The sequence below is a fragment of the Populus nigra genome, chromosome 9, assembly GCF_951802175.1.
Source record: "Populus nigra chromosome 9, ddPopNigr1.1, whole genome shotgun sequence".
Classification (NCBI taxonomy): Eukaryota; Viridiplantae; Streptophyta; class Magnoliopsida; order Malpighiales; family Salicaceae; genus Populus; species Populus nigra.
This window is the reverse complement of record NC_084860.1, coordinates 11,722,598-11,793,164: the sequence shown is the minus strand read 5'-3', so window position 1 is coordinate 11,793,164 and position 70,567 is coordinate 11,722,598. Positions and strand designations below refer to the sequence as shown.

General features: G+C 33.0%; 8 protein-coding genes and 1 pseudogene across 12 annotated transcripts; 5 read left to right on the top strand and 4 right to left on the bottom strand.

Annotated features, from left to right (window-relative positions):
- The first annotated feature begins 4,906 nt into the window (after positions 1–4,906).
- LOC133703347 (receptor-like protein Cf-9 homolog) lies at positions 4,907–7,803 on the top strand. The gene has a single exon (XM_062127818.1). The coding sequence runs from the start codon at positions 4,925–4,927 to the stop codon at positions 7,619–7,621; it is 2,697 nt and encodes an 898-aa protein (XP_061983802.1). The 5' UTR covers positions 4,907–4,924; the 3' UTR covers positions 7,622–7,803.
- A 2,641-nt stretch (positions 7,804–10,444) lies between these two features.
- LOC133702755 (uncharacterized) lies at positions 10,445–16,958 on the top strand. Its single transcript, XM_062127078.1, has 5 exons — positions 10,445–11,569; positions 11,711–12,123; positions 12,372–12,714; positions 12,760–15,710; positions 16,883–16,958. Exons 1-5 carry the CDS (start codon positions 10,445–10,447, stop codon positions 16,956–16,958), a joined length of 4,908 nt encoding a protein of 1,635 aa, XP_061983062.1.
- A 4,261-nt stretch (positions 16,959–21,219) lies between these two features.
- Positions 21,220–26,693, top strand: LOC133702754 (receptor-like protein 9DC3; annotated as a pseudogene).
- Positions 26,694–27,886: 1,193 nt separating this feature from the next.
- LOC133703149 (E3 ubiquitin-protein ligase CCNB1IP1 homolog) lies at positions 27,887–31,828 on the top strand. Of its 4 annotated transcripts, none has more exons than XM_062127590.1 (9): positions 27,887–27,987; positions 29,123–29,243; positions 29,337–29,409; positions 29,684–29,729; positions 29,894–29,924; positions 30,146–30,401; positions 30,494–30,660; positions 30,883–31,120; positions 31,246–31,828. In XM_062127590.1, the coding sequence occupies exons 2-9, from the start codon at positions 29,174–29,176 to the stop codon at positions 31,250–31,252; spliced, it is 888 nt and encodes a 295-aa protein (XP_061983574.1). In that variant the 5' UTR covers positions 27,887–27,987; positions 29,123–29,173; the 3' UTR covers positions 31,253–31,828. The 4 variants fall into 4 exon arrangements, with proteins under 4 accessions (XP_061983574.1, XP_061983572.1, XP_061983575.1 ...); XM_062127588.1 differs by having other exon boundaries at positions 30,853–31,120; XM_062127591.1 differs by lacking the exon at positions 31,246–31,828 and having other exon boundaries at positions 30,883–31,124.
- LOC133703147 (NADH kinase) lies at positions 31,816–34,435 on the bottom strand. The gene is made up of 5 exons (XM_062127587.1): positions 34,195–34,435; positions 33,402–33,650; positions 33,187–33,267; positions 32,518–32,669; positions 31,816–32,434 (listed from the first exon to the last, which is right to left on the bottom strand). The coding sequence occupies exons 1-5, from the start codon at positions 34,285–34,287 to the stop codon at positions 32,080–32,082; spliced, it is 930 nt and encodes a 309-aa protein (XP_061983571.1). The 5' UTR covers positions 34,288–34,435; the 3' UTR covers positions 31,816–32,079.
- Positions 34,436–45,030: 10,595 nt separating this feature from the next.
- On the bottom strand, positions 45,031–49,004 carry LOC133702896 (F-box/LRR-repeat protein At3g26922-like). Its single transcript, XM_062127227.1, has 4 exons — positions 48,742–49,004; positions 46,826–47,901; positions 45,370–45,539; positions 45,031–45,271 (listed from the first exon to the last, which is right to left on the bottom strand). The coding sequence occupies exons 2-3, from the start codon at positions 47,858–47,860 to the stop codon at positions 45,381–45,383; spliced, it is 1,194 nt and encodes a 397-aa protein (XP_061983211.1). The 5' UTR covers positions 47,861–47,901; positions 48,742–49,004; the 3' UTR covers positions 45,031–45,271; positions 45,370–45,380.
- Positions 49,005–53,011: 4,007 nt separating this feature from the next.
- LOC133703520 (FBD-associated F-box protein At3g52670-like) lies at positions 53,012–56,376 on the bottom strand. The gene is made up of 4 exons (XM_062128102.1): positions 56,219–56,376; positions 54,799–55,791; positions 53,331–53,500; positions 53,012–53,233 (listed from the first exon to the last, which is right to left on the bottom strand). Exons 2-3 carry the CDS (start codon positions 55,774–55,776, stop codon positions 53,342–53,344), a joined length of 1,137 nt encoding a protein of 378 aa, XP_061984086.1. The 5' UTR covers positions 55,777–55,791; positions 56,219–56,376; the 3' UTR covers positions 53,012–53,233; positions 53,331–53,341.
- Positions 56,377–60,410: 4,034 nt separating this feature from the next.
- Positions 60,411–63,767, bottom strand: LOC133703521 (F-box/LRR-repeat protein At3g26922-like). The gene is made up of 4 exons (XM_062128103.1): positions 63,624–63,767; positions 62,153–63,145; positions 60,680–60,849; positions 60,411–60,574 (listed from the first exon to the last, which is right to left on the bottom strand). The coding sequence occupies exons 2-3, from the start codon at positions 63,128–63,130 to the stop codon at positions 60,691–60,693; spliced, it is 1,137 nt and encodes a 378-aa protein (XP_061984087.1). The 5' UTR covers positions 63,131–63,145; positions 63,624–63,767; the 3' UTR covers positions 60,411–60,574; positions 60,680–60,690.
- A 1,130-nt stretch (positions 63,768–64,897) lies between these two features.
- On the top strand, positions 64,898–68,900 carry LOC133703705 (zinc finger BED domain-containing protein RICESLEEPER 1-like). 2 transcript variants are annotated; one of them, XM_062128311.1, is made up of 4 exons: positions 64,898–65,059; positions 66,285–68,282; positions 68,376–68,432; positions 68,535–68,900. In XM_062128311.1, the coding sequence occupies exons 2-3, from the start codon at positions 66,308–66,310 to the stop codon at positions 68,420–68,422; spliced, it is 2,022 nt and encodes a 673-aa protein (XP_061984295.1). In that variant the 5' UTR covers positions 64,898–65,059; positions 66,285–66,307; the 3' UTR covers positions 68,423–68,432; positions 68,535–68,900. The 2 variants fall into 2 exon arrangements, with proteins under 2 accessions (XP_061984295.1, XP_061984296.1); XM_062128312.1 differs by having other exon boundaries at positions 68,521–68,900.
- Positions 68,901–70,567: the final 1,667 nt, after the last annotated feature.

Sequence of the window (70,567 nt, the reverse complement as noted above, 5' to 3'; positions counted from 1 at the left end):
CTAAAACACCCAAAACACACCCTAGTAACCTAATTAAATAATTTCTAACCCAAAGTACCTTCTAATTGGTCAAAGAAACCCAAAATTAAACCAAACAAAAATACTTATTTTTTCTTCAACCACCCACTTATATTGAAATCTATTCTTCTAAACAAATTTATTGACACCAAAACTGATATTTTTATGGCTAAGATATGGCTTCTCAACAACTTTCTTTTTTTTTTTTTTCATTTGGCTTTCTATCTCGTCTCTGAAAACTTAGAGAGTACTTATGATAAAAATAAAGTTTAGAGATAATATAAAAATTAAAAAATTGCAGGGATGTAAATTGAAATTTCAAGGGTTAAAATAAAGTTTTTATGTCTTTTCAAACGAGTGCTTTGTTTTTTTTCTTTGGTCTTTCAATATTTTTTAATGACCATCTTAAAATATATTTCATAAATTTTTTCTTTAATTTCAATTAGGAATTTTGCCAAACCCTTTTCATACACAAGTTTTATGCAAAGTAAAGCAGATTCAAACATATTAAATGATGCTAATATAACTTTGAGATGATAACATTAAAAAACAATAACGTTTGATAATAAAAAAGATATTGCTGAAGAAACAGTGTCATCTACAGTACACTATCTGTGATGACTACAATAAAACTATTGTTTAAGGATTAAAACAACTTAATACCTAGGAAGAGGGGTGAAGTCGGTGGAAGGCAACAACAAATTTCTCTATCTCTCGATGAAATGACATGAAATATAATTCATTTGATGCTTGAATGCACATGCATTGAAAGAATGAAAGAATATATATATATATATATATATATATATATATATATATATATATATATATATATATATAACAAGAAGTTTCTTAATTAGACTGGATTCAGAGGGCAAGAATATATATATCACTAGTGGGTCATAGAGTTCATTTTGATGAAAGAATGATTGAATATATATATCTTTTTGGATGACTAAAGAAGAAGAATGATGCCCAGAAAGACAAACACCAATTTGATAAAAGAATTAATAATCCACGAGGACGTACCCTCGATAAGAGCTGGCCTTGCAAGTTGCCTTCTTTTGACATATACCTAGTCTAGCTACGGTGTGAAGTAAGAAATTTCCCAATCTCCTACATATCCTTGTGAGCGATTAGCCATGTCTTCGGCTCAATTGGTAGTTTGCTTGATTGGATTCGTTCTCAATAGCCATGAGATGATAATCTCTTAATGTAATCTTTTTGTCAATAGGTTAAATGCAAAGGTTCATCTTCATGGCGCCAAAGTTGTATTACTTTGCCATTTACTAACGAAGAAAAGTTAAGGTTGGCTTTTCAAAAAGTCATTAGGTGACTTTCGGCTTTTAATATGTCTGTAATTTACAGACACATGGTTTTAAACTCCATCCACTAGTTTGAAAAACTATTTATCAACTTGGATTAGAATGCTTCTAATAATAAGAAAACATAGAAAAGAACGCTACTTGATGCTACAGTACTGTCATTTATAGTGTAAATGCTCTTTATTTATAGTATAATTTATACACTATTTTTCTCACATGTTTAAAAGTATAGTATAATAGAATAACATATAAATATTTCATTATAATGGGGCTAATATCTTCACATTCACACCTCTGTGCCACCACGTGTAGTTAGTCACTTGTTGCTTGCGTGTATTCATGCCTCCATAACCTTACTATCAATGAATATCAAGTCAAGTTGCGACGTTGTATTTGGAGAGAAGACCAAGGAAAGCCATATCAACAAGTCTTCCACCTTACAATCATCTGGATGGCCAAACATTTTTTTCTAGTTAAGTATAAATTCAAAAATCTCATTTCTAAAAAACAAAAATCTCATTTCTTCCTTACAAATTTTAAGTGGTTGTACTAAAGAAAAAAAAGGTAATCTACAGCTACATTTTATTTGTGTATTTTATTATTTATAGGGTTTTTAGGTTTTTTTATAAATAAAAAATTATGTCTCTTATTTCACATGGATGGTAAAAAGGATGAGTAGAATACAGTACTGAAATACCTAAAACACAAAGAAAAGAGCTATGACTCTAAGATATGACAATCTCTCTCTTCTAAAAGGGTTTGAGAGATTTAGGGAGACGAGAAATTCTTGTTTTTTATCCGTGGAAAGCAGGAATAGGAGTCATCACCTAGTATTTTGGTCACTAGGAACCCTAACTGGTCTCACAGATCAGGTACGGGGACTGATTGTGTAAAGAAAAGGTACTAGCACCTCAAATACGCCTACCTAAGGTAAGCTGCATTATTTTATTGTTTGATAAAATCTAAGGTCTTGTCGTGTTTTCTAGTTGTTGGTTTGTTTATGGTTTAAGAAAAGTCATCATCGATAAAGAGATCCTTATCTTATCGGGTACAACCTAACCGTTCAAACATCAACAAAAGAATTTAATATCCAGAATACATCTTACGTATGAGGTCGTAATCCCAGATACTAAAAGAAAACAAAATAATATTTTTTGGAATTTTTCAAATATTGGCCTAGTTCTCGTGACTTTAATAAACTGGTTATTAAAGCCAAAATGCATACTAATACATATTTTTGAATTTTTGTTGTATGAAAATATGATACGATTTTTTTCCTTTGAGATACTTGGCCATATACATGAAAACAAAAAATATTTTTTTATTAGAACGGGCAGGACCCGGCACAAAAAAGAAACTAGGCCGAGATCAACCCAATAAAATACAAACTATCTTATATTGGGATGGACTCAGCCCAGCCGCATGGACTGGGCTGATGATCCAACCCGGACTGGTTGCTATCCCCGTGCACAGTAACCAACCAAATACAATTACCTGGTTACTGTGCATAAGCACAGTAACAGGGTAATTATTTTTCGTTGCTTGCAAAAACGTGCACAGTGCACGTTTTGCGTGCGAGAAGATGAAATGGAAACAAAGACGAGGGAAAGAGAACTACCTGGAATGGAGGCGCTGTGGTTCATGGTGCTGGTGGCTCACGGTGGTGGTGTTGTCGCGACAGCTGGCTGTGGTGGCAGACGTTGATTCTCCTTCTTCTCTTCTTTGCTTCGTTATGCTGTTTTCTTCCTCTATTTTTCGTTCCCTCTGTCAACAGTATTCTTGCCTCTCTGCAGTGGCGTCGTGGAGGTGCTGTTGATGCTAGTGGCGATGCTGGTGGCGGTGGTACGTGGAGGATGCTGCTTCGGTTTCTCTATATTTTCTTCTTCTTCTTCTTGCCTTATGCTTGTACTTCTCTATGCTTATTTCCCTCTTTTTTTGGTTTTTTTTTGTTTGTTCTTCGTTCACTCTCCTCTCTGTCTTTCTCTCTTAGCTTTTCTTTCTTTTCCCTTGTTCTACTTTGTTCCCCTCTCTAATTTCCCCCCCTCTCCACTGTCCGTCTCTCCTCTGGCTTTTATAGTCAAAGGATGCATGTATTTTTGGGATTATTGCATGAAGATAGTAACGGTCGGCATGCATCATGGTGGCGAGGGATATCAACCGTGAGATGTGCTCCCTTGATTGAAGCAATTCCACCACTAACGTCTTCACTGCCTTTTACTATCGAAACCATTGTTGATGAAGAAGGTAATGAACAGTTGTCAAGGAAATGACACTGTTTTAAAATTCAAAATGAATATTTCTAATTTGGTCATTGGATTTTTTGCAATTTTGCAATCAAGCCCCCGGATAAATTTTACTAACAAAGAAAAGTTAAGGTTGGCTTTTGAAAAGTCATTAGGTGACTTTCGGTTGGCTTTTGAAAACTATTTATCAACTTGGATTAGAATGCTTCTAATAATAAGTGGTTGCTGGGATCTTATTTCAACTTGGATTAGAATGCTCCTGATAACCAGCTAATATCAACTTGGATTAGAATAATGTCAAAACTTTTTAAAGTCGTCATAATTGAGGCGGCCCATCCTGGAAATTAGATGCACAAAGTCTTGTTTGTTTTTCAAAAAAAGTTATTTTTTTCTCTAATCCGAATATTGTAGTTTGTTATGCATCACCAATCCTTCCAGGAAACTTGAGCCGACGAACCTCGATGCTGACTAGTCTTCTAGCTATTTCAAAAATGTTTGATTTGATAAACTTGAGAAAATGAGCCGACGAACAAGTAAAATGATTAGCAAGTAGATTATTTAAAATATTGAAAATTATAGTATTGTTTGATATTGTAGTGGCGGTTAATTTTTAAATTGTTTTTTATAAAAAATATTTTGATATTAATATACTAAAACAATTCAAAAAAACAAAACAAAAAAAATTAAAAAAAATGAATTTTTTTTTTAACATAATGGTACCACATAATCAAACATTGTCTGAGTATTGTTGTAACTAATTAAAATATTCAATCATCAATTAAAACAAATGATGCAAATAAAGAGAAAGTATTACAAGTAAAACCCAGTGAATGACAAGCAAAGAAATCTTTAATATTATGATAGAAATTGTTTTTTAAGTTTTTTTATTTAAAAATATATTAAAATAATATTTTGTTATTTTTAAAAATTTATTTTTGACATCAGCACATATTAAAATGATTTAAAAATTTTAAAAATTAATTTTTTAAAAAATTAAAATTCTTTTTAGTTATGATTCGACCACATTTCCAAATATACTATAAAATAAAAGAATAGAAATTCGTACTAGGCGAGAATGTGAAAACTTCAAGAGAAAGATTTGATTAGCAAAAAAAAATAAAAATCAGAGTTTATAAAATCGAAACAGATTAAAAATCAAAGATCTCTTTACAATGCTATAATATTAATATTTATTAGGACAAATTGAGTGCAAATATTAGTACATATAAAATTGATTATTTAAATATTAGGGAAAATATGCATTCCGGAAGTCTCTATATATAGACTACATTCTAATAGAAGTCTCCCATCAATCTCCAAGAAGAGCACTTTTAGGGAATGACGGGATCTTCATTGTTGCTCGCTCAATTTCTCTGCCTCCTTCTCTTCCATTCCCACTCCCAACCTGCTCATTCTTCTTCCAATTTCTCCTCTTCAGTACAATTATGCCCCGGTGACCAGAGCCTGGCTTTGCTCCAATTCAAAAACTCCTTTCCCATGACGCCTTCTTCTCCATCTACATTTCCATGTTATCCACCCGAGAAAGTGCTGTGGAAAGAGGGTACAGATTGCTGCACTTGGGATGGCGTGACATGCAGCATGAAAACTGGCCATGTAATTGGCCTAGACCTTGGTTGCAGCATGCTTTATGGCACCCTCCATTCTAACAGCACTCTCTTCTCCCTTCATCATCTTCAGAAGCTTAATCTCTCTTACAATGACTTCAATCGCTCTGTCATTTCATCTTCCTTTGGTCAGTTCTTGCATTTGACGCATTTAGATCTAAATTCATCGAATTTTGCAGGCCAAGTTCCCCCAGAAATCTCCCATTTATCCAGATTGGTGTCCCTTGGTCTCTCTTCCAACTCTGGGGAGCTGATGCTGGAACCGATTTCTTTCAACAAGCTTGCTCAGAACCTTACCCAGCTGAGAGAACTCTACTTGGGTGGAGTGAACATGTCTTTGGTGGTACCCAGTTCCTTGATGAACTTGTCTTCTTCTCTGTCATATCTCCAACTCTGGCGTTGTGGATTGAAAGGGGAACTCCCTGATAATTTATTTCGCCGATCAAACCTTCAATGGCTCGATTTATGGAGCAACGAAGGACTCACTGGCTCTTTTCCGCAATACAATTTGAGCAATGCTCTTTCGCATTTGGATCTGTCATATACGCGGATCTCAATTCATTTGGAACCAGATTCAATCAGTCATCTGAAGTCTGTGGAGAAGCTGTATCTTAGTGGGTGCAATTTTGTTGGCTCGAATCTGGATCTACTTGGTAACCTCACACAACTCATTGAGTTGGGCCTTAAAGATAACCAGTTTGGTGGTCAAATCCCTTTCTCATTAGGAAAACTTAAGCAACTCAAGTACTTGCATCTTGGAAACAATAGTTTTATTGGTCCAATTCCAGATAGTTTGTTTAAACTCACACAGCTTGAGTGGTTGGACCTCTCGTACAATAGACTAACAGGTCTGATCCCTTTTCAAATAAGCAGGCTTTCAAGTCTTACTGCACTCCTTTTATCTAATAATCAACTGATAGGACGCATCCCATCACAAATAAGTAGGCTTTCAGGTTTAATCATTCTCGACTTATCTCATAACTTGCTCAATGGAACAACTCCATCCTCCTTGTTTTCCATGCCTTCGTTGCATTTTCTTCTTTTGAACAATAACCTATTGTATGGCCAGATAAGTCCGTTCCTTTGTAAGTCATTACAATATATCAATCTTAGTTTCAACAAGTTGTATGGCCAGATTCCACCTTCAGTTTTCAAGCTTGAACATTTGAGACTTCTTAGGCTTTCCTCCAATGATAAACTGACTGGGAACATCTCTTCTGTCATTTGCGAGCTGAAGTTCTTAGAGATTCTAGACTTGTCCAACAATGGCTTTAGCGGATTCATCCCACAATGCTTGGGAAACTTCAGTGATGGACTCTTAGTGTTGCATCTTGGTGGCAACAATCTCCACGGCAATATCCCTTCAATCTATTCAGAGGGGAATGATTTGAGATATCTCAACTTCAATGGCAACCAATTGAAAGGGGTGATACCACCATCCATCATCAATTGTGTGAATTTAGAATTTCTGGATCTCGGTAACAATATGATTGATGACACATTCCCTTCCTTTCTAGAAACGCTTCCAAAGTTGAAGGTTGTTATTCTAAGGTCAAATAAACTTCATGGTTCTTTGAAGGGTCCAACTGTCAAGGACTCTTTTTCTAAATTACAGATTTTTGACCTTTCCAACAACAGCCTGAGTGGTCCTTTGCCAACAGAGTATTTCAACAACTTCAAAGCCATGATGAGCATTGATCAGGATATGGATTACATGAGGACAAAAAATGTATCTACTACTTATGTTTTTTCTGTACAATTGGCATGGAAAGGTTCGCAGACTGTGTTTCCTAAAATTCAAATTGCGCTCACGACACTTGATTTATCCTGCAATAAATTCACGGGAAAGATTCCAGAGTCCCTCAGGAAGCTTAAATCTCTGAAACAGCTCAACCTTTCTCACAACAGCCTCATTGGTTGTATCCAGCCGTCATTGGGGAATTTAACTGATCTGGAGTCGTTGGATCTCTCTTCAAATCTGCTTGCTGGAAGGATTCCTCAGGAATTGGTAGATTTAACATTTCTTCAAGTCCTCAACCTTTCGTATAACCAACTTGAGGGACCCATACCTCTAGGTAAGCAGTTCAATACATTTGAAAATGGTTCATACGAAGGGAACTTGGGATTATGTGGGTTTCCCTTGCAAGTAAAATGCAACAAAGGTGAGGGGCAACGACCGCCTCCGTCAAACTTCGAGAAAGAAGATTCAATGTTTGAAGATGGATTTGGATGGAAAGCTGTAACAATGGGTTATGGATGTGGATTTGTATTTGGAGTCTCTATAGGATATATTGTATTTAGAGCAAGAAAAGCTGCATGGTTTGTGAATATGGTTGAAGACAGTGCCCATCAATATGGAAAAAGGCTTAGAAGGAAGAATGCTCCCAGAAATGGTGGAAGACGATACTAGCTACTCAGGGCAGTGCATGTGAGAAGGTAAGTCTTGATAATGCTTTTAACTAATAGCGCAAATATTTTATTCCATGATCCATCACCAGTTTAGTTAATTAACTTGCTTTGTGGACTTTGGTCTATAATGGCAGCAGTCAAGAAGAGGGGATCATCTTCCAGGCTAGTGTAGCTGCTTTTTCTTTTTTTTTACGTTGTGCGTTTGTAATTTTATTTTAATCCATAGATTTATGTCATTGTAAGTTAATGATCTTACCCGAATCATAATAATATAATAAATTATAAGCAAAACCACTAACGAGGTGATTATGTCTTATTTTGATTTTGATGAAAACATGTCTTATATATATATATATATATATATAAAAAGCATTGTTTTAAATAAAAGTTTTATAAACATAAAAAATCATTACTCAATAATTTAATTATATATGATAGGAAAAAAATTAATATGAGAAAAACATGTAAAAAATTATTGTTAAAATAAAAAAAATAGATAATTTATGCTCATTTAATATTCATGAATTTATCATAAAAAAGGATTTCTATATTAGGTTTATATATAATAATTTTATTATTTTTTCTAGGTATTTTAGGACCTTTTGTTTTATTTAGATTTTTTTTCACTTCTTGCAGGCTGTCAGATTTATAGTTGTTTTGTAATAGGGTAGGATTTTATAATTTATTGAGTGCTATCTTTTCTATTTATATTGTATTGGTTTTAGCAAAATACACCATTAGAAATATAGCTTTTGTTGTAATGTTTCTTACTACATATTGTCTAAAAACGATTTGTTGTTGTGAAAAATTAATTGGAAATTAAGACATGTTAAAAATTAATTGGAATATATATAATAGATAATAATTCTATATTGTGAACCAGTAGTAGTTATGCGGTGGTAAAATTGTGATAGTGAGGTGGTGGCATCATGTAGTATGTTATAATGGTGTATTTGAACTCTATTTTTTCAAATAAATTTATTAACACTAAGATTGATATTTTTATGATTAAGATGTAACTTCTTAACCACTTTCTCTTTTTTTCTTTTTTCTTTTTCATATGACTTTCTCTCTCGTTTCACCGAACTCAGGAAGTAAGTATGGTAAAAATAAAGTTTAGAAATAATATATAAAATTAAGAAACTGCAGAGACCAAATACTATGTAAATTGAAACTTCAGGAGTTAAAATAAAGTTTTTTATGCCTTCTCTTAATTGTGCGTTTTGTTTTTTTTTCTTTAGTCTTTCAAATTTTTTTAATGACCATCTTAAAATATTTCATATAGTTATTCTTTAATTTAATTTTGAAAGTTTTGCAAATTAACCTTTTTCATACACAAGTTTATGCAAAGCAAAGCAAATTCAAACACATTAAATGATGCTAACATAACTTTGTGATGATAAAATTGAAAAACAATAAATTTTGATAATAAAAAAGGCATTGTTGAAGAAATAATATCATGCTACAATGAGTACAAGAAAATTGTTGTTCAAGGATTAAGACAACTTAACACCTAAGAGGAGGGATTAATTTGATGTATCATAAGACTATACAAATAATGCAAATTACTTCAAGTACAATAATTAATAATATAATTAAAGTACTCAAAGTAAAGAGATAATGTAAAGAATTTACTAAATCATTTTGAACATGGTTTGGCAAGCCTACATTCATACCTCAACTACTAAACCATACATGAGTATTGTATTCATTTGTGAGTCCAAGTTCAAAAGTACAATAACCACTTAATGAATCCACACCAAGATTTTTACATTACTTGAAGATATGTCATCTTTAAGATTTTTTTTCCTTAGTGAAATTACCTCACCAATACTAAGAGTTTTTGTCTAACTCCCAAAGGTTTATAAGGGTGATTTTGTTATCACAACTATCTCTCTTAATAGAATGAATAATATAATTGAAGTTCTAATATCTCTATATCTCACAAGATAACACCTATATGATTTCAAAGTGTTTAAGTTTAGCGAGAATGAGATTGAATACTCTTATGCTAGATTATAAAGGTTTAATAACCAATATTGAATGATGAAATTGGAAAATAAATTATTCAATTTAAAAAGGAAAAAAAGACCTAAGTCAACATAGCTAATTTGCAAAACTTGCAACTTAGATCATGAGATCATGATAACCCTATAGAAATCAAATAAAAAAAAATTAAAATCAATTCTCAATCAACCCAATTTTAAATGATGAAGTTGAAAAAGAATTAATTAAAAAATGAAAAAAAATAACATGAGTTAAAATGACTAACCTGCAAAACTCATGACCCGTCATGAGATCGGGATAACTTTATAGAAAGTAAATCAAAACAAATTATGAAATCCAATACCTTGTAAGCCTAATGTTGGAGGATAAAATTAAAAGAAAAAAATAAGTTTGAATTTTATTTAAAAAAAAGCCTAAAAAGTTTTAAGGACCAAGGTGAAAAAGAGCTTAACATTTTATTATTCACTTATACAGTGAAAAGTCAAGTCATTTTAGTATATGTTAACTATAATTGGAGCTCGTGCTTCTTCGTTGGGCTAGACTATTTTGTTTTGTATAAAAGATAATGTTCAACTATCACAATCATGTTTTAAAAGATAAAAAAAAAAAATGCAACTCGGGTTATAGATCCGACTAGGTTGGATAATATGACTTTAATTCAAATAGACAAAAAAAAAAGACTATAGATGAATCAAATTTAAAAAGAAAAGTGATTAGGATAACAAAAAAAAATGATTAAAATAATTACTGTAAGTTTCATGGCAAGGTGGGACATCACATTGATGATTGTCAAGAATTTCACCAAGAAGTGCAAAGGATGCTGACTTTCAGCATGATAAGGATAGAGAGTGAAGAAGAAAGCAGTGAAGTTGGGATGATAGGCCGTCAGGAGAAAAAAGTGGAGGTTTGTAAACTCCAACCAACTGTGGGTGGTCCACCAAAACTAATCCTGACCAAACCTGTGTGCACAAATAGTGGAAGTTATGGCACAATGCCTTACAATTATGGATATTCTTTCAACATTAAGAATCCTACTCCTATCTTCCATACTGAAATTGATGGTTTAACTCGAAGTGGTCGGTGTTTTACACCAGAAGAATTGGAGAGGCAGAGAAAAGCTAAAGGAAAAGAAATAGTTGATGCTTTTAAAGGTATGGAAGTGAACAAACCTATAAGTGAAGATGAGTCTAATGAATTTCTGAAGTTGATGAAGCATAGTGAGTATAGTGTGGTAGATCAGTTGAAGAAAACTCCTGCTAGAATCTCTTTAATGTCACTTATCCTGAGTTCTGAATTACACCGTAAAGCATTACAAAAGGTGTTGAATGAAGCATATGTGCCCCAAGATATTACTCAGGATACAATGGAACATTTGGTGGGAAGAATTCAAGCCTCTAATTACTTATACTTCACTGAAGATGAGCTAGACCCGAAAGGGACTGGGCATAACAAGCCTTTGTACATCACCGTGAAATGTAAGGACTGTCTGATCGGCAAAGTGCTTGTGGATAATGGTTCAGCTCTGAATGTGCTACCAAGGCATATGCTAGATGAGATGCCAATTGATGCTACTTATATGAGGCCAAGCACTATGACAGCTAGAGCATATGATGGTTCCCCTAGACAGGTAATAGGGACCATTGACATTGAATTGTTTGTAGGGCCTCAGATGTTTTTGGTAACCCTACAAGTAATGGATATACATCCTTCATATAGCATGTTATTGGGAAGACCATGGATACACGCTTCTGGGGCTGTGACATCATCTCTACACCAATGTCTGAAGTACATCATCAATGGTACTTTAGTGAAAGTTAAGGCAGAAGAAACTTTGTCCATGATAAGGAATGTGTTAGTCCCTTATATTGAAGCAGAAGATTACAAAGATGGAAATCTCCATGCCTTCGAGATTGTAAACACTGAATGGGTACCAGAGAATACGGTGCTGAGAAGACCAATTATTTCTGATACTGCCAGAATGATAGCTAAGTGCTTTTTGAAACATGGGCTACCATTCCAGAATGCTTCACTTACTGGAAATTTTAAGAGAGTTAACATGATGAAAGTTAATGCTGCTGATTAGAGGTTTGGGCTTGGTTTTAAGCCTAAGAAAGATGATTACAAGAGAACTGCTAGGATTAAGCGAGAAAGAAGGTTGGCTAGAATGGAAGGAAGAAAGCCAGAAGAAGAAGACATTGTAATCCCACCCATCCATGTTTCTTTCCCAAAGTCAGCATATATAATGAAACCTGAAAACATGATAGAAGTCTTGGGACAGAAACTTGCCGTCATGGATATCAACAATGTAGACGAAGGTGAAGGAAAAGGCTGGAATTCTAATGATGAGCCGAAAACAACAAAAGAAGATGAGTTGTTACCTCAGTTAACTGTCCACTCTCTAGAAGAGGCTCCAACCAATACCTTTGTGCGAAAGCTTTCAGTTGATGAAGTATTCCAGAATTGGGAGATTGAAGAAGCCCCAGTTGTTTTCAAGAAGTAATGATTAAGCGTCTACTTGAATTCGCTTTTATGTGCTTTGTGTGCTTTCCTTTGAAGTTTGCTTTGTGTTTTTGTACTTAGTTGGAAATCTTGGCTCAAGATGTCAACATAAGGTCTTTTTATAATTATTGAGCCAACTTTTAAATATTATTGAGATCGTGCATTTTCCTCAACATTTGTTACCTTATTTTTCTTTGTTTGACTACAAGATATGCATTTACACTATAAACACCTTCCGCTTTCAGGAATCCTGAAAGTGAATCCTCCATAAATCCACAAACATATTGCATTGAAAATGAATGGCCAAACTTTGATAAGGATGTGATTGCAATGGATGAAGAGGAATGGAATGAAGATGATATGAAAGAGTTTACTAGACGGGTAGAACAGTCTGAGCATGCTTGGAAACCTGCAAAAGAAGAATTAGAGGTGATAAATGTAGGCACAGAGCAAGATAAAAGAGAGCTAAAGATTGGAACTCTGATTACCACAGAAGAAAGATGTAGTTTAATAGTACTACTACAAGAGTATACGGATGTGTTTGCCTGGTCTTATGCAGATATGCCTGGTCTAGACATTGATATTGTAGTACACAGAGTGCCTTTGATAGAATGATGTAAACTTGTTAAGCAGAAATTGAGAAGAACTCGCCCGGATATTCTACTCAAGGTCAAAGCAGAGATAGAGAAGCAGTGGGATGCCGGTTTTCTAGAAGTTATTAAATACCCTAAATGGGTATCTAACATAGTGGTAGTCCCAAAAAAGGATGACAAAATCAGAGTATGTGTAGACTTCAGGGATCTAAACAAAGCTAGTCCCAAGGATGATTTTCCTTTGTCTCACATAGACGTTCTGGTGGACAATGCTGCTAAGAGTTCAACTTATTCCTTCATGGACGGATTCTCCGGGTATAACCAGATTAAAATGGCTGAAGAAGATAAAGAGAAGACCACTTTTGTCACACCATGGGGAACATTTTGCTACAAAGTGATGCCATTCAGGTTAAAGAATGTTGGAGCCACATATCAAAGGGCAATAGTGACACTTTTCCATGATATGATGCATAAAGAGATTGAAGTGTATGTGGATGATATGATTGCCAAGTCTAAGAATGGAGAAGATCATGTTCAGGTTCTAAGAAAATTATTTGATAGACTAAGGAAGTATCAGTTGAAGCTGAATCCTGCAAAATGCTCATTTGGGGTAAAGTCTGGAAAGTTGCTGGGATTTGTGATAAGCAATAAAGAAATAGAGGTCGATCCTGATAAAGTGAAAGCAATTCAGGCTATGACAATTCCTAAAACTGAGAAAGAAGTAAGAGGCTTCTTAGGACGTTTGAACTACATCGCTCGATTCATATCTCAGTTAACAACAACATGTGAGCCAATCTTTCGATTACTTCGAAAAAAGAATCCTGGTACATGGGACAAAGACTGTCAAGAGGCTTTTGACAAAATAAAGCAATACTTACAGAATCCACCTTTGTTAGTGCCACCTGTGCTTGAAAGACCTTTGATCTTGTATTTGACAGTAACCGAGGTAGCAATGGGTTGTGTGTTAGGACAACATGATGAGTCTGGAAGAAAGGAGCAAGCTATCTATTATCTGAGTAAGAAGTTTACCGATTGTGAATCCAGATATACTATGACTGAGAAGCTATGTTATGCCCTTGTGTGGAGTACGAAGCGTCTTCGACAATATATGTTGTATTATACCACCTGGTTGATCTCAAAAATGGATCCGCTTAAGTACATCTTTGAGAAACCTTACTTGTCAAGCCGAATAGCAAGGTGGCAAGTAATGTTGGCAAAGTATGACATTGTATACAAGACAAGAACATCTGTAAAGGGAAGTGTAATTGCTGATCATTTAGCAGATAATGCTATCAAAGATTATGAGCCTTTGAAATTTGACTTCCCGGATGAGGATGTGTTGATAGTCGAAGAAGACAAAGAGAAGAATGATTGGTGGATCATGTATTTTGATGGGGCAGTGAATGTATCTGGCAATGGAGCAGGGGCTGTGATAATCTCACCTGATAAGAAGCAATATCCCATCTCAATCAAGCTACAATTTGAATGTACTAACAATACTGCTGAATATGAGGCTTGTATCCTTGGCTTAGAAGCTGCTTTAGAGATGAAGATAAAGAAGCTTGATGTCTACGGGGATTCAATGTTAATAATCTGTCAAGTGAAAGGCGAATGGCAGACCAAAGAAGAAAAATTGATACCCTATCAACAATATCTCTCAAAACTGACTGAGGGCTTTGATGAGATAGATTTTACCCATATGGGAAGAGACAAAAACCAGTTTGCTGATGCTTTGGCAACCTTAGCTTCTATGGCCAAAACTGATTACGGCATCAGGGTACAACCAATCTGCATTGAGATTAGAAATTTTCCAGTTCATTGTTGTTCAATTGAAGGAGAAGTAGATGGGAACCCATGGTTTTATGACATCAAGCGGTTTATCCAATATCAAGAGTATCCCTTGGGGGCATCTAAAGCAGATATGAAGACCTTGAGATGGTTAGCCATGGAATTTTACCTGGATGGAGAAATTCTATATAAAAGATCATTCAATGAGACTTTACTAAGATGTCTAGATGAAATCGAAGCTAAGGTAGCATTGCAAGAAATTCATGAAGGAATTTGTGCAACTCATGCAAGTGGGCATATGATGGCCAGACAACTGCAACGATCTGGATACTTCTGGATGAGCACGGAGAAAGATTGCATTGATTATGTAAGAAAATGCCATAAATGTCAGGTGTATAGTGATAAGATAAATGCACCTCCAGCTCCTTTGTTCAATATGACATCACCATGGCCATTTGCAATGTGGGGAATAGATGTGATTGGCCCAATCAACCCAAAAGCCAGTAATAGGCATCAATTTATCTTAGTAGCCATTGATTATTTCACAAAGTGGGTGGAGGCCAGCTCTTATGCTCATGTAACTCAAAAGGTGGTCAAGTGTTTCATTGAGAAAGATTTGATTTGTCGGTATGGTTCACCGGAGAAGATAGTGACCGACAACGCCCAAAATTTTAATGGGAAAATAATCACAGAATTGTGTGTGAAATGGAAAATTAAACACTCAAACTCGTCTCCTTACAGACCGAAGATGAATGGTGCTGTCGAAGCTGCAAACAAGAATATCAAGAAGATTATCCAGAAGATGGTAGTCACTTATAAGGATTGGCATGAGATGCTTCCCTTTGCTCTACATGCGTATCGCACAGCAGTAAGGACATCTACTGGAGCTACACCTTACTCATTAGTATTTGGGATGGAAGCGGTGATGCCTTTGGAAGTAGAAATTCCATCTTTGAGAGTACTAATAGAATCTGAACTAGAAGAAGCTGAATGGGCTAAAGTGAGATACGAGCAGCTAAACATGATAAGTGAGAAGAGGTTGGCTGCAATTTGTCATCACCAGTTATACCAAAGAAGGATGGCCAAAGCATATGACCGGAAAGTCCGACCAAGGGAATTCAAAGAAGGGGATCTTGTACTAAGAAAAATCTTACCATTACCAAGTGAGGATAGAAGCAAGTGGGCACCAAACTATGAAGGCCCGTATTTTATTTGTTGGGTTATGAGTGGGTATTTTTTAAAGGTTTTTATTGTATCAATCTGCCTTTGTTTAATTTTTGTTGAAGACATATACCTAACACGTATTCTAAGATAAGTGATTTCAAAGAAGATTCCTCGTTCATTACAAAGAGAAGATCACAAGATTTCATGACCTGTTATTAATAATTTATTTAATTCTAATATCTCAGGTCAAATGCAATATTAATATATTTATCTAATCTAAGATCTTTAAAATAATTTCTCATTCAATAAAATAATTTGTCATGCAATATTAATATAATTATAGTCTTTTATTTAGATGAATTCAAATGACATTATATCATAATGATTATTCTAATATGGTCTTATATGAAAAAAAATTTGTTTCATGTATACGACCAAGTCTTTCAAAGCTAAAAATCATATTCTATTTTCATACAACAAAGAAAACTTCAAAAAAAATATGTTTTAGCATGCATTTTGGCTTTAATAACCAGTTTATTAAAGTCACGAGAATTTAGCCAATATTTCAAAATTTTCAAAAAAAAATATTTTTTTTTGTTTTAGTATCAGGGATTACGAATTTATATGTAAAACGTATTCCTGATATTAAAAGGATATTTCTTTTGACGACATAAAACAATTAGATTTTTACCAGATAAGATGAGAACAGATGAGGACTTTTCTTACACCGTAGACAGATCGACAATTAGAAACTACAACAAGACCTTAGATTTTATCAGAAAATAAAACAATGCAGTTTACCTTAGGTAGGGCACATTTGGGGTGCTAATACCTTTCCTTTATGCAACCAGTCTCCGTACCCAGTCTTTGAGACCAGTTAGGGTTTCTAATGACCAAAATATTAGGTGGCGACTCCCATTCAAAATTTTCACTGATAAAGACAAGAATTCCTTGTCTCTCCATATTTGCCAGATAGACTTACATATACATGAGAGGGTGGATGATTACCGCGACGCCGCACACGTTCGACACTTTAATAAAGAAATTCATCCCAATCTCAAATGAAAAAAAATATTATCATCACTTAACTTTTTTACAATATAAAAAAAGTCTCATCAATTTATTTTTTTTGTACCCTGTGGAAAAAAAAATTAAAAAAAAATTAAAGTATTTGGTCCTACTGTCTAAAGAATCCAATGCCATTGAGTCAGGCTAGCAGTTGGACCTAACACCATTGAGTCCTGCACGGCAGCTGAACGCAAAGACCCAATAGAACTTTTTGGGTAAAAAACTTCATGTGAAGTTGCGTTTATTTGGAGAAAGAGTTAAGTACTTTTTAGGGTTTTTTTTTTTGGTGTTGCCTCCCCTTTAATTGTAAAATTGCTCCCCGATTTTTTTGTTCTCTCTCTAATCTAAATCCTGATAAAGAAAAATGATCGTCACGGTACTGGATATATATAATAATATATATCAATTTTAATATCTCTAATTAATATTTTATGTAACATCTCCATCCAGGAAATAAGCATATATTTTAATAGCATATTTGGCCCTGGTTTCAACGAGGTACGCACAAAACATCTCCATCCTGGAGATTGAACGCACTTGATGGATGATAATCGAGAAATTGTAGCGAAGTCTTCGGCAACCAAAGTCCAGCTTATGGGTCAGGCATATATTTATTTCCATCTGGAAAAAAATGAAGTTTCCTACAAGTTTAGTTTAATCAAATGTGACGAGGCCGGCCTGCATAAATAATGTCTAAGCTGTAAAATTAAATACTCATTCATTTCCATATGAATTCCATGATGGATGATACATGGCTAACATGGTCTACGAGATTATTTGTTTTGCATAAAATAATTTTTAAAATATTATTATTATTATTATTATTATTATGAAATATTCTACAAGAAAATTATTCAATCTAAAATATTTTAGATAATATCTTAATTCACTCCATATATTAAAAAAATATTTCTACCTCGTGTTATTAAATCCAGTATAAGTTAAGCATTAATTTCTATCTCAAAAATATCACGTGTCCTACAAAATTATTTAATTAAATGTGGGCGGAACATCAAACACTTATTCATTTGCAAAGGACTATTTACCAAAAGAATTTTTCGATAGTAAGTTAATGATAATTTTTTAAAAATTACTCGGGAGTTTTAAGTATCAGTTAGATAATCTAGAGTTGTTTAGAGTTTGAATAAAGATTATTAAAAGATTAGATTTTTTATGAACATTAATCAACTTTTTCAAGATTAGATTGTTACAAATCCCAAGTCTTTCAAATGTTTGTTTTTTAACAGTAATTCACATAAACAATCAATAAAAAATCTTTTACAATCCTTTTATAAAAAAAGATCATAACATAGACGGAAACAAAAAATAAAAGATTTGCTATAAGGTAAAACCCTTAAAGACTAAAAACACTATAAATATAAAAAAAAACTCTTAAAATACTTAATTTTATTCTTCTATGTATCCATTTGCCAAAATAACTATTACAACTATTTATACAGAAGAAAAATTAAAAAACCCTAATAGTACTAAGTTGAACCGCTGAGTCGGATCTGATTGAACAACACTGTCCAAAAAGTCCTCCTGCAGCAACAACTATACTGGTATTTTTGTATTTGATATATAAGGGCAAATAAGCATAGTTTTGAAACCCGGCCCGGCCCGGCGGGTTGACCCGGAACCCGGCTGACCCGGGCCTGGAGCCGGGCCGGGTCTAAGTAAAAAACAGCCGGGGATTTGGCCCGGTGAAACCCGGTCGACCCGGTGGGTTGACCCGGAACCCGGCCGACCCGGGTAAACCCGGCTGAGACCCGGCCTTATTTTGTTTGGCAACTATCTTGCTTTTCATCTTCTCGTGGCTACTGCCATAAACTTCTTGTTACCTGGAGAAGTAGCTGGGGTGAACGCGTGAAGATCAGATGGTGTAACTCGCTCGACGATCACTGACTCAATCGAGATCGGTCCATGATTCGGTAAAGTTGCCTTATAAACACTTATCCAGTTATCTTCTACGCTTCTTCTGTGGAAGTACAAGGTGGACTCGTCGACCCAGCTCAGTCAACCTCCGTATTCAACCAACTTAACTCGGTTAGTCCCATCACGAGTCAAAAATATATAGATGTCTGTGCTGAGTTCCTCCACTTCACTGCTCCATCATCTCTCTTCATAAGAAGCGACAACTGTGTAAATGCAAGAAGGAGAGATTGCAGGGCTAAAATCAGCAATTCCATGTGGGGTGAGTCTCTGAGTCACCCCGGTTGTTAACTCGGTTGCGTACACTGCAGCCCAACTCGTCCTTGGCTCGCCTGGGTTTTCATTTGTTGACATGTATACTGATCTCCATTCACAGTTAAAAACATGAAAACCCAGGCGAGTCAAGGATCATTTTGGCTTACATCTCTTCTTTACCGAATAATCTTCACTCACAGCGGACTTATCCTTCATCAAAATTCCACCTTTTCCATTCAATAAAGGAACCTGTACATGTTTAGGAATTTCAAGGGCTGACCTTATCCAGCATATCATCTCTTCCTTCTGGCTCCTATTGCTTATAGATCTTAGGGATGGTTTCCAATAGGCAACCTTGGAAGCGAAGAGACTAAGGAGAAGGGTTACTTTATTGGGATTTTTTTGGGTTGACTCGGGTTAACCCGGGTCAACCCATCTGACCCGTGACTCGATCATTAGACCGGGTCGACTACCGGGTCGGGTTTAAAAACTATGCAAATAAGTTTTGCAAGTGGTGTTCAACATCGAGATTAAATCTTTCGTGAAACATCACATAATATTTGCCGGGAAGTGTATTTGGATTTCATTAACGATATCACTTTATGGATGATAGGTGGGAAATAATTAAGCATTTGGATCAATCTTGCGTTGTATTTGGAGAGAAGACGAGGGAAAGTGATATCAACAAGTCTTCCACATTACAATCACCTGGGTGGCTAAACATTTTTTCTGGTTAAATATAAACTCAAAAATCTCATTTCAAAAAAAAAAAACAAAACCCAAGTCTTCCGCCTGTTATAAGAAAATACAATGAAGAACATAAAAAATATTATCCTAATTAAGGATATTTCCTCGAGGTTATGCTTCAGAATTTAACAAGTTTCTCTTCTAAAATAAAAATAGCTGGATCAAGATTGAAAGGAAATATTAGTAAGCTTTGCAAATATAAAAAAATACCATGGTGTTTTCAGCATATTTTGATTATAAAAATGCATGGCATATATAGACTGCTAGCATATAACAGTTAGTCACTTTAATTATTTATTTGTATTTTTAAGTTATTTTGTCTTTAATCCAAATATTATACTTTGTTATGCATGCTTAGCTTGTAGTTATTACAATTGTATTAACATCAAGTGAACATAGCAAGCAACCAAACCAACGGAAAAATCTTATATTATATATGATAAATAATTAATTTATGGTTCACAGATTAACAAAATTTCTTCTTAACTAAAACACTAATGCATGCAAAAGGACAAAGGACGTGTCTTTATACTCAGATCAAATACAAAGTATACTTTAATTTATTTATTTATTTATTTTTGTCAGAAACTGCCTAATTGCTGTCACTAGTTAAAATATATATTCATTCATCAATTAAAAAAAAAATGATGTAAATAGATAGTGATACGAGAGAGATTATATTACAAGCAAAACCTGGATGAATGACAAGTAAAGAATTATGTAAGAGTGTAGTAGATATTACTTTTTAATATTATTTTTATTCAAAAATATATTAAAATAATATTTTTAAAATTAATTTTTAATATCATCCTATTAAAACAATTCTAAAATATAAAAATATTAATTTATGTTTACCAACCTAGGCCATGACCCATCTTTAAACCAAGTCACGGGCCACGCCAGATTTTACTAGGTACATGTAGTTGGCCTATATATATATATATATATATATATATATATATATAGACCAACTACCATGTATATATATAGGAGTAAACTTTTAAGATGCTTCATCAGAAAATTCATGTAAAGGTCACGAGACCCATTGGCACGTTTCAATATCTAATGTAATTAATCAAGTTTGAAACCCTAACACTGCAGGTTTCCGACAAAAACTCTCTCAAATTGAGTGGGGTGCAGTTCGTCTCATACACTTTATTCCCATTGAATACTCCATCTTTCCCCACATAGAAAAGGAAACTCCGTAGAAAGAGAGGTTAAGGACTTTACTTAATTACTGGTTAAACCTGGCTTTAGAATTTCCTATGAAAAAGCCTTCCGGTTCGAAAGAATGGAGTTTTGAAAGTTTTACTATACGAGAACGTGGAAACTTCGAGAGAAAGTTTTGATTAGCAAAAAATCAGAGTTTATAAAATCTAAACAAATTAAAAATGAAAGATCTCTTCACAATGCTATAAGTACATATAAAATTGATTATTTAAATAATTTTAGAAACAACGAGGAAAGGGGAAATATGCATTCCTGAAGTCTATATATATATATAGACTATATTCTAATAGAAGTCTCCCAACAATCTAAGTTAATCTCTAAGAAGAGCACTTTTAGGGAATGATGGGATCTTCATTGTTGCTCGCTCAATTTCTCTGCCTCCTTCTCTTCCATTCCCACTCCCAACCTGCTCATTCTTCTTCCAATTTCTCCTCTTCAGTACAATTATGCCCCGGTGACCAGAGCCTGGCTTTGCTCCAATTCAAACATTCCTTTCCCATGATGCCTTCTTCTCCATCTACATTTCCATGTTATCCACCCAAGAAAGTGCTGTGGAAAGAGGGTACAGATTGCTGCTCTTGGGATGGCGTCACATGCAACATGCAAACTGGCCATGTAATTGGCCTAGACCTTGGTTGCAGCATGCTCTACGGCACCCTCCATTCTAACAGCACTCTCTTCGCCCTTCATCATCTTCAGAAGCTCGATCTCTCTCACAATGACTTCAATCGCTCTGTCATTTCATCTTCGTTTGGTCAGTTCTTGCATTTGACGCATTTAAACCTAAATTCATCGAATTTTGCAGGCCAAGTTCCCCCAGAAATCTCCCATTTATCCAGATTGGTGTCACTTGATCTCTCTTCCAACTCTGAGGAGCTGATGCTGGAACCGATTTCTTTCAACAAGCTTGCTCAAAACCTCACCCAGCTGAGAGAACTCTGCTTGGGTGGAGTGAACATGTCTTTGGTGGCACCCAGTTCCTTGATGAACTTGTCTTCTTCTTTGTCATCTCTCCAACTCTGGCGTTGTGGATTGAAAGGGGAACTCCCTGATAATTTCTTTCGTCGAGCAAACCTTCAATCGCTCGATTTAAGGACCAACGAAGAACTCACTGGCTCTTTTCCGCCATACAATTTAAGCAATGCTCTTTCGCATTTGGATCTGTCACATACGCGGATCTCAATACATTTGGAACCAGATTCAATCAGTCATCTGAAGTCTGTGGAAATGATGTATCTTGATGGGTGCAATTTTGTTGGCTCGAATCTCGGTCTACTTGGTAACCTCACGCAACTCATTGAGTTGGGCCTTGCAGATAACCAGTTGGGTGGTCAAATCCCTTTCTCGTTGGGAAAACTTAAGCAACTCGAGTACTTGGATCTTGGAAACAATAGTTTTACTGGTTCAATTCCTGATGTTTTTGCTAATCAAACGCAATTGTCGTGGTTGGACCTCTCACATAACAGTTTTCAAGGTCATCTCCCAGTCTCACTTATAAACCTTAAGCAGCTCAGTCACTTGCTTCTCTCAGCCAATAATTTTACTAGCAAAATTCTGAATGAGTTTTCTAACCTCACTCAGCTTGCTTGGTTGGACCTCTCAATCAACAGGTTTGATGGTCAGATTCCATCTTCACTTGAAAATCTTAATAAGCTAGATTTTTTTACACTTTCTTCCAATAATTTTTCATGTAAAATTCCAGATTATTTTGCTAACCTCACACAACTCACTTGGTTGGACCTCTCAAACAACATATTTGATGGTCAGATTCCATCCTCACTTGGAAACCTTAAGAAGCTATATTCCTTGACACTTTCTTTCAATAATTTTTCAGGTAAAATTCCGAATGGCTTTTTTAATCTCACACAACTCACTTGGTTGGACCTCTCAAACAACAAGTTTGATGGTCAGATTCCATCCTCACTTAGAAACCTTAAGAAGCTATATTCCTTGACACTTTCTTTCAATAATTTTTCTAGTAAAATTCCGGATGGTTTTTTTAACCTCACAAAACTCACTTGGTTGGACCTCTCAAACAACAAGTTTGATGGTCAGATTCCATCCTCACTTGGAAACCTTAAGAAGCTATATTCCTTGACACTTTCTTTCAATAATTTTTCAGGTAAAATTCCGGATGGTTTTTTTAACCTCACACAACTCACTTGGTTGGACCTCTCAAATAACAAGTTTGATGGTCAGATTCCATCCTCATTTGGAAACCTTAAGAAGCTATATTCCTTGACACTTTCTTTCAATAATTTTTCTGGTAAAATTCCAGATGGTTTTTTTAACCTCACTTGGTTGGACCTCTCAAACAACAAGTTTGATGGTCAGATTCCATCCTCACTTGGAAACTTTAAGAAGTTATATTCCTTGACACTTTCTTTCAATAATTTTTCAGGTAAAATTCCGGATGGTTTTTTTAACCTCACACAGCTCACTTGGTTGGACCTCTCAAACAACAAGTTTGATGGTCAGATTCCATCCTCACTTGGAAACCTTAAGAAGCTATATTCCTTGAAACTTTCTTTCAATAATTTTTCAGGTAAAATTCCAGAGGGGTTTTTTAACTTCACACAACTCACTTGGTTGGACCTCTCAAACAACAAGTTTGATGGTCAGATTCCATCATCTCTTGGAAACCTTAAGAAGCTATATTCCTTGACACTTTCTTTCAATAATTTTTCTGGTAAAATTCCAGATGGTTTTTTTAACCTCACTTGGTTGGACCTCTCAAACAACAAGTTTGATGGTCAGATTCCATCCTCACTTGGAAACTTTAAGAAGTTATATTCCTTGACACTTTCTTTCAATAATTTTTCAGGTAAAATTCCGGATGGTTTTTTTAACCTCACACAGCTCACTTGGTTGGACCTCTCAAACAACAAGTTTGATGGTCAGATTTCATCCTCACTTAGAAACCTTAAGAAGCTATATTCCTTGACACTTTCTTTCAATAATTTTTCTGGTAAAATTCCGGATGGTTTTTTTAACCTCACACAACTCACTTGGTTGGACCTCTCAAATAACAAGTTTGATGGTCAGATTCCATCCTCATTTGGAAACCTTAAGAAGCTATATTCCTTGACACTTTCTTTCAATAATTTTTCTGGTAAAATTCCAGATGGTTTTTTTAACCTCACTTGGTTGGACCTCTCAAACAACAAGTTTGATGGTCAGATTCCATCCTCACTTGGAAACTTTAAGAAGTTATATTCCTTGACACTTTCTTTCAATAATTTTTCAGGTAAAATTCCGGATGGTTTTTTTAACCTCACACAGCTCACTTGGTTGGACCTCTCAAACAACAAGTTTGATGGTCAGATTCCATCCTCACTTGGAAACCTTAAGAAGCTATATTCCTTGAAACTTTCTTTCAATAATTTTTCAGGTAAAATTCCAGAGGGGTTTTTTAACTTCACACAACTCACTTGGTTGGACCTCTCAAACAACAAGTTTGATGGTCAGATTCCATCATCTCTTGGAAACCTTAAGAAGCTATATTCCTTGACACTTTCTTTCAATAATTTTTCTGGTAAAATTCCAGATGGTTTTTTTAACCTCACTTGGTTGGACCTCTCAAACAACAAGTTTGATGGTCAGATTCCATCCTCACTTGGAAACTTTAAGAAGTTATATTCCTTGACACTTTCTTTCAATAATTTTTCAGGTAAAATTCCGGATGGTTTTTTTAACCTCACACAGCTCACTTGGTTGGACCTCTCAAACAACAAGTTTGATGGTCAGATTCCATCCTCACTTGGAAACCTTAAGAAGCTATATTCCTTGAAACTTTCTTTCAATAATTTTTCAGGTAAAATTCCAGAGGGGTTTTTTAACTTCACACAACTCACTTGGTTGGACCTCTCAAACAACAAGTTTGATGGTCAGATTCCATCATCTCTTGGAAACCTTAAGAAGCTATATTCCTTGACATTTTCTTTCAATAATTTTTCTGGTAAAATTCCAGATGGTTTTTCTAACCTCACACAACTCACTTGGTTGGACCTATCAAACAACAATTTTGATGGTCAGGTTTCATCCTCACTTGGAAACCTTACGAAGCTATATTCCTTGACACTTTCTTTCAATAATTTTTCTGGTAAAATTCCGGATTATTTTGATAACCTCACACAACTCATTTGGTTGTACCTCTCAAACAACAGGTTTGATGGTGAGATTCCATCCTCCTTGTTTTCTATGCCTTCTTTGCAGGCTCTTCTTCTTCACAATAACCTACTGTATGGCCAGATAAGTCCGTTCCTTTGTAATTCATTACAATATATTGATTTCAGTCATAATAGGTTGTATGGCCAGATTCCACCTTCTGTTTTCAAGAATGAAAATTTGAAAGCTCTTATGCTTTCCTCCAATGATAAACTGACCGGGAACATCTCCTGTCATTTGTGAGCTGAAGTTCCTAGAGATTCTAGACTTGTCCAACAATGGCTTTAGTGGGTTCATCCCACAGTGCTTGGGAAACTTCAGTGATGGACTCTCAGTGTTGCATCTTGGTGCCAACAATCTCCACGGCAATATCCCTTCAATCTATTCAGAGGGGAGCGATTTGAGATATCTAAACTTCAATGGCAACAAATTGAAAGGGGTGATACCACCATCCATCATCAATTGTGTGAATTTAGAATTTCTGGATCTCGGTAACAACATGATTGATGACACATTCCCTTCCTTTTTAGAAACGCTTCCAAAGTTGGAGGTTGTTGTTCTAAGGTCAAATAAACTCCATGGTTCTTTGAAGGGTCCAACTGTCAAGGAATCTTTTTCTAAATTACAGATATTTGACCTCTCCAACAACAACCTGAGTGGTCCTTTGCCAACAGAGTATTTCAACAACTTCAAAGCCATGATGAGCGTTGATCAGGATATGGATTACATGATGGCAAAAAATCTATCCACTTCTTATGTTTATTCTGTAACTTTGGCATGGAAAGGTTCGGAGATTGAGTTTTCTAAAATTCAAATTGCCCTCGCAACACTTGATTTATCCTGCAATAAATTCACGGGAAAGATTCCAGAGTCCCTCGGGAAGCTTAAATCTCTGAAACCTTTCTCACAACAGCCTCATCGGTTATATCCAGCCATCACTGGGGAATTTAACTAATCTGGAATCGCTGGATCTCTCCTCAAATTTGCTTGCTGGAAGGATTCCACCGCAATTGGTAGATTTAACATTTCTTGAAGTCCTGAACCTTTCGTATAACCAACTTGAGGGACCCATACCTCAAGGTAAGCAGTTCCACACATTTGAAAATGGTTCATACGAAGGGAACTTGGGATTATGTGGACTTCCCTTGCAAGTAAAATGCAACAAACGTGAGGGGCAACAACCGCCGCCATCAAACTTCGAGAAAGAAGATTCAATGTTTGGAGAGGGATTTGGATGGAAAGCTGTAGCAATGGGTTATGGATGTGGATTTGTATTTGGAGTCTCTATAGGATACGTTGTATTTAGAGCAAGAAAACCTGCATGGTTTGTGAAGATGGTTGAAGACAGTGCACATCAAAATGCAAAAAGGCTTAGAAGGAAGAATGCTCCCAGAAATGGTGGAAGACGATACTAGCTACTCAGGGCGGTGTGAGAAGGTACGTCTTGATAATGCTTTTAACTAATAGCGCAAATATTTTATTCAATGATCCATCACCAGTTTAGTTAATTAACTTGCTTTGTGGACTAGGTCAATAATGGCAGCAGTCAAGAAGAGGGGATCATCTTCCAGGCTAGTGTAGCTGCTTTTTCTTTTTTTTTACGTTGTGCGTTTGTAATTTTATTTTAATCCATAGATTTATGTCATTAAGTTAATAATTTTACCAGAATCATAATAATATAATAAATTATAAGCAAAAGCACAAACGAGTTGTCATTAATTTAGGTGGCATTAATTTATGTCTGGATCTTTTGAAGCTATCAATTACGCTCATTTAATTATGATTCATGATTTTTTATTTCCAAGAGATCTGATTGCTATCAATTTTATAATGATACTGAATTTAATTATATAATCAAATTTTATAATCAAATTTTATAATGATTTGAAAAGAAAGTTTCGATTATAAACATAAAAAATCATGACTCAATAATTTAATTATATGTGATAAAACAAATATGAGAAAAAACATGTAAAAAAAATATTATTAAAATAAAGAAATAAATAATTTATTCTCATTTAATATTCATGAACATATTTTTAAAAAATGATTTCTATATTAGGTTTATATATAATTATTTTATTTTATTTCTAGGTATTTTAGAATTTGTTGTTTTATTTATAGTATGATTTAAATTAATAACATTAACCTATATTATAACAGGTAGGTTTACCTGATATAGGACAATTATATGTTAATTAGATATTGATACTGAATTTATTATTTTAGCACCATAGAAAAAATAATAATTCAGATCATAGTTTTAAAATCTAGTCCGGCCCGGCGGGTCGACCCGGGACTTGGCCGACTTGGGGCTGGAACCGGGTCGGGTTGAAGAAAAAATAGGAGAAGGAAAAACTCGGTGTGACCTGCCTGACCTGGCAAGACCCGAGGGACCCGGGCCTTGGATGTCGTTTTTTTTACTAAAACAACGTCATTTTAATTTAAAAAAAAATTGACCCGGACGATCCGGTGACCCGGTCAAAACTCGGAAATCAAGCCTTGAACCGAACCGAGTCTAAAAACTATGATTTAGATATTCTGCAATCTCTATCTTGACTTTTTGCACATCTATATACTTTTTTCTATACATAAATCATAAAAAAAGCCAAATTTATTAAGGGAAAAAAAACAGAACAACAAATTTCTTTTTTTTTAATTTAGTTTTTTAACACCATTTAAGGTTAAAAAATGAAAAGAGTTACTTGAAGAACGACACCGTTCTGAATCCAGATTTTGAAATAAAGGAGAAACGTTAAATTATAAATTCCTTGCTTGAGAGGGGGGGGGGGAGTGTGATAATTTGAAATAAATACAAAAAATCGAGTTGCCGCCATTTCGCTCCTTCAAAACCCCCACGCCACAAGCCAAGAAGAGAATAGAAGAGAAGAAACGTTTCGAGCCAGAACTCTTTCAGGTTAGGGGTTCGTGTCTCTTCAAATTATCACATTTCACTGTTTCCGAAGTAACGTATAAATTTGATTTCACAATAGTAATTGCTGCTGCTTTTCAATTTCGGTAGTCACTTTGCTCACGTTTTAGATCTCCATATGATTTATTTATGTTTATAATCTCTAGTTTCTTTACGAGTATAGGCGTTGATTTGTGATTTTCATTAAGGAGAACGCCAAGGAGTGTAATTTTCAGGAAAATTTATCAAGTCGATTCCGTTTGTTTACGCGTCTTCTTTTTTACAAGCATTTGTTTATGCGTCTTCCTTTTTCTCGTTTTCCGTTTGGATGCTAAGAAAATTTGAGAATTGGAAACGAGTTTCAGGAATTTGAATAATAAGACTTCACTTTTGGAACTTGAGAACATTGGTGTTTTCATGCAAATTTTGGGTCTGCGCGGACTTTTTGGCTCAGTACCAAACTGAGGGTACTCTGGTCATTTTCATGACCTTGACTAATTTTTCTTGATTACTGAGTAACCACTACCTTGATCAATATTTAGACACTAGAAAATCCTTGTAATTTGATACTCAGTGATGAGGATTTGGCACTTTGCAGCTGTATATTTGACAAAATTTTAGCAATTCTTTTGAGATTGTGACAGTCGTTTTATCTTATGAGGAATACTTTAGTAAAAAAATATAAATATCCGCACAAATTCTGTTTTGGCTGTGCATAATGGAAGGGGATTGTAGTGAATTCGCAGATCACATTTTGATGTTGAGAAAATAAATGACCCCATAAAGATGGGCCAATTTCGTTAAAAAAAAAAAAAAGAAGAATGTTGTGAAAGAAGTTGCGTGGATTGTCATTCTTCATGATCGATATCGCTCTCTATAAAATCTCCATGTCTATTTTTCTGTGCATGATCAATATCACTCTTTATTTTACAAAATATGAAGCTCTATGATTTTAAAGAATTTACTGGGACTAAAAAATTCAATATATTTTCAGTATTTACAGCTGATGATTTTCGCCAGTGTGATCCAAAACTTCAATTTTTAAAACCATGCGGCTGCATGTAACAGTGATGCAGATTAGTTTTAATCTATGTGTCTGCATGTGATGTTGTAGCTAATGCTATGAAACTCCTTTTATTAGGTTCAGATGAGTGGATAATATTTGGATAAAAGTCTCATAGTGAAGGTGAAAATGAGATGCAATTCATGCTGGCGAGAGTTGGAAGGGCGTGCTGTTTCTACTACTTGTGGTCATCTCTTATGTATCCAAGATCAGATTATGATTAAGCTTTTTTAGTTCTATGCTTTCTGGATTACTGTTGCTTTCGCATATTGTCCCTTAACAGAATAAACAGGCACTGAAGATGCAAACAAGATCCTTAATAATGATGCAGCCTGTCCAATCTGTGATCAAGTGCTCTCTAAGAGGTGAGTGCTTTATGGAAATGCTTATTCCTTGAAATGCTTGTTGTGGCTAGGAATTGTTTCTTAACACACAGAATTTATTTGACATTTCCTTGAATTTAAAATATGAAGCTCTTATGATTTTAAAGAATTTACTGGGACTAAAAAATTCAATATATTTTCAGTATTTACAGCTATATCTGTCAATTTTATTGAACAATGATTTGGGTAATCTTTACTCATGTTTCTTGCTCATGGTATTCTGATTTTACTTTCAATTTTGGTTTCCTCTTTACAGCCTTATGAAACCTGTGGAGATCAATCCAAATGATGAATGGATAAATGTAAGAAAGGACTTAGCTTAGAATATTACGAATATCTTGCTTCTTCTATTACATCTTATTAAAGTGAAATCTAAACATGCATTATTAATTATTTGGTCAAAACATTGCTATTTCTTATTTTACTGGTTGCCTTTTTCCTTTTATTCATAATGAATTTCTTGCAGATGGCCATGGCTGGAATATCTCCACAGATATGTATCCTTTATAAGATAATACCATTTTTCCTTAAATCCATCAACTACTAGTTTGAATACAAGTAGAAAATTTGAAATGATAAGACTATTTGGTGGTACTCATAATTCTTCTATTTCATTTGAGAGAATTACCAAACTGAATAGCAGAATGGTTCTTAGCATTCCCTGGGAAACGTGCATAAACAGCCTTTTCATCCTTGCATCTTCCTTAAATGACCCCAGTGATGAAAAGTGCATACAGAAGCGTGATGTTTTTTACTGGGCAAAGGGAACTTGAGATGCAATACAAGATGAATAGAATTGTAGCTCAGTGCCGGCAAAAATGTGAGTCCATGCAAGAAAAGTTCACGGAAAAACTGGAGCAGCTGCATGCTGCATATCAGAAAATGGCCAAAAGGTGCCAGATGATGGAACAAGAGATTGAGAGCTTGTCAAAGGATAAACAAGAGCTCCAGGAGAAATTTTCTGAGAAAGCCAGGTCAGTTTATATATTGTCCAAAGCCTTCAATTACTTTATCAGCTTATGATGCGAGCCTGGATCGTAATAAACACTGGTACTTTTAATACTAGGCAGAAGAGGAAACTTGATGAAATGTATGATCAGTTGAGGAGCGAGTACGAGTCAAATAAAAGATCAGCCATCCAACCAGCAAACAATTTCTTTTCAAGAAATGAGCCTGATTTGTTCTCAAACCCTGCAGCTACCATGATGGATAACAGAGACCCTATCCGTAAAGGTAATCATTTTCATTTTAAAATGGCAATAGCACAGCATAGGCTCCTTGTGGTGCCTTAAAATGTTTCTTGATTATTAAAGTCCTTGTTACGCTTACAACAATGGAAAATGTTTGCTTTGTCATTGTCACGCTATAGCTTAATAATGCATTTTGGTTAAGCATCTCCAAAATTAGTTGACTTAATTTATGCAGATTGGACGGTTTTCACTCCCTCAACTCCAGGGCCTCGGGAGGATATATGGCCGGCAAGACAAAACAGCTCGAATTCTGGTCCCTTTGAAATCCGTGGCGGCTCACCAGCAAACCAAGCAGCCATGCCAGTTGATGTTGGAAATAGAAGAATTGGTGCTGTCCCTTCCTTTGGAGCTGGATCTGGCAACCCCTCAATGACGCTAAGGAACTTGATACTTTCCCCGATAAAGCGCCCTCAACTTTCACGTAGCCGCCCTCAGATGTTCACGTAAGTGATGGACTGCGTTCATTAACCAAACTTAGTAGTAGCGTAGCCCAATCTTTGTATTTTGATTCAAATTGCTAGATATTTGATATTTCTGAGTAATTTATCTTTTATATTTTCTTTTTCAGGCTGTAGGCTACAAGGCAAGGCGTGCAACTTACCTGCACTCGCCGGGCTGCTTGGTTTCTGTACAGTCCTGAGAAGCTTTTCCTGTCTTCTCTTTCCTTTTCCTGTCTTCCAAAAAACAAAGAAAAAAAAAAGGAAGGAGAAGAATGATGACGTGGCACAAACAAGAGACTGTAATCCTGATATCATGCAAGTGTAGATTTTGGCTTCCATAACAACGGATACATGGAAATAGCTATTATGCTGTTGGATTTCTTTTTTGATATAATTAAAAAGGGTACATAGAAGCTGTCAAAGCGTTAGCTTTAAAGGGGCACACGTGTTTGAACCTCAGCAACTCTTGATGCTCTTACGTTGCTCTTGTAACAGTAGCATCCTCTGCTTTCTCTGATCAGTTTAACAGAGGATTCAAGTTCTACTAGGAAATACTGAAATGATATTAGCATTTTCCTCTTGGGTCTGGATTTCTCGATCCAATTGCAACTTTTGTGCCTGCGTGCTATGAAAGAACGGCTGGACCTTTCAGGCAGTTATAAATCTCAAGAGTCAATTCTAATTGGTCAATAAAAACATATTTCAATGCCATTTCTTTTTTATTTTTCAAGCAATTTCACTTCATTGCCATTATTTAGAGTACATGATTTAAAACAGAGAACAGCATCTTGCTTGATACAAGGGCCTTGAGTTATAATTTTCTCACATTTGACGCTTGAGGCCGGCACAAGCTTGGGTTCACAAGGGAAAATGGAGAGATGGGCAAAAAAGATAAGGAGATCATGCATGCAAAATTTCAGTCCTTTCAGATATTTACACTCCTCGTTCACGTGTCCTCTGTGTTAATCGTGAGGCAAAAAAACTTTCAAACTGGGGGCCTTGGAAGATATTTCAATGGTATCCCCATGCTGGATAGAGTGGAAAACATGAGAACCATCAATGTATATTACTCCCTTCTTGGAAAACCATGAGGCCTTCATGGACTGATCAGGTTTAATTATCCCGTGCATTAACCTGATTGCGGCTCCAGGTGAAATGGGTTCTCTCACCATATATTGAAGGTCCTCGGATAAAACAGGCATCGCAAATCCACCTGCCGAGAGCATTGCAGCTGTTGATCCAGCAGCAGTCGAGACTCTGAGACCACTTGATCGGCAGTTCACTAATGGGCCACACGATTCACCGCCCCTCTGAATCCTGCCAACAAGAACAATGGTTCAACACAGGTCGTATCAACATAATATGCTGTAATCAATGCATGCTCAATGCCAAATCATTACCTGAATGAGAAGCGTGAAACTGTTGCAGGACAAGGGTCTGCGATCAATATGTCATTGAGGGCATAAGTAGACAGCAGTTGTGAATTTACACTTAATGATATTCTCGATAGGTTAGAAGGGACTTTCTGACCAGCTAGGATCTCGTCTAGCACCTGAGAGAAATCAACATGATTGATGAACAAAGGAAATTACCTACTATGAAAAGAAATTGTTGATTTCTGCTAATTTAGGTAATACATATTATAAGAACAGATGACACCATTCCAGAAAATACATACTAAAAAAAAAATGATAATAGTACAGGCACATAAACTCAAATGAGACTACAACCATCTCAAGATTACAAATTATAAGACGAAAGTGTGTTTAAATCTCTTCTCCAAGGAAAGCCTTCTAATGACTAGCAATCCAGTCAGGATGCTTCTTTTAAAAAAGGTTTAGTAAAATTAAGTTAGGTTTTCAGGTCTTGGATACACTTTCTGGATTGCCTAGTGATCAATCTAAGTTAGCACAAATGCTAGTATTTAACCTGGACATTACATGGCTACTAAGTTGTCCTTTAATCAATACCCAAACTTATAATCACAGCCTATACATTATCAGAGTCGCATTTATTGTCTATGCCTGCTTTTTTAATTTCCCTTCGTTAACCGCATTGGTATTTCTTACTTGTTCAAAACTCTGGACAGTTGCTGCACACAGGTAGCCAGTGCTTCTAGTAGCATCAAATTCATTACTGAATTTCTCCACCTACACCAAAGAGCATACTGTAATTGGACATCCAGAACACACCTTAACATCAAGGGAAAAAAGAAGAGAATCTAAATAAATCCTTACAGACTTAATGAACACAAATCTAAGCTCAGCCTGACAAATAAACTAACCTCTTTGACTTGTGTGGGATCTGAGTTCACTCCAAGAACCGGAATTGAATCATCCAAGAAATGACTTGCTTGTAAAAGAGTTCCATCACCACCAACAGTAACAACCAAATCAAAATTCCGAATTGGTTGTGACAAATTTGTACGTAAGATGGGTTCCCAATCAATATTTGATTTCTTTCGTAAAATATCCTGACAGAAGTTTACAGCATCCTTGTGAACCTTACGCCTGTTATCTAGATAACGAAAAGCCTGCAATAATTCCAACACAAAATTGGGTAAGAAACATCGAAGAAACCTTTACATGATTGATAAAAACAGAAAATGACCAAAAAAGAGAGGCCAAGACTTTAGATCAAATGGTCCCTTCAAACATTCCTTGACCAACAAAATTTCTAGCAAGCAGCCATCAAATTTGAGAATGAACAGAATTCCTCCATTGAAACATAAAAATTAAGTATTTTGATTTATAGCCATCTACTATTACAGACATGATAGCTAAATAAGAGCAGCAAATGTCAAACTCAATGAAAATAATACAATCCAAAAAACGCTAATATCAACTTTGACATTTTATCAAACAGAGTATCTTCATCAAGGTTAAGCCAAATGTTACAACCGAAAAGAAAAATGAAAATGAGACAAGGGAGAAGAACCCAAAAAGAAATGGCTAATATTTAAGAGGGTTGAAGTGAAGAAACTATGAATAGTGAGTGAGCTCTGAATATTCTGTAAAAAAAAAATATAGAGAGTAAAAGTGGTGGTGGTACTACTGTAATGTACATATGGTCGTTACCTGAGAATTGGTGATGGAAGAGCCACCATTTGATTGGCCAAATTGGTAAACATCAAAAGGTTTTAACATCAATAATAGCCGCCTCCTTGCCATCTTTATATCTTTCTCACTGTGTGTTCGTTCTCGCTTTCTCGATGGGTAAGCAGCGAAGTGCTGTCCGTCCTTAAAGACTTGGGAGAGTAAGGGGCTGGAGATGCAGGCGTGGTGTGGAAGGCAGTGAGTTGGGCTTTGTGCCTGTTTGGGCTACTTTAATAACTGTTACTCAAAATGGGCAATTCTTTCTTCTAAATTAATGTTGCATTACACTGACATTACATTACAGCTACAGCTACAGCTATAAACTATAAACTAAAACTTAACGGTATTGTACTGTAAATCAAAGTTTATAAATATATATTATACTAACGAGCAAAAATATTTAGTTTATCATCACATTAAATAAAAAATAACCAACAAAAACCTAGAATTAATACATATTTAAAACTATAAACATGTAAAAATATAACTCATGAAAACATGATTCAACATAAATATAATAAAAACAATTCTACCATGTAATTAAATTTGCAATTAGGGTGTTCATGACTTCGGTCTGGTTTGGGTATAAAAAATCAACCAAATCAGGAACAATAATTTCTTAAGAAAATAACTTGGATTAAATTGAAAATCTATTCAAACCAAACCAGTTGGTTGGGTCAAAATTGATTTTTTAGCATGAAAAAATAGGAAAGCAAACACCTGGATAAAGCCTGCAAAAAGCAAAGGGATAATTTGATATTAACAATAAGGATAATCAAAGAAAAAAAATATTAAAGCATGCAAAACTATAAATGACCAACTGCACTAAAGAGAGTAGAGATAAAGAGAGAAGGGGGAGAGGGAGAGGGAGAGGGAGAGGGAGAGGGAGAGGGAGAGGGAGGGAGGGTGGCTGCAAGATAGTTTAAGAGAAAGGTGAGCAAAGTCATCAAACTATAAATGTAAACCTTGAATTGGAGAGTTATGTTGAAATTTTAGTAGAATTCTTTAAAAAAAGAAAATTATCCTCAAATTAAAAGTATATGTTGGAATTTTTTTAGTGTTGATCAAATAATCATACAGTTGGATCTATTACAATAAAGATAGAGAGGGAAGGATAGGGTGGTTGTGGGAGGAAAGGAAATTAGGGGAATAGGGTTTCACAGAAAAATTAGTCTTTAATACCTGGGTTTGCTTTAGGGTTCAACTTTAAATTGAATCAGTCCAATTCAATTGGTTTTATACTTTTAAAACCAAAACTAAACCGAACCAAAAGTTTTTTTAATTTTCTAATGGTTGGTTCGATTTCTTCTCTTGATTTGGTTTTATTAGTTAATGGTTTTTTGGTTTTTTTAAACAGCCCTACTTGCAATCAATGTTAATTCAAAACTCTAACAAACATGCTAGTAATAAAAATATATCTATATTTAAATTAAAACAAAGAAGAGTACTTACTTGTTCAAGCATTTTAAAGTGATAAAACATTTGTTGTTGTCAAGGTTAAATTTTTTGTACTTAAAGCTTTATTCATCCTCAATTGTACAACTAGGTTGTTTATAATATCTCTCCCAAGAGTCCAACAACATCAGAGTCCAACAACATCACATTTATTTAGATACACTTCTAAATAAGATATTTGAATGAAAAAAATATGAAACTCAAATATATCTCAATAAAATGAACCTAAACTCCAGATTTGGGTGGAAAATCAAAGCTTAAAATGAGGAAAAAAACATTAAAATATGAGATGAGGAAGAATATGTAAAAAACTCAAAACTTCAAGTTAGAAACTTTTTCTTCACCCATTTTTTATAGTAAATTTTGGAAGCTAAAAGGTTGAAGAGTTAATAAAAATTTTCCACCATCACCAACCTTTGATTACCTACCATATATCAAGAATAAAAACAAGAAAAAAAAAGGTTATTTTTAGTAAGAAAATCAAGGATTCTTTGGGATTAATTTTTTATTCACCTATAATTTGTTTAAATCATGTTATTTAAACAAATTTTCAACAATCCTCTACATGAACAAAAATTGCTCACTGTTTTTAAAACCACTCAACGATTTGTTGAGAAATATTGATTTTGCATATCACTACATCAAGATATGTAGTTTTTGGCTTTGAGCATTTCTTAGTAAAATACTATTGAATTTACTAAGTTCAATATTAAATGTGTTGTCTTGCACTATTCAGCTTTTTATGTAAACTAAGACAACTCATATAGTTCTCTACCTAGAGATTTCCTTTGATTTTCATTGTTGTGTTTATTTTGACCCTGAATAACTCTTGGATACATGAGTGCTTTGGAGAATTCAATATTTATCAAAATTCTTAAAGAAACGACCATATTTTCACTCATAAAAGTGATTTTTCATTAAGAGTATTCTGTTGTACTCCACTTGGTGCACCAATATATGAAAATCATTAAGAACTCAGCTTTTCCTTTATTACGATGCAGCTAACAATTATTTCATCATAGAAATAAGTAGGAAATAATATTTTTTTAGTGCTACCAAGAATTTTGTATGACTTGGGATCTTCAATCAATTTGGTATGGTTATCATCATTACACTCTTTCATATTTTAAAGGCTTTAAACCCATTTCTTTTGATAAGTTATATACAAGCTCTCTCAAAAAATCTTTAGTTAGAAAATCCACAATATTTTTCTTTGACTTTACATAGTTAAAGAAAATAATTTCATTCAAGAGAAAGTGTTTAACAATATTTTGTCTATGATATATAGACTTCCTATTAATCTACTACTTTGTACTCTTCTAATTGTTGATTGATTATCGCAATGGACACAAATAACTGACATTGATTTTGACCAATATGAAATATCCTTCAAGAAATTTTGAATCCATTCGGCTTCCTCTTCAACTTTATCAAGAGAAATAAACTCTAATTCCATCATGGATCCAGTGATACTCGTTTGTTTAGAGAATTTTCAGGACACAACTGCTCCATCAATTGTGAAGACATATCTATTTCTGGATTTCAAATTCATAATATTGGATATCCAATTAGCATCATTATACCTTTCTAGTACTATTGGGTAATCAATATAGTGTAAATCATAGTCTAAGGTGTATCTCAAATATTTAAGTACCTTTTTTATTGTCTTACAATGATCCATACTTGGATTATTTGTAAATCTTCTCAGTAAGCATTATCAAGCCTTGTACAGTTTATAAAGTACATTACACTTTTAATTATTTGAGAATATTTTAATTGATTTATTCCTATACCTTTATTATTAAACAGATGTACACTTATATCAATTGATGTTTTGATAGTGTTATTGTTACCTTTAGAAAACTTCTCGAGAATTTTCTCAATATAATGAGATTGGGGATAATATTAATCCATTAGATGTCCTAGAAATTTCTATTCTTAGTATGACATCTATAACATCTAAGTCTTTCATGTCAAACTTGTTAGTTAATATTTTCTTAGTAGATTTGATCATGTGATCATTTTTGTCCAAAATTAACATATAATCCACATAGAAACATACAATGACATAACTTTTATTTATGTTTTTTTATATAAACACAGTTATCAAATTGTTGATTTTGAATTCATTTGACAACATAACCTTGTTAAACTTTTCATGTCATCATTTAGATACTTGTTTCAAACCATATAATAATTTGACAAGCTTACAAACTTTCTTTTCTTGTCCATCGACAACAAACTCATCGAGTTATTCCATGTAAATCTTCTTTTTAAGGTCATTATTTAATAAAGTTGTTTTTGTATCCATTTGATATATTTCAATCTTGTTAATAGCTGTAATAACTATTAATGTTTGTATGGAAGTTATTCTTGACGTAAATGAATATTTGTCAAAATATTCCAAACCTTATTGTCGTCTAAAACCTTTAACAACAAATCTAGCTTTTATACTTGTCAATAGTGCCATCAACTTTCATCTAACTTTAAATTTGTCAATAGTGTCATTAACTTTCATTTTTCTTTTAAAGATCCATTTATGATCTAATGATTTACTTTCGGAAGGAAGATATATTAGTTCTCATGTATGATTATTCATAATGGATTCAATTTTATTATTGACTATATTTTTCCAATAGAAAGCTTTAGGACATGATATTGTCTCGGATTAGATTCAAGGTTAATTATAAGTATGTTAAAAAATCAGGACCAAATGTTTTGATCATTTTTTTCCCTTTCACTCTTTCTAAGCTCAGCTTCACCATCCTTTGATTGATGATTATTATCCTTAACCATTCTCTTAAATAAATAATTTTTCTTGTACTTTCTTTAAATTCAAAACATCCTTTTTAAATCATGATAAGTTTTTATTAAAAATTTCATGCTATTGATAAAAACAAAACATATTTCTTACATCAAAAAGGAAATACATAAACAAAGAAGTTAGTTTTAATTATAGAGGTTTTTGGCAAAAGTTCATATGAAAAAAGAACTTTTTACCTGACACAATTATGTCTAGAAACACGAAGAAAAAAAAAACTTTTGATGCCAAAAACATGTTTTCTACTTTGTTATGAAAATAATTTACCGTTCATACATGGTGATTAACTTTAAAAAAACAACTTCTGATGCCAAAAACATGTTGTTTATACGCATTCTAATTAATACCCCTCATTCTAATTAATTGAAAAAAAGGTGCTTATATAGTGTATAAAATATATTTGTAACTTATTAATTTAAACTTTTAGTAGAGAAGGTGTTCATTTTTAAGTATAAACCCTCGATGTACACTTTTGAAATATCAAATCCTAAATGAGTTTTTAAATAATATTAGTGTTGGTTGGATGCGGAATCCATAAGTCTAAATCATCTATATTAAAAGAAAAAATTCATTAAACAATGGATATTTCAAAATAAATAACTTTGTTTAAATCTTTAGAAAATATATATTTTAGAATGAATAACTTCGTTTCTCTTCTTATATGATTTATTAGATGGACTTTTTTTTTATTTCGTTAGCAAGCCCATGACTTCGTATTAAAAAAAAATTGAATTAAATTTATAATGAATTAGATTTTAAAAACCATTTTCAAAACCATCTTTTTTTTATGTGGTAACTGAAATTCATATTCATAAAAATTTATAATGAATTAAATTCTAGGAGTAAAAATATATTTCTTCTATTAATTATTTTAATTATGTTTTTTTAAAAAAAAAAATTGATGGAACTATGATTTGTTTTATTAATAGTATGGTTATTTGAATAAAACTTAAACTAATAAAAACAAATATCCATTAAAACTCAAATGATCTAAATTTAGTAGGAAAAAATATTTTTTTATCCAAAACTCTCTTTTTATTATTCATTTATTTCTTTTCAATTTTGGTAGATGTTGGTAGCATGGTTTTTAAAATAAAAACTTATCATAATCTATAATCTATAAAGTAATTTTAAATTACAAAAAAGGATATTTGATTATTTGTATGAGATATTATGAAAAAGAAAGAATAATTAATTATAAGAAAGAATATAAAAAAATTAAAAAATAATATATATATATATATAATAACAATAAAAAGCTAAAACTATTATTTAAAAAGCATAACATAATTAAATAGTTTTTTAAATATTATTAGAATTATTTATCTAATTATAATTTATTTTAATATAAATGTTTTTTAAAATAAAAGGGACTAAATAATCAAGCTTAAACATGTCTAGACATGAAAGGATGGCCAATACAAGCATGGGCTTAAGAGCCCAAACCATAATTTATTTATAGATAGAGAATGATGCGTTGTTTATCTGCAACAATTTGCAATCACTAAAGGTAGTTAAAAAAATCAAGGTATAACTTTTTGGATCCCATAAACTAAAATTTTTTACTCTAAAACATGAAAAAAATATCATATGGACCTCTTCCAATCATAAAACACATTTTAATAGACAATAAAACACAAAATCAAATTAAGTCATTAACATTTTTTAGTTTCAATCTACTTTTTCTAACATTATTAAAGGTAAAAACCATATTCGTTGAGTCTTTTTTTTTTAAATGAATTCATAAACATTAAAATCAGAGTTGTATATGGTCAAAATTTGGGCACTCAAGATATTTCTCTCCCATATCCTTTTTCTAGCAACTTTCTATCTCTTTTCTCAATAAATAGGGACTTAAATACAAAAAATAAATAAAGTTCTATAATTGAAATGTCAAATAAAAAATCTATAGGAAACAAAGTATAGAATGCTCGTGCAATTTGAACAGTAAAAATGGGAAAAAAATTATCAATATCGATTTATGTTTTTTTAATTTTTTTAACATAACCCCATAATTGTTGTTATAGGGGACGTTTCAGTGAGTTGAAAGAAAAAGGGTAAAATGGGAAAAAAAAATATTCACCACTTATTTTTAAAGTAACTAGGAAACCTCTAACTAGCTTTCCCAAGATTCTATAGTATAAAGCTGATTATTCAAATAAAAAATAAAATTAGTATAGGCATCCTACCTATGATAAATTGCTTTGTGTTTGCTTTTGAAAGATAAAGTTGTAGGTTGTACATTTTTATTATGGTTGCCTAAATTGATAGGGGTATGCTTATAAAAATAAATATGAACAAAGATAAATGTTGTAGTTGGTGTAGAGTCTTTTATTATGAAAAGAGAGAGAGAAAGAGATGTGGGTCGTTGCGTTTTATCAGCACGTTTCAAAACATTTTGGTATAGGTTAATTGGTGATAAAGAGTCTATTAATGAGGGTTACCGATAATGGTGTGATTGTCATGGATGACAATGTTGATCAAGATCCCTTCTTTTTTTTCTTTTTTTTTTGTTTTTTTTTTCTAATATGTTTTTATCCTTTTTTTATTTTGTATATCTCTCTCTCTCTCTCTCTCTCTCTCTCTCTCTCTCTCTCTCTCTCTCTCTCTCTCTCATTTGTTTTTTTTCAATTTTCTAGATATTTTTTTGGGATTGATGTCCCCCACTTCTTTTCATATAAATTCTTTGAAATATATATAGGGCTACCTAGCTTGGAAAAGGGGTCAAAAACTTTTGACTCATTGTAGTCCCTCATTTTCTCTCTTTTGACATCTTGGTGAGCTTATAGGATTGACAGGAGTCAAATTAAATTCACATAGTTTTATGGTAACTAAGAGCACTAATTGGTCTTTTAAATATTCTAAGTAAATGATGGGTTATTTAATAGAAAAAATAACAATCATTTTATATATCATATCTAAGGTAAGTTGATTCATATTTATTTTTAATGATAAAAAGATACTTATTGTGCTTACATGCTAATAATTTTTCTAAACTGATATATGTGCACTTGATACTAAGGATAAAATACTACTAAGACCTGAGGCAGTGATTTGGGATCTAGTTTTGATAACATGATGTAATCCTCACTTTTAAAATATAGACATTAAATTTGAGATAATGGTGAATGATAAATTGGGTTTCAAGCTTATTTTCTTTAATTATATTCAAGATTCAAAAGCCACCACTCATTCTAAATCGATCTCTGTGGGGTCATATCAACATAATCCAAATTCACTCATCACATAAAAGTTATGATTTAGAAAATAATTAAACAAACATCCACACATATTCAATATTAAAATTTAATAAACAATAAGTATAAACATCTAAATTATATTTACAAACCAAGTTTCAAAATAATATTAACCAAATGTTTATTATAAATAATATTTTTTTTATGAAATCAAATGTTGACATCTCGAAGATGACTCTATCAATATGATAACAATTTACTGCATAACCAGTAAAGTGTATTAAAATAATATTTCTTAAGACATCCTTCAATTTATAGATCCAAATTCACACAAAACAAAAATGATATATGTATTTTTTACAAAAAAAAAAAAAAGTGGCATATCAACCATATCTAGTATCTTTCAACTTTCAAGAAACATGACATGTTTAAGGATTGTATTATCCCTAGGTTAAATCTTGAATAAAAAAAAATCAATCAACACACATACAAACAATCACACAAAAAAAAATTATTATTGTTTTTTATATGAAAACATCTAAACATCCGAGGGACAAGATTCATATAAAGATCTTATCATCCCTAAGTTAATTATTTGATAAAGAAAATAATTAATACACATCCAAACAAAAAGTGAAAATAAAAACTTTTTTAATATAAAAATAATCCTACCATTTATTTAAAATTTTTTTTGAAAACCTTTATTCGAGCATAAACTCCACCACAATAAATATATATATATATATATATATATATATATATATATATATATATATATATATATATATATATAAAGCTCACACCGAGGTTAAACAATTACACCTTAGATAATTCTATTCCAATCTCAACGTGGGTTGTTGATTATAAACTTATCTCACCTTAAAAAATAAATTTGTGATGGCTTTATACCCCAAAGTTGCCATACAATGACGCAAACTTCAATACTTCAATATATAATGAAAAACATGCACAAATAATCTTAAGTAATAAAGGGAAGGGGAAAAGGTGATTTTGTCCTTAGAACATAATTAAAAATCATTTTAGTAGGTCAGTGCATGGGAATCATGCGTTAGCCTATTAATAAGTGTGTGAGGTGCACTACACATGTATCTCATGTTTTGATACTATTTTCTTCTTTTTTTTAGGTGTTTTTATGTTGGATTTTATGGTTAAAATCGTAGAGATGGGGGTTGTCATGAGTTTGGGATTTTTGACTTGATTTTGGGTAGAAATTGACTAGAATTTTGGTTTGATTTTAGTTACAGAAGTTTTCATATTTTCAACCTGGTTTTTGGGTATTGATGGATTGATGCTTCAATTTCATGATGGAAAGAAGATTTCAGGGTTGTTGGGTTGTATAGCTACCAGTCTATTTGGCTTGGGAAAAATAAAGAAATGACATAGTTGATGGTGTGTTCTGGATGGAGAGGGTGGTGGTTAAAGGCTACTATATGCACGAGGGGAGGGAGATCATGACGTTTTGGTTGGAGTGGATGGAAAGGAGATTGTGTTGTTTGTCATGGGTTAAGGCGGTTAGTTTGGCAGCCTTGATACTCAGTATATGGCTAGGAACCTCCAAGGTTTTGGCAAATTCTTGCTTTTCACGCACTATTTTATGCTAATTCTAATGTTCACTGAACAGTGCAATTAGCGTGAATAGTGTACATTGATACATTATTTAATGTGAATAGTGCAAGAGAATTGCACTATTCACTTTAAAAAATTAACAAGGCAATTTACTCGCACGAGTGAATTGCACTATTCACTTAATGAACAGTACAATTTACTTGCACTATTCACGTGAATAGTTTTAGTTTTAGTTTTAGTTTTAGATTTTTTTAGTGTATTAATTTTTCTAATAGTTTTTTTTTAAAAAAATTAGTTTGGAGTGAATTAAATTCATTCGCACTGTGATGTGAATAATATTTTTTTTCCTGAAAAACTAGTATAGAGTGAATTAAATTCACTCGCACTGCAATATCAATTTTATACCTGATAATATTTTATCTAATTTTATTACACGCTCAAAAAATTATGGAAACTGTAGTTCTTATCGGATGAATTTTGTATGTAATTGAATTATAGATAGTTTAATGGAATAATAAAAAATATTTTATATAAAGTATTATTTATTTCATGATGTAATAGTAATAATTAATTCTACAATATTTAAATTTAAAACCATCAATATTAATATATATATTTTTTATTTATTTTATAACCTCAATTTAAAAAGCATTATTAACCAAACACATTAAACTACTTTTTGTTCAACCTCAATTTCAACCACAGTTTTAACCAAATATATATAAATATCAAAACAACCTCAACTAAAAGCACTTTTTATAAAAACAATTTTTTTTAAATCACAATCACAACAGTTACCACAATACTAAACACACTATACTCTTTGCATGGAAGATCAATTTTGTCTCAATTCACTATAAATATGATATAGCTAATCGATCATGACCTGTATAATTTTATAACTACCATAATTAATGTGTTTGTTGTGTTTTTCATCTTCAATTGGATGACTCTTAAATTAGAATTAGATGGATTCATTTTCTGATAGAATGATGATCCTTCAATAGGAGCCATTGATGGTTGATTGGAGTTTGGTCACAATGGTTATGACCACCTAACTATACCATCAATCTCTAAAAACAGATACATGTGATATTGTGCTGAAAGTGTAATAGCATCGTCGTGTCCATTACAAGCTTGTGAAGGCAAACATATTAGGAATGGTAGCAAAGATATAAGATGCTTGAGAGTACGATGAGTTTGTCCATATGCATCTCTTTGTGCTTAAAGGAATTAGACGATGAAGAACCATAGCATTGTATGTGTAATTGAGACTGCTCAATTAGCCCTAGAGTTGGCAATTTGCTGTCAGAATCTTTATAGCTATATAATTGGCCTCTATCTATGAATTGTACTGATTATTGGTTAATCATAATGACTTTGTTTTCACCAATTTGTTTTTAAAATTGCATCAATTTTGACTAATGAAACGATATTAAATATGATCCTACCGGATATGCTAATGTATTAATCAATCAGGTTTTTCATTTTATATTTTGATATAGTGAGTTTCAAGTTTACGCAACCTCTTATTGTCCCCTAATCGATAACGACTCCTGGTTAATTTAACCGTTATCCATCAGTTTTAGCCTTATTTTTCTTGTTTAGAAGTAAACTACTGTTTAATTAGTCAACGTAAACATAGTTAAAAATTCATATGCAAGAACGACATCAACGCATCACCCAACAATTTCCTTTTTACCTTTTGGGAAAATTTTGCATTAATTGGCATCGTATGCATGGTTCTTTCTGAGCAAGTTTCAGGCAAACTTCTGAGTTCAATCAGAGTTACTCAATATATTGGATTAGCTACGCAATGTCAGCGGGAAAAGGAACATCTTATATGGTATTGCTGTATGCTATAAGGATCAAGCCACGATCAATTAAAATGAAGATTACAAGCCCCAAAGGAGTACCTAGGCACTTGAAAGACATTCAATGCGTTTTGGTAATGGAAAGAACTGCCTTCAAATAGCTTCACAGCTTCGTGGGTTTGTGCCTAAGAAATTACAAGGCATGTTAGAGTGGAAAGTGAAGCAGATATTATTTAAGAGGCATCAACAGTAACTTTTAATGTAGAAGGAGCTGTTCGATTACCTTGGAAAATATTAGAAGCTTACTTTCAGAAAAGAAGAGCTTCTAAGAAAGTAATTCAAGACATGGGCAGGTAGAGTGACATCCTTGTGGTCGGTTTTCAACTTCAGATACTTCAAATTAGATAATGACGAAGGATGTTTATCTAGAGCAGCTGGAACCTCGGAGAGAATCTGGAAACACAAAAATTTCATATAAAATGAAACCAGATCAAAGGATGCTCAACTAAGAAAGAAACCTTAGAGAAAAACAGTGAAATTAGCACTTTAGTTATTCAGTGAGCAACAAATGCAAGGTTATAAAATAACAATCTCATCATGAAATCTGATGTCGATAGATGATCATGATAACCAGTTAAACAGTAGTTGGATATAGCTGAAGAAAAAGCTGTCTTTACATGTTGACTAAGTCTGTCCGGTAGTTATTAATGATATACAGACTTGTTCTCGCACGAAAGTCAGCAGCAGAACAAGAATATAGAAGATTTGATATTTCACCAAATGAAACTACTGTAGAAATTCTTTTAGGTATCTCCAACAAAAAATAATAACTTAGTCATGGGTAAAATATGTGTGCAGCGAGAACAAACATATTCTTTTAGTAGAGCTTGTAACACCACTTGAAAGTGATACATACAGAAAATTAATAATCTGTTAGTGACACTCCACAATACTTGAAACCAAAAATTGCACCATAAGAAAATCCAGTTTTATCAAATATCAAAGTAGTGCAAGCCAATCAATCAAAGCCAGTAGCTGTAAACTTGAAAGGAAAAGATAGCTATAAAAGATGCATGGAATGTAAAATTAAATTATTCAAGGACATGTCACATTTCAGCATTACACTTGGTGGGTCAACCAGTTGCAGCACCAATGCCAAATTACGGAGCAAACTCATAGCATTAGAAAAGTAAAAATTCAATGTCAAAAAAGCTTATGTCCATCACATGTAGAATTTAACACTCACTAATAGTTAAGATTACAGAGTTGCAAGAATATGAACCAAACCCCTCCCTACCTCAACCCCCCGACACCCAAATCCTAAAGAGTTGTTATCAAACACACATGGGCTAAAGCACAAGCGAGTGACCGCACACGAAATCCTAAAATTCTTTCATGCAGTAAAGAGAATATCTTTCGCCTCTTCAATATAAAACATAAAAGGTGGCATTTGTCAACTAAATTGGTGGCACTCTAGAGAATGAAGTGGTTGTTAATGTGCTAGGAACTTTATGAAAGGTCAGCAAGACAAATCTAATTGAATGCACACAAAGAAAATCATTTTCTTAAAGATGGTCATGCAAATTAAGAATTTAACCTTCTGCATAAATCTTCAAAGCAACAAAAATGGCAAGATTCACAATATTTGTAATGTTTACATGCCATCTGAACTTGCAGCCTTGTACCACAAACTTTAACAAATAAATCTCTTAAATGGTAGAATGTTTTAAAAAACACACCTCAATGATATTCATGGATAATGTCAAGGATTTTGCACTGCAGAACTGATGAAGCATCTTGATGAGATTGAGACCAAGCCCCTGCTCGGTTTCATCTTCTTCTGAAATGTATTCATCTTCAACTACATAGAATGGATAGTTATTACTGTGATGGTATCTCTGCAAGACTACATTTACATCATCCAAAGAGGTAAGATTCACTTCAGACCAAAATAAAGGAGTGTTCCCATCAAACTTGAAACTGGTAAGCTTAGGAGCAAATAGCATAACCTTGCATCCACGCATAATTCTACTATATCTCCAATTCAAAATTTCCAAGCTTTTCAGATTAAGAGCATGAATATTGAAATTTTCAATCGTGTTTAAGTATATATCTTCAATTTTCAGATTTTCAAGATTCGGGCAACTTGAGAAAATCTTCCCATCAAAATTCCGAGCCCCACCAAGATGCAATGTCTTCAGAGACTGCAACCCCAAAGATTTTGGCAAAACTATGCCACCGTCAACTTTCAATTTTAGGCTTCTCAATGATTCACAGTCAAAGAAACAACGAGGCAACACAATTGGCATATCCCAATGAGCAGTATTTACAGATATCTCTTCCACATGATGTTTAACTGCATAATATATCAACGATTCCACCAAACTACATCGAGTATCACGAAGTATATCTAAGGAAATCTTAACAGCCTTAAGGTTATGGCGACGTACTAAAACATGATAGATAAAGTCAGTGAAATTGTTCACCTCATCGTCATAATAATCTGAATTGATTAAGGATGAAAATGTCTCAAAATTGAAGTCGAGATAGGGATGAGATTTCCACACATTCATCCATCTTTTGGACAAAACACAGGTTTGAACAACTTGCACTGCGTCCACAAAAGATAAAATGTGATGGAGAAGTACATTTGGTAGCGTGCTGATCCTGTCTTCATTGTTGTTCAGTGATGACCTCTTCCTAGTCCTTGGTTCCCCTGTTGGTTCTTGGTTATTTTGAGGTTGTCTATCTGTTTCCAGTATGATTATTTCCATTGTTAATGTGGAGAGACAAGGAGATACCTATTGATTGAGAACTGCAAATTCCACAACAAAAAGCAAACAAGGAAGGAATGTTACGAAGTCATCGAAATTTGAAAAAGAGTTATAATTACAGCTCAGTATCCCATATTTCAAATTAACCATCACACTAAATTTTCTTGTAATTGTACTATCCAGCTATAATTATACTGCCAATATAATCTCTTGATTGGCTTAAAAATGAATTTGTTAATTTTCAGAGACTAGTTTATTATTAGCATATGTACCAAAACGTTATTTATAATAATACAGCATTTCATGCCAAAGTATATCTTTAAGAATTTTGATTCACCTTATAAACAAAATTTAATATAAAAAGTTTCATGAGAAAAAATGAAAAGAAAAGGGTATAAAATTTGGATATCATAAACACAACTTCGTATTTTTCTTATCATTTCGTTCAAAAAAAAAATATACTCTAGGATCAATATTACTATTATATTAAAAAATTAACATATATTATTTCAATTATAATATAATTTGTCATTTTTTTCTAGATAATGAATTCAAATGAGATTACGGGGTTAAAAAAAACCTGATTAAAATCTAATGTTTTGAATCAATGACCTATGTCAAATTGTTTTTGGAAGAAAAAATCTTATGCTTTGCTTGGATTAAAAGCGAGTGGAAATAAAAGGAATAAAATAAGTAAACTTCGTTGTGTGTTAAAACTATACTCAAAATCTTCCTGTTTATGTAGATACCAATGAACACATCTATCTATCTATCCATAGGCAACAACCAACAAACCCCAATCTATTACAGGCTTAAACAGCATGTGCTGAATGAATTTATTGCATACCCATTTGAATTCAAAGGGTTTTAAGGATACCCACCTGAGAATTTCGCCGGAGACACTACAGTTGAGGGGAATTTGAGGGATTCGTATTTGTTTGTTTTGGTGAGGAAGTGTTAAAGTCGGCGGCTTTCACTCGCTGTTTGGAGCGTATATAAAGGATCAGGGACGGGTAGTAGAAAGATAATTGGTAACTAACTACAAATGCATCCCTCTCCTATAAATTATATTTTTTCAATCAATTTCTCAAAGTTTAAAATACGGCAATGTTACCTTAAAACCAATCACATTCCCTTCTATGTTTTCCCGCAATTGCTTTTTTATTAGGCAAGAATTTATTCGTTAAGCGCTTTCCTTGCTTTTTCCATTATTTACCCAAGAAGCATAGTAATACCAATTAGCAAATGAGATATACATTCTAGGATTTTTGTTATTTATTTTTTAAAATTAATATAGGTGTTGGGATCAGTTTTAGCGTATATTGATTAATCTCATAGGTTCTGAAATTAACAACCATATAAGTCTCCAGTAGCCTTAAAATTTGTGAGTCGAACTAGCAACCTCTATAAAAAAAAAACATAGGACCTGATCAGTTAAATTATATCTCTCAAGGTTATTTTTATTATTTTTATTTTTATTTAATTAACATTACCTTTTAATATTGGCATCATTAATAATGGAATATATGAATTTGGTTAGTAGTACAAAAGACAACATGTAAAAAATAATCATTATTCATGCATTTGATATTAATTGTAGATAGAGGGATATAATTTGATATATAAAAAAAAACAAAATAAAAAAACAAAGTCCTTGGAGGGAAGAAGAAAAGGAATTAGGCGCTAAGACCGACGGGCGGAGAAAAAGGAATAAAAGAAAAAAGAGTGGTCACCAGAACCATGTCAGACATGACTGACCTTCATGCTCTGCCCTCTAAGAAAGCCCCTGTGGAAACGATTTCGATGATACTTAGAAAGGTAGTCATTAGATCTCATGGGATGTTAAACATGCCTCTCTACTGCGATTAGCTTCCTCACAAGTTAGTGCATACGTTACAAACACCATGATTTTTTTTTAATTTTATTATTGATTGTTTAATAACTCTTTAATTTTGTTTTATATCTCATCCCACCTGAATCTAATAAAAGCTCTACAAAAAAAAAAGATGAAAAAAAAAATTAGTTTAACTAGGTTAATTTATCATGGAATGTTGTTGATCTAAGTCAGTGTATTATAATATTATTTTTTCATTTCATTCAATAAACTTTTTTATCCTTCAATAATTTATTATTTTGCATTTGAGCATGATCGGGGTAGGCATGTGTTAATGACAGCAACTTGATAATTTTTAAAAGTTAGATCATGACAACCAGGTAAAGTTTAAGTCTGCTAGATTAAATTAATCATTTAAATTCAACTCAAACACAGTTGAATCTGAAACTTAAATCATCCGAGAGATCATGTTGTAGAGCCGCGTAGAATCAATAAGAACAATTTTGTCTTGAGTATGTTGTTTTTTTCTAAAATTATAAATGAACAAGCTTGTTCTCGTGAAAATATCAGCTCTAGTAAAATCTAATATATTCACCATCAACCACGAGGGCATACATATATGCATGTTCACCATCCTTTTTTACGTAGATATATCTATATGGATTCAAAGCTATATAAACAATCTTGAACCCTTGGTAATATATAGAACTCCTAGACAATCTGCAGCTTCTTCATTAGAAAGCTTCATGTTATTCCTCTTTAAGCTTTGCTGTTGAAGTTCTATTCTGAAAACATACATACCATAACCTCGTAAGATAATTTTCCTCCACCATATGTATTTACTTGAGTATTTAAGCTTCATGTTATTTTATTTTTTAAAAAAAAAAACAAAAAAAACCCTAACCTAAAGGCAAGTCTTGACTAGATCTGGCAACCTCACATGATATTTACAATAAAATTATATGAAAATGACAAAAACATATGTGTGTGCAACTTTATTTTTGTTGAAATCCAAGAATAATTTTGTATTTAAACTCTTTCATGCGACCCAAGTTATACCCAAGTGATTGGGTATGGCAAACCATACCTATCAATGGTGCTAATAAAATTTAGAAAAACCAGCTGAAGTTATGATTAAGAGAACGTTGAAGGAAGCAAAAACAATTGTGCAGATGAAGATATGGGCAACTATATATCAGTGTGTGAAAGGGGTTCACAATGCAAAGAAATTGTAAGAACAAAAGCTTGTATAATTTGAGAGGATGTATTATTTGATTGATCATTCTTAAAGAGCTAGGCAACACCTGTATTCTTGAATTTAGCAACAACAAAAAGCATTACAAAAGAAAAGCATTCAGCAAACAAACAACAAAACGATGCCTCATCAATGGCAAAGAGTAATGGTGCATTGCAAGAGAGCCAAGTAAATTCTTGCTGTAGCAGTCAAAAGAGGCTCGTAAATGTAGCTGGAGAACAGGTTATTAAGTTGTTGCACGCACAAAAAGCAAGTGCAATCCTACTGATGGAGAATCCCTGCAAATGAAAAGGCAACCATTAGTGGTAGGGATTAAATGAATGGAAAAGGTGGGATGCGATGAAGAAGGGGAGGTAAAGGTGAATCTAATGTGTTGAAGTTGAAGAAAAGAGAGGAAAAAAAGCCAGAAAGCACTTGTAAGTGATCTTACACTGACAGAGATGGAACATTGAGAAAATCTTAAATTAATTAAGAGCTAATAATGTTTCTAAATGTGCCTTGCACCCATTGTGTAGAATAATTTCCGCTCAGTTTATTTTTTGGTGTCTAAGTAATGACAACAGAGTTAATTAGTCATGGCATTCACATCATTAAAACTTGCTGAATCTCAAGTATTAATTCTGTGGCCCCTTTAGATGAAGTTAGGCGCTTTGGCCTGGTATGGTTGGAAAACTTGCTGAATCTCTAGTATTAATTCTGAGGCTCAAAGCAATTGGATCTGGCACGGTGTTAAATTTAAGTTGTTTAGATTTGGCGCGCACGTTATATTTTTATCAGATCTAAGCTATTTTTTTATTTTATTTTTTAAGACTAAAAGTGTTATTTTATTATACATAAAAATTTAAAAAAACCTGAAATCTTCTTGTCCAATAGCCTATCATTTTTTATTTTAGATGCAAATAAGTATTTTTACTATTACAAATATTGTGAAAAGTCAAAAAACTCTTAGTCAACAGTTCTAAATTTTGTTGATTCTGGAGATAAAAAAGTGCTTTAATTGTGTTAAAATTAGAAAATAAACATACACCCCCAAACAATCTTCTAATAACCACCGAGTGAGAAGAAAATACCCAAATACTCATAAACTGAAGGCTTAATTTTAAGCCATTAAATGATAAAAGGGTAAGGTTTGGCAAACAAAAGGATGATAATTGTGTATTTTAGCTGTCATGAAATAGAAAAAAAAGAAAAAACACAAATAATCGATCACCAGCAATAACCTAACCATTATATGTCTACACACACCGCATCATATGAAAGAGAGCACGGATGCGCATCGAGTTAAACAGGAAACAACCAGATTTGACCACCAGGAAGCGTCTCATGCGCCTCTTTAATGGCGTGGGTGTCGTCCACTCGCTAAGACATGTGAAATATACGCTAGCAGCTTTTCAATTAAAAAAATAAAAAATACTAAAAAAAAAATACTAAAATGCCCACATGGTCCTCTTAATTACACAAAATACCTATGTAAAAATACCAAAATACCCTCCAAAACAAAGCTTTTTTTTTTTAATCTTTTTTAAGGTTACAGGCATTATTTTTTTATATGAAAATTGAAAAAATCTGAAATACTCTTATCCACCAGCCCATTATTTTTTGATCTTGGGGATAAAGAAATATTTTTATTATTATAAAAAGTCAAGATATTCCTTGATTAATAATTCTAAATTTTACTGACTCTAAATATAAAAGATTATTTTAACTATGTTAAAAAGTTCTAAAAAAACACACAAACACCCCAAGCAATATATCTTCTAATGACAACTAAGTCAGCTAAAAAACCTAAATACCCCTAAATCAAAGCTTAAATTTAAGTCATTAAGAGGTAAAAAGATAATTTCACTATTATAATCCATAGTAATTTATTTGTACAGTTACGTGAAATTCTCGTATCAATTAGCTTTCTTAATGTGGATTGAAAAAAAAATGTCACAAAATCAATTCACAAGAAGGGCATCATCGCATAACCCGACAATTTCCATTTTTATCTTTTAGGCAAATTTTGCATTAACTGGCATTGTATGCATGATTCTTTCTGAGCAAGTTTCAGGCAAACTGCTGAGTTCAATCAGAGCTACTCATATATTAGATTAACCTTGCAATGTTTGCAGGAAAAAGAACATCGTATATGGTATTGCTGTAGGCTACAAGGATCAAGCCACGATTCGCATGAAGATTACAAGCCTCAAAGGAGTGCCTAAGCACTTGAAAGACATTCACAAGCGTATGGTAATGGAAAGAATTGCCTTCAAATAGCTTCAGAGCTTTGTCGGTTTGTGCCCTAAGAAATTACAAGGCATGTTAGTGTGAAACAGAAGCAGTTATTGTTTAAGAGACATCAACAGTAACTTTTAATGTAGAAGGAGTTGTTCGGTTACCTTGCAAAATATTAGAAGCATACTTTCAGCAAAGAAGAGCTACTAAGAAAGTAATTCAAGACATGGGCAGGTAGAGTGACATCCTTGTGGTCGGTTTTCAACTTCAGATACTTCAAATTGGAAAATGGAGAAGGATGTTTATTTAGAGCAGCCGGAACCTTGGAGAGAACCTGGAAACATGAAAAATTCATATAGAATAAAACCAGACTAAAGGATGTTCAACTAAGAAAGAAACCTTTGCGAAAAACAAGGAAATTAACATTTTAGTGATTCAGTGAGCAACAAATCCAAGGTTTTTGACAAACAATCTCATCATGAAACTTGATGTCCATAGATGATCATGATAACCAGTTAAAAATTAGTTGGGTATGGATGAAGAAAACAGTTTCATCAGTCCGTTAGTTATTAATGATAAACAGGCTTGTTATCACACAAAGATCAGTAGCAGAACAAGAATATGAAGGATTTGATATTTCACCAAATGAAACTACTGTGGAAATTCTTTTAGGTATCGCTAACAAAAAAACAAAAAAAATAATAATAATAATTTAGTGGTGGGTAAAATACGTATGAACAAGAACAAACATATCCTTTTAACTTGTAACAATGGTTGAAAGAGACATGAGAAAATTAACAATTTGTTTGTGACCCTCAGACAACACTCGAACCAAAAATTGCAGCACAAGAAGATCCAGTTTTATCAAATATTCAAAGCTGTGCAAGCCAATCAATCTTGTGGTAAACTTGTAAGGAAAAATAACTCTAAATGATGCATGCTCAGATTATTGTATCTATGCCCAGCATTCCATCATGAAGGAGGGAGCCTTTGAGGTTAAGAACGTAAGATGCATTGAATGTAAAATTCAATTATTCAAGGACACGTCACATTTCAACATTATACTTTGAGGGTCAATCAGTAGCAGCACCATTGCCTAATTACAAAGCAAACTCATACCATTAAAAAAGTTCACAAAGCTTATGTCATCACCTGCAGAATTGAACACTGCCTAGTAGGTAAGATTACAGAATTGCAAGAATATGACACAAATCCTAAAGAGTCCTTATCAAACGCACATGGGCTAACACACAAGCAAGGAATCATATGAAATCCTAAAATTATTTCATGCATTAAAGAGAATATCTTTCAACTCTTCAATGTAAAACATAAAAGGAGGCATTTGTCAGCTAAATTAGTGGCACTCTAGGGAATGAAGTAGTTGTTAGCGTGCTAGGAACTTTATGAGAGGTCAAAAAAACACATTTAAACAAATGCACACTAAGAAAATCATTTTCTTAAAGATAGCCATGCAAATTAAGAATACAACCTTCTGCATAAATCTTTAGAGCCACAAACATGACAAAATTCATGATATTTCTAATGATGACTTGCCATCTGAACTTCACAGCCTTGTACCACAAACTTTAGCAAGTCAATCTCTTAAATTGTAAAATGTTTTAAAATACGCACCTCGATGATATTCATGGATAGTGTCAAAGATTTTGCACTGCAGAACTGATGAAGCATCTTGAGAAGATCCAGACAAAACCCCTGCTTGGTTTCATCTTCACCTGAAATGTATTCATCTTCATCTACATAGAATTGATAGTCATGTCTGTAATAGTATCTCTGCAAGACTACATTTACATCATCTAAGGAGGTAAGATTCACTTCAGACCAAAATAAAGGAGTGTTCCCATCAAACTTGAAACTGGTAAGCTTTGGAGCAAATAACATAACCTTGCACCCACGCATAATTCTACTATATCTCCAATTCAAAATTTCCAAGCTTTTCAGATTAAGAGCATGAATATTGAAATTTTCAATTGTGTTTAAGCATATATCTTCAATTGTCAGATTTTCAAGATTCAGGCAACTTGAGAAAATATTCCCATCAAAATTCTGAGCCCCTCCAAGATGCAATGTCTTCAAAGATGGCAACCCCAATGATTTTGGCAAAGCTATGCCACCATCAATTCTCAATTTTAGGCTTCTCAATGATTCACAGTTAAAGAAACAACGAGGCAACACAATTGGCACATCGCGACAAGCAGTATCTATACATATCTCTTCCGCATGATGTTTAACTGCATAATATATCAAAGATTCTACCAAACTGTACCGAGTATGACCACATAAATCCAGGGAAATCTTAATAGCCTTAAAGTTATTGCGACGTACTAAAACTTGATTGATAAAATCAGTGAAATTGACCATCTCATCCTCGTAATAATCTGAATTTATTAAGGATGAAAATGTCTCAAAATTGAAGTCGAGATAGGGATGAGATTTCCACACATTCATCCATCTTTTGGACAAAACACAGGTTTGAACAACTTGCACTGCGTCCACAAAAGATAAAATGCGATGGAGAAGTACATTTGGTAGCGTGCTGATCCAGTCTTCATTTTTGTTCAGCGATGACCTCTTCCTAGTCCTTGATTCCATTCTATCTCACCAACCCTGATGAATGAAAAAACACTAGAATTACTTATTACGATCCAATAAATGAGACTACGAAGAAAATAATAGTTAAAATCCATGCTTTGTTGTTCCGATTAAGCCAATTAATTTCCAAAACCAATAACCAACGAAGACTAATTTGAAATAAAAAAATATTACCTGATTAAAATCTATTGTTTTGAATCAATGAACTAAGTCAAATTGCATTTGGAAGACAAAATCTTATGATTTGCTTGGATTAAAAGGGGAAAAAAAAGTAAACTTCTTTGTGTGTTAAAACTTAACTAAAAATCTTCCAGTTTATGTAGATAACAATCAATCATAGGCAACAACCAATAAACCCCTATCTATTAAAGGCTTAAACAGCCCATGCTGCATGAATTTATTGCATACTAATTTGAATTTAAAGGGTTTTAAGGATACCCACCTGAGAATTTCGCCGGAGACGCGACAGTAGAGGGGAATTTGAGGGATTCGTAGAATTGTTTTTTGGGGGGAGGGAGTGTTAAATTCGGCGGCTTTTCACTCACTGTTTGGAGCAGCATATATAAAGGATTAGGGACGGGTAGTAGAAAGTTAATGGATAACTACAATTGCATCCCTCTCCTATAAATTATATTTTCAATCAATTTCTCAAAGTTCAAAATTAGGCAATGTTACCTTAAAACCATCACATTCCCTTCTATCCTGCAATCAAAAGCAATTGACAAAAAATTATTCTTTTTGTGCTTTCCTTACAAGATTCTAAAATTAATAATTATATAAATTTTTAGTAATTATTATATTAATAATCACATGACTCGAACCTGAGATCACAAAAAAACAAACTTTTTAATCTCAATCTCTTACCATTGAGCCACCTATAAATTAGTTGAATTTTTATTATTTTTATTTTTAGTTAATGTGGCTAATTAACATTAATATTGGAATATTTGAATTTTTTTATATATACATGAGCACAATGAAAACAGCATTAATATTGGAATGTAAGAAATAATCAGTATAAAAACTTTTCTTTTAGACAAAAACAAATTATAAAAGAACATTACAAATTACAACTAAAAATACAGTTAAAACATAATGCAAGTTTTTATTATGCTACATTGTTTTCAAAGTCAAAAATTCATTATGGACAACATTGTCCCTTCTACAATATCATTTTGAATTTCATCCCCGTTCTTAATATTGAATTATTGATATTGTTTTATGTGTTGAGATATTTTACAAAGTCTCTAAGAATTATTGATGTTAAATTAAATATCAATTTTATGAAATAGAATTTTAATTTGTAGTTAAAAACAATTGAAACAACTAGGATCAAAGTTTAAAGAAATAAAACTTTTTTGTTTCCATTGTTAAAAAGACATGAAAAAATTTAGTTTGTTCTTGAAGTTTTAATCTTTTTATATTTGATTCATGTTATTTTAAGATTTTATATGGAGATCATAAATTTTATTTTTCATGTTTTGATTCTTGGATGTTGAGAGAAGAGAAACAAAATTTTCATAAAAAAAAAACCTTTTTTGTGTCATTAGGTTTATTTAAGAGAGGGAAGTTCAATGGAGTTTTTTTTCTTTCATGTTGGAAAAGGTAGAGCAGTCCATTTAAAAGTTTTTTGTTTTTGGTTTGATTTTTAGTTTCTAAAGTGATTATATATTGTTTGAAGGTAAAAGATGTGTTTATTAAGACTTCTTTTATTTTTTAAGGGTTTTTTAAAAAAAAAATTGAAAATTTGGATTTGTTATCTAAAGTGAATGACGTGTAATCATCTTATTTAAAAACAAATTATATATATATATATATATATATATATATATATATAAACTTCGGAAGTAAAAGTCTATTACAATAAACCAATTAGTTGTTAATAAAGGCCTACAAAAAAACCAAGCCTATTATGAAAACTTCTTAAGCCCAATTCAATATATAATTTTTTTTATATAGTTATTGTAAATAAGCACTATATAAAAAAAAACATCCTAATTAAAAGGCCTATTGGTTACTTGTTAATAAATAAATAAAAAACTAAACTAGCGTTTGATTTGAATTAATTTTCAGTTCAGTTTAATTTGGTTTGTAACTGACATAATTAAAAAAAAATAGTTTTATTAGGTATTTTTTTAAAATTAAATATTTGATTAGTTATGATGTTGTACTATTCATTTGTCATATATTAATTGCGTATAAATCCAATCATTTATTTAAAATTAGTTTGAATTCCATTCTTTTTTTTTTCTCCTTGTGAACTCATAATGTGAATTAGAATTAAAATTTTCAAGATCTTAGAATCAAGTGTATGAATGATTAAACATCCAACTTGTCTATATCAAGTTTAAAGTTGTTATTACAATCAATGCTTAAAGACTCTTCAAAATTCGGACCTTTTCTAAGACCTAAGCCTCACCAATTTTGGTAAATTTATATCTTTATCACGACATTTTAAAATTAACTTATTAAAAAATATATAATTAAAAAAATAAAGATAGCAATGTAATTTATCAATCTCCTTGAATTATGAAGAAGGATTATACAAATTATTGTATGTGACAAAGAAGAGGTTCAAACACAATAATCTAACAAATAAGGATGGTATCAATATCAATTGACCTATAACTCATTGACTATTGTGATAAGATATTCAAGATTTTAATAGATTAGGATGCCAGAAGGGCTTGCCAATACTAGAGAATTTTGTCGAAAGATAATTATTTTTAAAATATTTTGACAACTCAAAATTATAGTCATAATAAGAGGGAAAACTTAAGCAATATAATTAAAAGAAACTACAAGCTTCCTTTCTCATAATCATTGCAAGTATTGATTCATGGTGTTAATCACGATGTTAATGATGTTCTTATGATCATAATTTTTTAAAAATACATAGGTGTAAATTCATAATATATGAATTTATAAAGTTTACCTGGTGAAAACCTGATCTAAATAAATATTTTAAGATAATGTTATTCAAAAAAATTTTATTCCATTAAAAGAATAAGTGATTTTTTTTTAATATATGAAAGAATGTCTAATTCATTGTGAGCTCTTCGAAAATGTGACTAAAGTTGGCATAATTTGTCAATTTTATAAGCTCCATGTCAATTTTATAAACCCACAACCTGATTTGTTTCCTTACTTGGGTTTCAAATTAAGTTATGTAGAAGTTGGCTCAACGTGACTTAGTTGATTTGACGATTCCTAAGGTTTAAGAACATGATTTAACTTCAAAAAATATTTCAAGATGATATCTTTTAAAAAGAAATTGAGTTCACTCATGTTAACCTGTCAAATTCATAACTTAGATCAACCTAGACTATTTACAATATTTCTTGTGTTTGATAACAAGTCCTTGAGGTATAAGAGGTTTGACATTACCATGTTGTAAAGTAACTTGTGGAGCATTGTATATTGCCTAGGAACAAGTAAGGTTGTGTACTATAAGATTGTCGAGTCATATAATCAATTTGAGACGGTATGTAAATCTATGTACACCTACATAGTGTGTGATCATACTCGAATAATATGCCCAAGTTACGGTTGGCAACCTCCGTACATTCCCATTATAACATTTGCTCTTGGAAGATATCTTGGTAAAGTGCTCCTCAGGTTTTCATATGAGAGATTAATTTTGTATTAACTTATTTTAAATCTGATTTAGTTCATTAATTATGATCGACCACATCATCATTATTGTTATTATTGTCGTGATTCATGTTCGTTGTGTTTTTTTTTTAGTTTAACGTGGGTGTCCGGGCCAGTTTGCGTGCACCTCGACTAATCTCACAGGTCCTGAAGTTAACGACCATGTAAGTCTCCAATGGCCATCATATAAGCAACCACAGAGTTCGAACCTGAAACCACAGAGAGAACAAGCTTCTTGGTTCCAAGCTCTTACCACTAGACCACCACCTAGATGGTTATGTTCGTTGTGTTTTTCATCTCTAATTAGATGACTCTCAGATTATAATTAGACATGTTCATTCGATGATAGGTAGATCCTTCAAGAGAAGCCATTGGTGGCTACCTAGAGTTTGGGGCCACAATGGTGTGAGCACCTGACTTCATCAATTCCTAAAAAGATATATAAGTGGTTATTACGTAGGAGGAGTCGTAACGCCTGATGTTCGGAATGGTAACAGAGGTAAAAGATGCAGAGCACATCAAGTCTGTCCATGTGCAATTGTTTGATGCTTAAGGGAGTTAAACGATGAAAAACCATAACGCGGTAAATCTAATTAAGCCTGCTCAATTAGTCCTTGCGTGGTAATTAGTTGTTAAATTCTTCATGGCATTTGTAACTAGCCTCTGTCATAATAATGATTTTTTTTACCAGTCTATGGATAAATCATAACTCCTAATCAATAATTACTCCTTGTTAATTTAACTGTTATCAATCAATTTTAGCCTTTGGCAGTGAACAACTACCGCTCCTATTTAATCAACAGGTAAATAAATATTTGCAAGTTCGACATGCAAGAACGACAGATCACCCAACAATTTCCTTTTTACCTTCTGGGCAAACTTTGCTAACACATCGTATGCAGGGTTCTTTCTCGGCAAGTTTCATGCAAACTGCTGATTTCAATCAGAGCTGCTCAATACATTGGATTAACCAAGCAATGTTTGCGGGAAAAAGAACATCGTATATTGTATTGCAGTATGCTACAAGGATCAAGCCACAATCGATTAGAATGTAGAATACAGGTGTCAAAGGAGTACCTAAGCACTTGAAAGACATTCACATGCGTATGGTAATGGAAAGAACTGCCTTCATATAGCTTCACAGCTTTGTGCCCACGAAATTACAAGGCATGTTAGAGCGAGACTGAAGCAGTTTTTATTTTAGTGGCATCAACAGTAACTTTGAATGTAGAAGGAGATGTTCGATTACCTTGGGAGATATTAGAAGCATACTTTCAGCAAAGAAGAGCTTCTAAGAAAGTAATTCAAGACATGGGCAGGTAGAGTGACATCCTTGTGGTCAGTTTTCAACTTCAGATACTTCAAATTAGAAAACGGAGAAGGATGTTTATTTAGAGCAGCCGGAACCTTCGAGAGAACCTGGAAACATGAAAATTTCATATAAAATGAAACCAGACTAAAGGATGTTCAAGAAACAAACCCTTGCAAAATAAAAAAATAAAAAAATAAAATAATTAACATTTAGTTATTCAGTGAGCAACAAATGATAAACATTAGTTGGGTATGGCTGAAGAAAACAGTTGACTTTACATGTTAACTACGTCAGTCTGTTAGTTATTAATGATAAACAGACTTGTTTTCACACAAAAGTCAGCAGCAGAACAAGAATATAAAGGATTTGATATTTCATCAAATGAAATTCTTTTAGGTATCGCTAACAAAAAATAAAAAAATAAATAATAATAATAATAATAATAATTATTATTATTATTATTATTTAGTCGTGGGTAAAATATGCATGAACAAGAACAAACGAATCCTTTTAACTTGTAACACTACTTGAAAGCTATACATGAGAAAATTAATAATCTGTTAATGACTCTCGACCATACTTGAATAAAAAATTGCAGCTCAAGAAAATCCAGTTTTATCAAATATTCAAAGCCTTGCGAGCCAACCAATCAGTGGTAAGCTTGTATGGAAAAAATAACTGTAAAAGATGTATGCTCAAATTTATTGTATCTATGCCCAGCATGCCATCATAAAGAAGGAGAGAGCCTATGAGGAAAGAACGCATTTAAGATGCATAGAATGTAAAATTCAATTTTTCAAGGATATGTCACATTTCAACATTACACTTTGAGGGTCAATCAGTAGCAGCACCATTGCCAAAATACAAAGCAAACTCATAGCATTAAAAAAAGTAAAAATTTAATGTCAAAAAGCTTATGCCATCACCTGTAGAATTCAACACTGCCTAATAGTAACTATTACAGAGTTGCAGGAATATGACTCCCAAATCCTAAAGAGTCCTTATCAATCGCACTTGGGCTAACGCACAAGCAAGCGACCACACACGAAATCCTAAAATTCTTTCATGCAGTTCAGAGAATATCTTTCAACTCTTCAATGTAAAACATAAAAGGAGGCATTTGTCAACTACATTAGCGGCACTCTAGGGAATGAAGTAGTAGTTAATGTGCTAGGAACTTTATGAAAGGTTAACAAGAAGCATCTAAATGAATGCACACTAAGAAAATCATTTTCTTAAAGATAGCCATGCAAATTAAGAATACAACCTCCTGCACAAATCTTTAAAGAGACAAAAATGGCAAAATTCGCAATATCTCTAATGATGACATGCCATCTGAACTTCACAGCCTTGTACCACAAACTTTAACAAAACAATCTCTTAAATTGTAGAATGTTTTAAAATATGCACCTCAATGATATTCATGGATAATGTCAAAGATTTTGCACTGCAGAACTGATGAAGCATCTTGATGAGATTGAGACCAAGCCCCTGCTCGGTTTCTTCTTCTTCTGAAATGTATTCATCTTCAACTACATAGAATGGATAGTAATGATTGTGATAGTATCTCTGCAAGACTACATTTACATCATCCAAAGAGGTAAGATTCACTTCAGACCAAAATAGAGGAGTGTTCCCATCAAACTTGAAACTGGTAAGCTTAGGAGCAACTAACATAACTTTGCACCCCTGCTTAATTCTATTATATCTCCAATTCAAAATTTCCAAGCTTTTCAGACTAAGAGCATGAATATTGAAGTTTTCAACCACGTTTAAGCATATATCTTCAATTGTCAGATTTTCAAGATTCGGGCAACTTGAGAAAATCTTCCCATCAAAATTCTGAGCCCCACCAAGATGCAATGTCTTCAGAGACTGCAACCCCAATGATTTTGGCAAAGCTAGGCCACCATCAACTTTCAATTTCAGGCTTCTCAATGATTCACAGTCAAAGAAACAACGAGGTAACACAATTGGCACATCCCAATGAGCAGTATTTATAGACATCTCTTCCACGTGATGTTTAACTGCATAATATATCAGAGATTCTACCACACTATACTGACAATCACGACGTGTATCCAAGGAAAGCTTAAAAGCCTTGACGTTATTACGACGTACTAAAACATGACTGATAAAATCAGTGAAATTGTTCATGTCATCGTCATAATAATATGAAGTTATTAAGGATGAAAAAGTCTCAAAATTGAAGTCAAGATAGGGATGAGATTTCCACACATTCATCCATCTTTTGGACAAAACACAGGTTTGAACAACCTGCACTGCGTCCAAAAAAGATAAAATGTGATGGAGAAGTACATTTGGTAGCGTGCTGATCCTGTCTTCATTGTTGTTCAGCGATGACCTCTTTCTAGTCCTTGATTCCATTCTATCTCACCAACACTGATAAGTGAAAAAAACATTAGAATTACTAATTACGATCCATTAAATGAGACTACGAAGAAAATAATTGTTAAAATCCATGCTTTGTTGTTCCGATTAAGCCAATTAATTTCCAAAACCAATAACCAACGAAGACTAATTGATTGATTTTACTGCATACCAATTTGAAATAAAAAAAATATTACCTGATTAAAATCCATTGTTTTGAATCAATGACCTAAGTCAAATTGCATTTGGATGAAAAATCTTATGATTTGCTTGGATTAAAACTGAGTCGGAAAAAAAAAGAAGTAAACCTCCTTGTGTGCCAAAACTATATTCAAAATCTTCCAATTTATGTAGATAAATATCAACCCATCTATCTGTCTATCCATAGGCAACAACCAATAAACCCCAAACTATTAAAGGCTTAAACAGTACGTGCTGCATGAATTTATTGCATACCCATTTGATTTCAAAGGGTTTTAAGGATACTCACCTGAGAATTTCGCCGGAGACGAGACAGTACAGGGGAAATTGAGGGATTCGCTTTGGGTTTTTTTTTTTTTTTTTTTTTTTTTTTTTTTTTTTATGGTGAGTGAGGAAGTGTTAAAGTCGACGGGTTTTCGCTGCTGTTTGGAGCATTCTAGCTAATTGACCGCAGGCCGGATATATTTGTTTTTTTAATAAAAAATAAATTAAACATGACGCTTTTTATTTTCCATATTCTTTTACATTAAAAAATATCAATTACAAATCAATATATATATATATATATATATATATATATAAAGTTATTATTAATAATTAAATATATATTTAAAATAATCAGATATATGTAGATTAAAATATTTGATATCGTAAGACGTTTCATTTATCATATTATGTTCAATGACTTTATTAATTAAAATTTTTTTATTTAATTAAATAATAGTAAAAATTTACATATATAAAATTAAAATAAAAAAATATCTCACAAAAAGTTATGCTTATTAGAAATATTAATAAAAAAATATTATTGTTAAATAAAGTTTAATTATATAAAACATAAAAAAATTAAAGATGAATTAGAATAATATCTTCAAAATTAAATACATATAAAACAATTAAAAAAACAATTACTATTTAAAAAGATTAAATAAAAAAATAAAAAATAAAAAGAAGGGGTATTAATTTAAATATAAATTAAAAAATTATTTAAAAAATATATAAAAAAACCTTGGTATTTTTTTAAATGAAAAAAATTATATATATATATATATATAAAAGATAGGTGTTAACGGGCTTAGCAAGCCAGGTCAGCGCTTGACCCATTAAAAAAAAACTCGTATGCAAGCTTTATTTTTTAAAATGTCAAACGACTTGTTGTGACAGTAAAAAAGCAAGGTCTATATTGTTTTGATATAAAAACTTATTTTTATCCAAATCACCTGGAAAAAAGTCTAAATACTTAGATTTTGGATATAATTAAAATATTAATCAACATATTTGAGCAATTAAATTAAGTTAAGTTGGTTATAAGTAGTTAACTTTAAAAAATTTATTTAGATATATTTTTAATATAAAATTTAAATATTGAAAATTATAAGTCTGAAATTGTTAATATGAATTAAATGACTAATAATAATTAGTTTAAGTGATATAGAATCGTATTAAATAATTTAAGTAAAGAATAAAATGGTTGTTTATCGAGTCAAATTTAATAATAATAAAAAAAGAGTATATTTTCAACTCTGATATTGGCCCACAACCCGTTTCCAACATGACCAGATTTCCTACCGGATCCTTACCCGTTTTCTCTCCAAATTTCAACAACCCCACACCGGATCCTCTTTTATCTTTTCTTTTCTTCACCGAGTCCAAAATCTAAACCTTCCCGGATCCTCTGATCGGGCTCTGTGGAGCTCAAAAAGCAAAGCTTATCCAAGAATCCATGTAAGACCCTTTTTTCACCTTTTTTTTTTGTTTCTTTAAGGTTCTTGTATACACAAGTCTTTTTTCTGTATTTCTGTTTCCTTTCTTTCTTTTCAAAATGTGATTTAGTGCTTACTTCCTGTATTTTGAGATGGCCCATTTACTGTTTTTTGCTGTTACTGTTCAGTTGATTGTTATAATGGCTGAAAGATTGGATCTTGCATTCATGTTAAAGAGAAAAGTAAAGTTAAAAAGTTTGTTTTTCTTTTTTCTCTGTTCTTGGAAAATTGGGAATTTGAGGATGGTCCATCTATGTTTTATATCGTTTCTTGGTGTGTGGACACTTAATATTTATAGAGGTGATTGGAGCTGAAACTTTTGCTACTTTTGTTAATTTTGTTTGAGAATTGTGGACTCTGAGAGGATGGATTGGTTTTGAATTTATTGTATCTGTTGAGTTATAGTCTATAAGGAAGATTGAATCTGAAATGTCGGGTTTTGAGTCTATGAGAATTTAGGGTTTTAAGATGATCAATTCATTTGGTTTTTGGTGGATTGGTTGGATTTTTTATTCATGGAGGCTGGAGCTGGAACTTTGATTTTATTGAGTGATTTAAGAATACTGAATTTTGAAATGATTTCTTTTGTTTGTTGTGACAATTATTCATGTGATTGTTATTTCTATGGTAGATGATGACACCACTGACAGCCTTGATTTTGGTAATGCGTTTGAATGCGCGTGTGCCTTTTTTTTTTTCTCCATAAGAGGATAGTGAAAGCTGAAAGAGTTGGTTGCTGAGTTTTTTGGCCGCTGCTTATTAATGATGAAATTGGAAGATCATTAGTGTAGTGTTTCCTAACCGTTTCTGTTGAGAGAGTTGCTTCTTGTGGGTTGGGCTGGTCTTTTTGGATGCATGATTGTCTGCAATGTTTTGGTTTAAGTGAGACCCACATGTTTAGTTTGTGATGCCCATACTAAAGGTTTTGTTGTCAGGAAAAAAAGAGTATGAAAGTAATTGCAAAGCATTTTTCTTGTTATCCTGAGTTTGGCTTCTCTATTGAACCATGCTATGTTTTGGAGGTCTTAGGAATGTAATCTTTGTTTTTGGAGTTAACCCATCTCTAGGTCATCGGTCTAATCTAGTGCTGTTTCATGTCTTTTTTATAGATTTCATCAGTGTTGAAATTTTATCAAAGGTTACATTATTCATTTGTCACAATTTTTCTTGATTCCTGTCAAATGCAGACTCTGGCTCTTAAACCTATGCAATGGAAGTATCAAATGAATCAGCTATTAAGAAACCAAAGAGGTTGACGTCTGTCGTATGGAATCACTTCCAAAGGATTAGGAAGGCAGATGTATGCTATGCTGTTTGTGTGCATTGTGACAAGAAACTCAGTGGGTCAAGTAATAGTGGGACTACGCATCTGAGAAATCACTTAATGAGATGTCTTAAGAGATCTAATTATGATGTGTCGCAACTACTTGCAGCAAAGAAAAAGAAGAAGGATACTTCCCTTAGCATTGCAAATGTCAATGCCAACTATGATGAAACACAAAGAAAAGATGAATATATTAAGCCCACAATTATAAAGTTCGATCATGAACCGAGAAAAGATGAAATTATTAGCCTTGGAAGTTGTAGGTTTGATCAAGAACAGAGTCGTCTGGATCTTGCCCGAATGATCATATTGCATGGTTACCCGTTAACCATGGTTGAGCATGTTGGATTCAAAATATTTGTGAAGAATCTTCAGCCTTTGTTTGAGTTTGTGCCAAATAGCTCCATTGAAGTCTCTTGTATTGAGATTTATATGAAAGAGAAACAGAAAGTGTATGAGATGATAAATAGATTGCATGGCAGAATTAACCTTGCTGTTGAAATGTGGTCTTCTCCAGAAAATGCTGAATACTTGTGTTTGATAGCGCACTATATTGATGAGGACTGGAAATTACAACAGAAAATTCTAAATTTTGTGACTTTGGATTCTTCTCATACTGAAGATATGCTTTCAGAAGTGATTATAAATTGTCTCATGGAATGGGATGTTGAATGCAAGTTATTTGCCATGACATTTGATGATTGTTTTGCTGATGATGATATTGTGCTCAGAATTAAGGATCGGATCTCACAAAACAGGCCCCTTTTGAGTAATGGTCAATTATTTGATGTTCGCTCTGCTGCGCATGTTCTAAATTTGATTGTTCAAGATGCCATGGAAACAATCCGAGAGGTGACTGAAAAGGTCCGAGGAAGTGTTCGATATGTTAAAAGTTCGCAGGTAATACAAGGAAAGTTCAATGAAATTGCAGAGCAAATTGGAATCAGTAGTCAGAAGAATTTGGTTCTTGATTTGCCAACTCGGTGGAACTCAACATACTTCATGCTCGAAACAGTCATAGGATACAAGAGTGCATTTTGTTTCTTGCAAGAGCGTGATCCAGCCTATACCTCAGCTTTAACTGATACAGAGTGGGAATGGGCCAGTTCCATCACTGGTTATTTGAAACTCTTTGTTGAAATTACCAACATCTTTTCTGCGGATAAATGTCCAACAGCGAACATATATTTTCCTGAAATTTGTGATGTTCACATCCAGTTAATTGAATGGTGTAAGAACCCAGATGATTTTCTTAGTTCCATGGCATCGAAGATGAAAGCCAAGTTTGATAGATATTGGAGCAAGTGCAGTTTGGCTTTGGCAGTAGCAGCCATCTTAGATCCTCGATTCAAGATGAAATTGGTGGAGTATTATTATTCCCAGATCTATGGTAGTACTGCCCTGGATCGAATCAAGGAAGTTTCTGATGGCATTAAGGAGCTTTTTAATGCATACTCCATCTGCTCAACATTGGTCGATCAAGGTTCAACTTTACCTGGCAGCAGTTTACCTAGCACTAGTACTGATAGTAGGGATAGATTAAAGGGTTTTGACAAGTTCCTCCATGAATCTTCTCAAGGTCAGAGTGCAATATCTGATTTGGACAAATACTTGGAAGAACCGGTCTTTCCTCGCAATTGTGATTTCAACATATTAAATTGGTGGAAAGTCCACACACCTAGGTACCCTATCTTGTCTATGATGGCACGAGACATTCTGGGGACTCCCATGTCAACTATTGCGCCAGAGTTGGCTTTTGGTGTTGGAGGTAGGGTGCTTGATAGTTATCGCAGTTCCCTGAATCCAGACACTCGACAGGCTCTGATATGCACGCGGGATTGGTTGCAGGTGGAATCAGAAGGTTTGTGTCCATAATCTTGGAATTTTACTTTGATATATCTGGTTGGCCCATAATTTCTCCTCTACTAATTTTCTGCTGTTGTGATTGTACCAGATCACAATCCATCTTCTGCTCTAGCGCTTTATGTTGAAGCGAATTAGTCTGTTCATGGTATGTTATCAAGTCATATGAGTTGCAAATAAATCTATGCCCCCTTTATGCTTATTTTTTCTTTTTTCTTATTTCTTATTTATTCTAGTCTTGTCGTGCAAGGTTGACGGGGAGCTATCTTGAAGTTATGTGCTGTATGATGGTACCTGATTGTTTCCTACACATAGGCCTCCAGAGTTTGGTGTAGCATAGTTAAAGTTTATTCTCTATGTTCATATTGCAGTGTGACTAAATTGCTATTTAGGTACAGTTGCTTCATCAAGAAGCTGAAATGTACATTTTGAGGATAGCGACTAAAACCTTTGTGTTCTAGATTTAAGGACATGCATTGGCATGGTTAGCGTATCCACCGCTTGAATTTGAAGAATTTGAGCCTCTATTGGGCAGATCTCTTATTATAACTAGATGAAACGGAAATTTAGTGGATGGTGTTGATATATAGTATTTTCCAACTTTCATTTTCACAAATTATGCTCTCATAAATTCAGTGATTTTGAGTTTTGACTGATTATGTCACTTCCAATTTGAGGGATTTTCTTTTGCTGCATCACGTATAGTTGACAAACTAAAAATTAATAATAATGCAAAGGCATGGCTGACTGCAAATTGTGCGAAAGTCCTATAATTTAGAAAAGCACACTTAAAAATTCAGTGTGCTAAGAAGTCAATAATCTAATGTGATCCTGCAAATTCTTGTGATTCATAGTTGAGCGTAAGGAGCTCGACTGCTCGTGCGTTTTTATGTGTTTATTCCTTGTGGTGTTCCAAGAATTTAAAATAGCGGTAAATTGAAGGTTGATTTATCAGAAACGAGTTTGCTATGATGCAGCTTTTCGATTTTAAAAGGTTAAATAGAATAAAGAAGTGGTTTTTTTTATTTGAAAAATCCTGATGTATATAATAAAGTTTATGTTCCAAAATATTGATCAATCCAAGATACGTAATACAACATAATCAAATATAAGGTTATTTTATGCATTGGTGTTTGCTAAACTTAGGAATAACAAGTTTGCTGTAGCTATGGAATCTAATTTATTGTGGATTGGATTTAAATAGTAGATTTATTATTTTACCATTCAAACAAAAAATAATAGGGTTGGTTATTGGGTCAAGAGAGACTTTTCTAACCTTAGGGACAAAAAGACTTAGATCTTACATGTAGGGGTAGTTTAGGGTTTTTATTTTTTCAAGCACAATTAAATTACTTACCTGACTTTAAAGTAAAAAAAGCCTTTGACTTTGGTCCAATGTTAGTTTTGCCTTTTCAATTTGATATTTTCAATTTTAAAAATATATTTGGTATTGTGGTAGTTTTTGTGATTGTGATTTGAAAAAAATTATTTTATAAAAATTATTTTAGCTTGAGGTTGGTTTGGTATTTATATATGTTTGGTTAAAACTGTGGTTGAAATTAAGGTTAAACAAAAAGTAGTTTAATATGTTTAGTTAGAAATACTTTTCAAATTGAGGTTATATATATATATATATATATATTGATTATTTTTAATTTAAATATTATAGATTTAACTACTGCTGTTACATCTTGAAATAAATAATACTTTATATAAAATATCTTTTTATTGTTCCAATTAAACTATCTACAATTCTATCACATACAAAATTTATCTGACAAGGACCACAATTTTCACGATTTTTTGAGCGTGCAATAAAATCAGGTAAAATATCATCAGGAACAAAATTGGAATTATTATCAAATTCTGTAAATGTTATGCCATCATGCGATCTCCTCTAATTTATATAATGTCATTAAATAATGTTAAACACTATTTTTTTTGAATAAAACATAATTAAAAATAAAAAAAATGGATTTATTTTTTCTGGATCGGACCAGGTCTAATACATTTAGGTTCAGACCGGACCCGGTTCGATCATGAACAGTGAATACTGTAGCGGGACGTGTAGAGTGAACACAACAATAGCTGAGAAGCAGCTTGAAGTAGTTTTTCCTTCACCTGCGTTTTCAACAAAAATTTAACTGGGACCCACAAACAGTAAACAACTGTTTATACATTACCAAACATGTATTTTCTGTGGTTTGCTTCAAATGCAGAAGCAACCACGGAAACAAACATACATTGAGGGGGTAAGGGGGAGTTTTGTCTTTTGCATTATAA

What these genes read in the sequence shown, in the direction of transcription:
- LOC133703149 (XM_062127588.1), top strand. Translation starts at nt 29,174, where the DNA reads ATGAGATGCAATTCATGCTGGCGAGAGTTGGAAGGGCGTGCTGTTTCT. An exon ending in GATCAAGTGCTCTCTAAGAG is followed by an intron (nt 29,410 to 29,683) that starts GTGAGTGCTTTA and finishes TCCTCTTTACAG; the next exon opens with CCTTATGAAACCTGTGGAGA. An exon ending in CAAATGATGAATGGATAAAT is followed by an intron (nt 29,730 to 29,893) that starts GTAAGAAAGGAC and finishes AATTTCTTGCAG; the next exon opens with ATGGCCATGGCTGGAATATC.
- LOC133703521 (XM_062128103.1), bottom strand. Translation starts at nt 63,130, where the DNA reads ATGGAATCAAGGACTAGAAAGAGGTCATCGCTGAACAACAATGAAGAC. An exon ending in TATCCATGAATATCATTGAG is followed by an intron (nt 60,850 to 62,152) that starts GTGCATATTTTA and finishes TCATGTTTCCAG; the next exon opens with GTTCTCTCGAAGGTTCCGGC.
- LOC133702755 (XM_062127078.1), top strand. Translation starts at nt 10,445, where the DNA reads ATGCTGACTTTCAGCATGATAAGGATAGAGAGTGAAGAAGAAAGCAGT. An exon ending in GCCCCAGTTGTTTTCAAGAA is followed by an intron (nt 12,124 to 12,371) that starts GTAATGATTAAG and finishes TTCCGCTTTCAG; the next exon opens with GAATCCTGAAAGTGAATCCT. An exon ending in GCACCAAACTATGAAGGCCC is followed by an intron (nt 15,711 to 16,882) that starts GTATTTTATTTG and finishes CCATTGAGTCAG; the next exon opens with GCTAGCAGTTGGACCTAACA.
- LOC133703520 (XM_062128102.1), bottom strand. Translation starts at nt 55,776, where the DNA reads ATGGAATCAAGGACTAGGAAGAGGTCATCGCTGAACAAAAATGAAGAC. An exon ending in TATCCATGAATATCATCGAG is followed by an intron (nt 53,501 to 54,798) that starts GTGCGTATTTTA and finishes TCATGTTTCCAG; the next exon opens with GTTCTCTCCAAGGTTCCGGC.
- LOC133702896 (XM_062127227.1), bottom strand. Translation starts at nt 47,860, where the DNA reads ATGGAAATAATCATACTGGAAACAGATAGACAACCTCAAAATAACCAA. An exon ending in TATCCATGAATATCATTGAG is followed by an intron (nt 45,540 to 46,825) that starts GTGTGTTTTTTA and finishes TTGTGTTTCCAG; the next exon opens with ATTCTCTCCGAGGTTCCAGC.
- LOC133703347 (XM_062127818.1), top strand. Translation starts at nt 4,925, where the DNA reads ATGACGGGATCTTCATTGTTGCTCGCTCAATTTCTCTGCCTCCTTCTC.
- LOC133703705 (XM_062128311.1), top strand. Translation starts at nt 66,308, where the DNA reads ATGGAAGTATCAAATGAATCAGCTATTAAGAAACCAAAGAGGTTGACG. An exon ending in GTTGCAGGTGGAATCAGAAG is followed by an intron (nt 68,283 to 68,375) that starts GTTTGTGTCCAT and finishes TGATTGTACCAG; the next exon opens with ATCACAATCCATCTTCTGCT.
- LOC133703147 (XM_062127587.1), bottom strand. Translation starts at nt 34,287, where the DNA reads ATGGCAAGGAGGCGGCTATTATTGATGTTAAAACCTTTTGATGTTTAC. An exon ending in CTTCCATCACCAATTCTCAG is followed by an intron (nt 33,651 to 34,194) that starts GTAACGACCATA and finishes GAATTATTGCAG; the next exon opens with GCTTTTCGTTATCTAGATAA. An exon ending in CTGTCCAGAGTTTTGAACAA is followed by an intron (nt 32,670 to 33,186) that starts GTAAGAAATACC and finishes GATTTCTCTCAG; the next exon opens with GTGCTAGACGAGATCCTAGC.